This window comes from Anguilla anguilla, chromosome 5 (assembly GCF_013347855.1).
Source record: "Anguilla anguilla isolate fAngAng1 chromosome 5, fAngAng1.pri, whole genome shotgun sequence".
In the NCBI taxonomy this organism is placed as follows: Eukaryota; Metazoa; Chordata; class Actinopteri; order Anguilliformes; family Anguillidae; genus Anguilla; species Anguilla anguilla.
The window spans coordinates 13,305,623-13,371,732 of record NC_049205.1 but is presented as its reverse complement, the minus strand read 5'-3'; the positions used below and the strand labels follow the sequence as shown (position 1 = coordinate 13,371,732).

The following is a 66,110-nucleotide window of genomic DNA, read 5'->3' as shown; positions in this document are numbered from 1 at the left end:
ACCATGAACAATGAATTGATGACGATGAGATAACGGTCCTCCTGAAAAACGTTTTTTCCCTCCTTCAGATGGTGATGGAGAGCGGCGATTGGCTGGTTGGGGGGGACCTGCAGGTGTTGGACCGGATCTACTGGAACGACGGGCTGGACCACTACCGCCTCACTCCCACCGAGCTGAAGCAGAAATTCAAAGAGATGAACGCGGGTACGGGTCCAGACCCCCCCCTCATCCCCTCGTTCGTTGCTCGTATTTCTTCAGGAGTTCAGGAGTGACGCTGGGGATCAGTGTACTGTGCATGCTGTGCAAGGACCTCGCCTGTCCATGAAACACGATTCACACATGAAAAGCTTATCTGGTTGTCGTTACGAACGCGGTTTCATGTTGAATAAGACACAAATTATTAGCTTGACAAGAAGTGATGGGTCAATGCATGTGTACATGTGCAAAGCAGCGTGTGTAACGGTGCTCTTACTGTGACCTGCTGCCGTTTTGGCCTGTCGTGCAGTGTGGTGGTCACGCTGATTTTCAGCTCTTTGGAATCTGACTTACGCCGTCCCCCCCGTAGACGCGGTGTTCGCCTTCCAGCTGCGGAACCCGGTGCACAACGGCCACGCCCTGCTGATGCAGGACACCCACAAGCGTCTGATCGAGCGGGGCTACCGGCGCCCGGTGCTGCTCCTGCACCCGCTGGGCGGCTGGACCAAGGACGACGACGTGCCGCTGTCCTGGCGCATGAAGCAGCACGCCGCCGTGCTGGAGGAGGGCGTGCTCCGGCCCGACTCCACCATCGTGGCCATTTTCCCCTCGCCCATGATGTACGCGGGCCCCACTGAGGTAAACGGCGCCCTCTGCAGGACGCTTCCGTCAACGCTTTTTTAAACTCCGTTCTTTTCTTTTTTTTAAATAATGATCTGAATAATAATCTTAATGATCTGGAAAGAGGTTTATCTGGAAAGTACTTTGTTTTCTTTCCAGAGAAACGTTCTTCGGCATTATTATTATTGGAACTTGTCTGAAAGATTAGTGGTCGTTGGACGGGCCGTAATTCACTGGCTCAGATAATGGAAATGCAAAATAGATGAGGTGAGATAACAAGTACGTCAGACGATAACAGGCCATTCATCCTTTCGAGGCTGGTCGTTTTTGCCTGCAGTCTGTGAGACGGAGGATCCAGCAGTTGTGTGGAAGTCTGCTCCGTAGCGCACCAGAGGGGTCCGCTTCCAAGTGGAAACCTTTATTATCCTGCCGAGAGGTTGTTCTGTCGCGGCGTTTGCAGTCCGTAGGTGTAATGTGCCTCTCGGGAAGTTTCGTAACAAAACCAGCTTGTCCACTAGATTCCCATCCTGTGCGAAACCCTTTGAAGAGCGGAAACGAGGAACTCGTTGACCAGTGGATTGCGTCGGTTGAAACATCTGCGCCGACGTCAATCCTCTGCCAATGTTGGAGCGGAGTACTTCTGGAGTCAGCTGTTGAAATCCCGAGGCCCTTTTTCAAATCGCAGGAATTGGATTTGTTTTAATCGGCCACAGTGCGCAGAAAAGCCGGGTATTAGCCTGTGTGACTATGAGCGGGATGTCCTAGCGTGTGCTGCCCCCAAAGATGAAATGAAGATCACATTTGGATCTGGCACCATGCTCATCACTCGTGAGCAACTGTTAGCAAATTTGTCTTGAAACCGAGCAAAACTTCCCAAATTCCCGAGCTTGACTTCCCATGGAAAATTTCCTGAAAGTTTCTGGTAATTTACTGGAAATGTCTTGACCCATTTTTGACCGTAGTTGTAATCCATTCTGAAATGTAATGAATGCTGGAATGTTTACTTGAAAAGAATATACAGGCTTTGCAGGTCCATTCAATACATTAAAAAGAGAAATTTAAATTTCACAGAACGGCAAGACAAAAAAATGATGCATCCAATTTAAAAGTTTTTTCAGAGGGATAGTACATTTCGCACGACTCACAAAGCTGCTTTTATCTCTGATTTATACCTTCTTTTATTATGACTGTTGCCAGTGGCTATCTAACATTACCCCACAATCTGAAACTGAGGGAATGACCTTTGACTGTAGCTCTGGTTCCTGCTAATGGCTGAATCCTCTGATGCTCCACAGGTGCAGTGGCACTGCAGAGCCCGCATGGTTGCCGGGGCCAACTTCTACATCGTGGGGCGGGACCCCGCGGGGATGCCGCACCCCAACACGGGCAAGGACCTGTACGAGCCCTCGCACGGGGCCAAGGTGCTCACCATGGCGCCCGGACTCATCACCCTGGAGATCGTGCCTTTCAAGGTCGCGGCGTACAACAAAGCCAAGAGGTGCATGGACTTCTATGACCCTAAAAAGTAAGCATCCCTCGCGGTCGCCACGGCAATGTCACTGTGAATTTGACTGCCCAGTTCCGGGTCCCCACATCCACAGCATTACGTGGGTTTGTGGGTGTCCTGTGCACAAAAACAATGATGATAACAATATAATCCCATCCTTAGTTTCTGAAAATGACAAGATTTACAATAGCACCATGGTGTCATTCCGCACCATTGCCAGTAGAGGGACTGGAAGGGCACCAAAGAGCTTGCCTAGGGGTATCCATCATTATTGTTTCCGTAATAACACTGGAATGGAAATCCACAAAACTCTGGGGATTAGCTGTATTGTATAAGGAATTAAGAGGAGCATACATTGGTGTAATGGATCATAGGAGGAATTTAATTTGGAGTAATTGAGGTCACAGAGTGTAGCCAGTGAAACATGTATTTGGGATGCAAACGTGGCTTAGTTAATGGAAATAGTCGTTCATTTAACTCCTGAAGTGCGCCATCAACTTGTGTTTTTCTTTCTCTATTTCCTGATCTACGGGAATTAGACTGACGCAACAAACAGGAAGTCTTTTATTTTCTTAGCCTTTCCCACAGAGTCCCAACTTTCCAGAAGCTTTGATGTCTTATGAAAATCAGATGAACCTGGCATTAATTACACATTTGAGTTCCGATACAGTGGACTGCAAGTACCAGAAGAACATGCGATCTGTCAGCGCTCTGATGCTAACTATTGCCAGCGCTATCAAGTGAAAAAGTTAATGAGCCGTGTTTAGCACGGATCACGATGACTAAAAACATCCTCGGAGCAGACTTCCTGCAGGAGGTTCCTGTCACATTTTTCATGCTGCGCAATCAATAGGTCTGTCTAGGCATTGCAGACAGCCAGATACAATTATAGTGCGCTGGATATGAACGTGCTGCCGTGCTTTAGGAAGGAGATGTTTTTCGTAGTCTCAGTTCAGTCTCTAAAAGGGCTCCTTGGGAAACAGAAGGCCGATTGGGGGGGGGGGGGGGGGGGGGGGGCGTGCAGGTGCACTGCCGGAGGTGCTTCATTACAATGAGAGGGAGTCTCAGGTATTCAGGTGTTGTATAATTAATAGGATAAAAAAAAAACTTCAGAAATTTGTTAAAGCTGGACGATAAACTCTATTTAATATAGACAGCTCTGCTGTCCTTGGGTTGGTAGCCATCCGTGGCCAGTGTGTGACTCTGCTCACTGTGTAGTATGGGCCTGTCTTGGTGTGTAACAGGCTACACCTCCACGCACTGCTCCCTCTCAGCTTCCATCACATATGGTTGGCTGACCATTTGGAGCAGTTTCATAGGACCAGTGCTGAGCCAGTATAGCATGCTCTGTGCTCTTTCTCAGTACTGAACAGGAGAATTGAGGTTGGGTTTGTGTAGCAGTAGTTCTCAAACTGTGGGCTGTGAGAGAGGTTGAGGCGGGTCGCAAGATACATGTGGGAAATTTATATAATACCCTTTGACATTCACACCAGAAGTGTTAAACTGTGCTTAGTAAATAGGCTATGCTGTAACAGTTAGACAGTGCATGCAGATTTAAAAAAAAACATTTTATTTTTATCAACATCTCGGGCTCCATTTAATGATGAATTGTTCTCAGAAATCTGTTCACTCAAGTGGATTCAGAATTTAGGAAGTACTGATGAGTAGGCCTTTTATAGCAGCATAGGTCATATTGCTCTATGCCACAATATGGCTGACCATGCTCCTTTCTTGTAAGCAAGGAGTCCTGTAATCGCCACATTTAAAAAAAAAAAAAAAAAAAATTAAATACACTTTCAAAAAAGAAATGAAAAAACGAAAGACATTTCAGCCTGTGTGTTTAACATGACACTTCTGAAGCAACATTTTCTTTCAAGTTCTTTTTCTGTGCTTCGTGCCAATGGGCTGTTCTGAATGAATTATTACTATATATATATACTTTTGAAATATAAAACAAACTGTTACTGTGTGACTTGGGTTCGTAGCTGTGTGTTGGCGGTTTCTGCTCGCTTGGAGCCGAGGTTGGTTGGAGCAAAGGCTAACACTCAAGTCTGAATTTCAAAGGGCTCCAACTTGGCGTCTGGCAGAATTTATGGCAGGCCGTCTGGTCTCCCAGCTCCCACTGTGGTGCACGTTATCGGGCCGTGCCAAATTTAAAATTAATATGAATCCCAAGGCTAATTGCCGGCGATCCCCCTAAAAAGTCTCCCTTTAAGTGTAGACTAATGGCTCAAATCAAGCCAAGCTGTTTCGCGTTGGACTGCATGCTAAGTTGTCTCTGTGGAATACGGTTTCTGTGGTCTGCTCTCCCCCATGCAATTAATACCATCAGAACAATGTGCTGTAGTTTCCCCACTTTGCCATTCTTCTGTCAGAGCCTTCGTGAAAATGGAATACACTGAACGTATATTGGAGTCTGCGCTATTGGAGCACTGCCCCATTTGATCCAAACCGCAAGTATTTGGTGAGGTTCAAGTGCGGAGACTATACATTTCCATAAGGGAGTGTCCCCTCCTTTGAAAGTGTTTTGATGTTTTGAAATTTCTTTTTTAAAGTTTAATTTAATCACGAGTCTTGATAAAGGGGAAAAAAACGACGTTCCTAAAACTAAAGAACCCAATGACTTGGAGCTAGCGGTAGCTACAGCGGCTAAGCGAGACGCAGGACTTATTTTGTCAAGGCGTGCTCGCAGTTGCCGTAAATCGATGGATACATGCTAATCGATACGTTCAGTATGTTTTTCATCCCCTTCGCTCCTGGGGACCTACTCTGGGGGAAGGCTGCCCACCGTAATGCCTGAAAGTCACAGGAGTGGCTGTAGAAGTCCCCGCCCCCTGACGTGTCCGTAAACCCGGGGACGTTCCCAGCAGCTTCCTGCCACCCGCCAGCCAAAACCTGGAGCACAGGCTCGGAGGCTGGAAAATGCTGTTTACGGCACTAAAACATTACCACTTGGTCATAAGAGCAAATAAAGACATGAATGTATTAACAGGCAGCAGGCCAGATATGGAGCTCAAGCCTGATCAGGTGGCTTCTGTTTGAAACCCAGGTTTGTGTTTGAGAGAGGTTAGGGAATGCTCCCCCAACACGGTCAGAACCTTGAATCGAGCTACCTGTTGAAGTATTTTATTAAAACCAAAAGGAGTGTATGCTATACATCTGAAGGAACCAGAAACCTTGGGACACACTTGTGCAAGCCCCCAGAAAATAGTCTAATCTGGATGAACAAAACATGTCCTTATGGCAGCGCACTGACATTACAGACTAGTTAAAAGATGTTCAGCATTTCCATGAAAGAGTGTATAATAATGGGGGGATCAAATATGTGATTTACCTCATGCGATGCATTAATACGATGGAGCCACGGAAGATTAGTATTTAGACTGCAGCGTTTTTAATTGCGATTTCTGAATTTGATTTGAAGAGACTTGATTAGCCGTGTTTATTGAACATTTTCCTCCAGTGTTTATTTCCTAGCCGTTTGTAAGAGCTAAAACATGTTGTAGCAGAAGGTTTGAATTTAAAGGCAAAAGTCTGAGAGTTTTAGATTTCTGCCTCTCTTCTGCTGCCTTAAAGCAAAGAGCAGCCGTTTTAGCCCCCCTCCCGTGTTTGTTTCACTTCATGCACGCTGAAAGGAAACCAGCATGGAGCTTCTCCGCAGACCGTCGTTTGTTTCTGGCCCTGAGGTAGTTTTGTCTAGAACCTTCTTGCGGTGACAGCCGAGTGTCACAGTTCAGAGCGTTTCGTCTGTACGTTGTTAAAGTGAATTAATTCTGAAGTCCTTTTCTTTTTCAGCCACCAGGACTTTGACTTCATCTCAGGGACACGCATGCGCAAAATGGCCAGGGAGGGGCAGAACCCTCCGGAAGGCTTCATGGCGCCCAAGGCCTGGACGGTGCTGAAAGAGTACTACAAGACTTTGGAAAAGGCTTAAACCTCGTTAAAAATGCCGAGCCGATTCTTAAAGGTTAACGAGCTGGGACCACCCAACAACCGTTTCCACCACTCTGCTGTATTTCATGTATTGTATAGGATATTCCATGCCATACTTGATTGCAAATGCGCGCAAAATGTGCGTACAATAAACAATTTGAACTTCCCCGGCCAAATTTAGCACTATGTCAAAACTCATATTGAAGTACAGTGAACTTACAATGAAAAAATCAGTGTTCTTATCTCGAAATACATGTTAACCAGACACGTACAAAAATCGTTGTATTTCAGTGTGGAACCAAAATTCTAGGTAGACACATTGGCATTTGCTTTCAAACATGTAATGTATGTTGACTTCTATGATTGTTGACTTGTATCCAACATGTAATGTTTGTTGACTTGTATGTTGAAGTCAACCTCAAAGTGCAAAGAGTCGCTCTTAAAGCTACACTTACTGTTTTTCGTCTTATGGCACTGAAAAAGTACTGTTTTATGGATGTTATTTAAAACAATGCAGCATATATATTTTTCCATTTTAAAAAGTGACTTAATTACACCATTGTGGTGAAAGGAATTACGGTTCATTGTGTAATCATTGCTTTTAAGAAAATATTTTTCGAGGGGCGGGCTTCTTCCTTTTATCAAATTTGTGAGATACTGTACTATCTAGAGCTTTGTGTCTTGATTGAACCTTACATTTCAACGTTTTCATTGTGTAAGCACCATCATGCTCTGATTTATTATGACAAGCATTGTTTTCCCCACTGATGTAAAAAGCATGTTGGCAGGAGACAACCTAGAAGTGTACTGCTACCAAATTGTGTGTCATCAGTGCTTGGAAAAATAACTTTGGCCTCGGATTTCTGCATTATTTACTGATATACAAAATCCTATCAGAGGTTGTCAGGCCAGTTAATAATTTTTGGTGGACCTCCGTCGGACTGTGTTAATGGTAAATAATTTAAAAGCTTCCTGTCGTGAAATTGTGTTCACACAGGACTGTTTTGTATTGTCCCTAATAATGATGCAATAATAATGGTAAGGGGCTTTCTGATTGGCTGTTACCTGGAATATGCCAGCACTCATAGCTGAAGTACTGGTCCCTGAATGTCATAACTTCCTGTTTTATACTGTTACCTGGAAACTTATTATTGCCATTGCTCCCTTTCAGAAACAAGCTATGCCATTTCAAGAACCAGCTATACTAATAGGAAAGTGCTAATATTGTGGGAAAATGTCCTGTTGTTGTTGAATGACGAAAGTGTATAAATAATCAAAAGATTTTGTTTAAATGTGATTTTACAAAAATAAAAGACATTTTGCATATTTATGCATGCATTACCTAAATTGCACACGTTACTATTTGAGCCTGAAATTGATGTTGTCTCTGCACATCAATGCCGATATACCATTTATCCTAAAGGAAGCTCCCATTGCCATGTTACAAAAATTGAGGGTGCTGTGACAACATTAAATTGGGTTGATGCATCTAGTGGAAGAAATCAGTGATAAAACTGTAAATTTTGTGAACTACCAGTGTCTGTGGTCGGTGTCAGATCTAATGCCACAGATTCTTATCAGCCATTGTGGAAGTAGCTATCTCTGTTATAAACCATAATGCTATGAATTGAACATGTCTTTACATGCCTCATTCAGAGAATGGAGACTACCTGTGAACCAATGGTGTAAGTAATGCATACTGGTGAAGTTTGTTAATGCCTGTTTGCAAAACTGCTTTAGGCTTAAATGATATAATATCCCTTGGTCAATTAAAATTAACATTATGCCTAAATTAGTTATTATTAGGCATTAGGTTATATTATTTACATGACGGTTGTAGATGCATTATCTTTTTTCTTTTTCTTTCCTTTTTTTAAATCTGAGTATTACGGCTTATTTTTGTTTCAAAGTTTGTACACTTTGTTTATGTAGCTGATTTCATATTGTTTGTTGTTACTGTCAACGTGACTGTAAAAGCTTTCAGATTTTGACAGCACTATTGTACTTCTATTCTCTATTAAATCATTCCTAGCAAACGTATCCAGCGTTGTTGATTTTCCATTTTGCATTTCACTGTACTCTCCCAAATGATAATTCATTTGCATTCCAGTTGACGTTAATAATACGTCACAAAACACTTGAATGTCATACTCTAGAAAAATGCAATGATCAGGGTAATGGCCACAAATCTTTCAAAAATGTCTCTTGTATACCTTACTATATACTTCCCCACATGTAATTTTAATGCCGTCTTGTATCAATTTGAGTTCTAGAAGCTTGGACTGCCAGTTAATATTGAAATTTGGAGTGGGTGCAGCTTGGAAATATTTATCTGTAAAGTTCTCATACTGCACAAGTAAAAACAACTAAAACAGCAGGAGTTTTTAAAAAGAAAGTGTTCATGGTTTAATTTTCAGTGGTAGACTGGAAGACCAATATGATTACTACTATGTTCAAGACCTACTCAAATCTCTCTTTAAGGACTCAAGTTTTGTTTCACGTTCCATTGTACGCTGGGTTTTTCTCTTACCCATGTTGACCATCTCTCTACTGACCATGCATGTGTCACTCACAAACCAGACCATGTCGAAGGACTTGGGGAAGTGAATTATGTGTTGCGTTTCTGTTGAGTGCTACACCTCTATTCGCTGGCCAAATTTAAATGGTACTCCCATTCTCTTCACATCTCTGATTGGCTATCTCACAAGTCCTTCACATTTCTTTTTTGCTAGGGGATGTCCAATGAGTGTTCAAGATTTTACATATGGAATAGCAAAGGTTGTTTCTATTATACCTTTTAACTTCCAAAATTCCAACTTCTGTCGTCTGATCAGATCCTGATGAGATCAGTACTGCTGTAGTACAGCTCTTAAACCAAACAAATTTTGTGCTGGACACATTGCTGTCATATGCAATTGTAGCCCCGACTCCATACTTGCTGTAAAATGTTACTGTGCTCACCTACGCTATGTATGGTATTAATAAATGCTTACTGGTTCCTGCTATATGAGGGTGGGGGTGAGGAAAAAGTCCAGGTGGTTCCCAGATGCAGTTTTAAGTGTAACACAGAGGGTTAATCGCTGCCATGAAATAAGTCCCCTCTTGAGGAGATCTGGATCGTTCTTACTTTTTTTTTTTTTTTTTTCTCAGCCTCCTGAGATGTAATGTAGAAACCTGCCAGCAGCAATGCTGTCTCTGCCAAATTGTGTTGAATCTCAAATCGTAATCAAGCCTGGACATTGACACCACTTCAAAAGGGAGAGGACTCTGCCTGTTGAACATGAAGAAACGTCTTGGGGATGCCTACCTTTTCACCGTCCTACCGCTGTGGGAATTTTTATTAGACGCACAGTGTGTAAAATGGTTCGTTCTGACACTCGGGAAGAAATCCACAGTCAGCGCTATAAAGGGTTAGTTTGTAATATCACTACTGTTTTGTTTGATTCAATTTGAGGCTACTTCCCTCCCACATTTTACCTTTTGGAAATTCTGTTCAATTTTTATTTTTTTTTAATTGTATTTATATAATGTTTCTAATCTTTAAAATAAATGTTTCACAGAAAAATTAACAAGTTGTTCACAAAAAGAATTACAAGCCTGAATTGAAAACCGTAATTACCAAATTAAGGATGAATTAAATGTAATCAATCCATCATAACTACCAATTCCCTAGGTACACACCTGTATGCAGAGTACGCACTCAGTGTGCACCTCAGCTGACATGGGGTTTCTCTGTTATTCATTGTATCAAATAACAAATACAAGCTAAAAACACACAATAATGCAACTGAATTCCAACAAATTACCCAGGCATCTTCATTTAATTGCAGGCTCTTCACAGTACACTATTACGAATGATTTCACATCATCTGTCTCATCTGCGTACCTCGGGATAGAGTCTTTCAGATGCCACTAATAATCTGGTACTGTATACTGCCTGCATACCAGATATAAGGTCAGTGGATCTAGTGCAGGTTGCCAACATATTATAGCTGCTATGGGATTCAGATATGAGAAATGATCATTGGTAATTGAAGTGATCATTTATGTACTGTCCTGTCCAGTCCCTTTCTGGTTGAATGCTTAACATGACATACTTTTATTCCTTATTGTCAATTCTCCATGCACTTGCATTGTGACCTTTGTGTGCCACATATAATAATGACATCCCTTCCACCAATGGGTTTTGTGCTTACATGGATTTAGCTGCCTTTAGCTTCAATTTCCCTCCATCCATCTGGTTTGCATTGCATTCAAAGCCATTCATGATAAAAGAATATGCTTCTCAGGAAAAACAGACTACAGCGGTACAGCACAATGTACACTGTACATACCAGCAGGACTGCATACAAAAATAATCAAAGAAAATCTACAAGAGGTCTTCACATACGAAGACGCAGTGCTCACTAGCATCTCCATTCTTGACTTAAAACTAATGTAATTCTAAATTAGGAACTGTGGCAGAAGCTCTAATGTAAACATGAATAAAGATACACAGACAATCGCAGACTACTTAATTTATTTTTGTGGGAGCAGTAGGCTGAACAGAACATCATTCAGCACAATTTTGTTGAGAAGTTCAGTCTCTGAAAAGCAATGGGGATGAGAAAAAAAAAAAAAGAGTTCATAGCTTTGCCTAGATACAAAGGTATCTTATTTAGGGCATGAGTGCCACACATCAAACGATGCTGACAGCTTGGATCAAAGAGCGCATCTGTTTCACGACGGTCAGACTCTTTTTACTCTCGGTAGAGAGGAGTTCTGCTTTTGGGCCTGGGAGAAATTGTGCCTGGCCCACATGCAAGCATCCTGCTCTCTCCCACCTTCTAAGCATTGCCCAACACTGGGAAGAACCTCCTCCTCTGCTACCTACCTGGATGGAGGAAACAAAGGATCATTATTACCCCAGGAGAACACGTCCTGAGGGCAGGAAGAGGGCGTGGACTCAGACAGACAGGTAGACGGGGGATGAGGGACTCGGGAGGGAGTTTCTTGTTTTCTGAGTGGTTAGTTTCACTCACAAGCACGTCAAAAAAAGAAGGAAAAGCATTTGATTGCTGGTATATTTTCTCATATGTAGATTATATTGACTGTACCTTCAGTCATTTATGGAGTCCTTTTTTCTTGCTGAGAAGGGACCATTCAGAGAAAAGAGCTGTGTATCAGATATAAATTAAAACACTATATTAGTTACATTAAGGACTCATCAGAAATACAGTATGAACAATATTCCACAAATGTTCTAGTACATATTGAATACTATATCTGGAAATATTTATTTTTAGGATGATTATTATGATTGTGTATCTTAACCTGGAATGGAACTCAGAATCTCTTGGAGTTATAGTGGTGCCAGACATTTAATTTGTGATAGATCCCTTGTAGCATTTCTGCTACATTCCATTCTACTGCTACTTTACACCAGGCTGGCCAGTAGAGGATGGGCTCCCCCTCTATAGCCGGGTTCCTCTCAAGATTTATTCTCATTGGGGAGTTTTTTCTCACCACTGTTTGAAGGTTTTCTCCCCACTGGGAGTTTGTTTTACCTCATGTTCTTGCTATTTGGGGGTTCAGGCCTGGTGTTTGCTCCATTTGCTATTTTTGCTCTGTCTCTTGCCTTGCTACTCTGTAAAGTGTCTTTGTGACTGCAAAAAAGCGCTATACAAATAAAATTGCATTGAATTGAACTGAGGAGGATGGAGAGAACAAGCGCATGATAGTAGACTTCTCACACTGGCACCTCTTTTTCTGTGCAGCAGGAGCCTATTATCTGACAGTGCCGGCAGATATGATTTTTATCTGAGTTTATGTACTCATCGGTAGTTTTCTGGACCACCCTCAGGGAAATCAGTGGTTGCTTTGAAAAAAAAAGTCCCACTGCATATATCTTCATGTGCTGGCTCTGTTTCTATTGTGCGTGTCATAGAGGTGACCTTTGTGCTGTAATTAACTCGGGAACAAGAAAACACTAACATTTGTTCATCTGCTTCCAACAGCAAATGAGCTCAAGGTTAAATGGAGTGATATGCTCAGTGCAAAACCGGATTAGGTCAACCCCCCGCCCTGTACCCTCAACTACAGGGCACAGCCTTGTGATTGCACTACACAGTGCACCCCATGCCAAGGTGTTTATTGAAGATGCAAGGGGGTGTGTAAGCAGTTTCACTGGAAACAGTTGCTGTGGAAAAAATAAAGAAACTGAGCTACTTTCATGCCCTGCCATGTCAGATGCTCATGAACACAGGATATGCCTGGAAGGAAAATGTATCTGTGAGATTGTGTTGCCTACTTTGTTCACATGACTGTCATTTCACAAGTTGAAAGGAAGCATAAGAGGGCTACATTCTTTAAAACATATCAGTTTCATTCATTGCCTTTCAATGTTATTATGAAAACACAGGTTTCAAAAGGTTCATAAGTTGTGGTTTCAGATATTAATCATGACCCCAGATTTGAACGGCGAATATGATTCTCCCTTACAGATCAACAGGTGTTATTTTAATGTGTTTTTGTTGTTGTTTATGTTTGTTTTTTTTAAAATACATTTGCATTGCATTAAATCAATGGTGTCCCCTGTTTTCCCCATTCGTACAATGCCTCATTGACCAACCAACTGGCCAGTCCCCAAGTAATGTGGCTTGTGTGATTCAGGCAAAGAACCACAATGCTATAATCACAGCAATCGAAATTGTTACATGCAAATATTGGTTTGGTAGGCATTCAGGGTCTTCAAACACAGAGTGGAAAAGGTTTTTGCAAAAAGTGAATTTATCCCTGTCATGACTCATGATCTGGCTGCAATTTTCATTCACTGGCTGTACAGAATTGGCTTGCTCATATGGGAGACAAATTCTCACCTTCTGCAAGGCCACAGAATGTTTTGGCTTTGACCACCAGCCACTACCCAGCTTCTGTTTATTGCATGGTCGGCCATGGTTGCGGTGAATTCTTTGTAAACACAAGGCAGACGCTGTTTGACCTTGACCACAACTTCAACCATGACCACAGCTACAGTATGACCATGATCAACAGCTTCCATACTCGCCTAATGCAATTGCTGTTGCTTTTTCATAGCACTACGTAGCAACATGGGAATTGACAGTTATATTTTGTGAATTTTCACATGGATAAGGACTAATTATTAATGAAGAAGCATTGACTTTTTACATTTTCTGTTGTATCAACTTAATGATTGCCAATCTTATATTAAATTTGATGCAATTTTATTGAAATATTTTAGTGTTTAAAATGTTTTATGGGGTGTACTGTCTGCTCTGCTTAATAAAAGAATACAATAGAACATTACTGTTAATTTTCAAAATATTGCTGAGCTCTGCCAGGGTTTTCACGTCCATACATTGAATTTTTAAAATAAACAGTGAACAATTCATACATGCTGAACACACATATTGTATTTACCGCCTGCCCTGCCCAGCCAAAATGCAGTTCTCATGGCAGGGCAGGTAGCTCACAGCCCAGTCATAGACTGATCTGAGTTCAGTTCTTATGACAGTTCTCTTGGCAGTGCAGGTAGCTCACCACTGAGTCAAAGACCGATCTGAGTTCAGTTCTCATGACAGTTCTCTTGGCAGGGCAGGTAGCTCACAGTCCAGTCAAGGACTGGTCTGAGTTCAGTTCTCATGACAGTTCTCTTGACAGTGCAGGTAGCTCACAGTTTAGTCAAACACTGATCTGAACTAAAGAGGGCAGTTAGATGAAAAACAATACAGAATGCCCCCAGATTCCAGGGAAATGCTGTTTAATCAGTTTCTTATTTTATATACCCTTTATCTCTCAGTATCAGTGCTTTTTTGTAGTTGCATTTAAGTGTATTGAGGTGCATGGTCAGGTTGATTTGGGCAGACAAGCCCTCAGATTAATGTTCTTCTTTAGTTGATTTACACTAAAAAAATTCTCACTCTATAATATTGATTCTTGTTCTGTAAGTACACAAACCTAAAAAGTCCATTAAACATAAGTAATGACTTTCAGATTCTCCAAAGAACCTAATGACATTATACATTAAAGATATGCAATTGTATAGGATCGCAGGTTTATGTTTTAAAGATGGTCGGCATCATTTTTACCTATGACTTCCTTTTTTGGTCTGTTTATGAAGCATGGTGATGTCATTCATTGTTTGTTTTTTTCACAGAAGGCTCTTGGAAGTCTCAAGTTCCCATATTTCATTAGATATGCTGTCATTTGAGATCTCACAGTATTTGTGTTGGACATTGTTCCTGCTTTGATTTGAAATAGCGGTAATTATTTCAGGTCTGTTTACCTCTGGAAGTGAGCAGAACAGGGGAACCTGGTGCTACACGAACAGACTCCCACACACACACGCACACACACACATACACATATATGCACACACGCGCGTGGGCACGCACATACACACAGTAGGCATACAGCAAAAAGTAATGAGAAGATAAACCTTCTAGTTAAATGGCTCTTTTATGTTTTTGTTTGATGTGTTTCACAATCCTGCACCATTGTGTCATTACCTTCTAAGTATCAGAAGGTCCGGATGTGAAAGTGGAGGGGATGAAATTGAACCAGGCTTTGTCTTTTTTTTTTTCTTCCTATTTTAGCTTGGGATCGCTGAGTAAAAATAAATACATGCATTTAATTTGAGAGGTGAATGGAGAGCATTGTTCGTTTAAGAATTGTGTGTAATCAGAATTTGAACACAAGTGTGACTCACCTGTCCGCAGTTTCGTATGAAAATATAGAGTGATGTCAGCCCATTAGACAAACATAAAGTGATGTTATCCCTGTATACACACAGAAATATCAACTCCACTGACATACATGCATTCAGTGGGAAAAGATTCTGTTAAATCAAACCAATAGACAACAACAGAATAATATTAAGCCCTTAGCCAAACAAGCACAGCCGTGTTAACCCCGCACACAAACAAACAGAGTCGTGATGGCAACCTAACAGTAATGCAAGCACATACTGTACTGATGTTACCCACAGAGACAGTCAGAGACAGACATTAGCCAGTGACATCATTTTAGTCAATAAAATATATTGTAAGACAGGTCTTTGAATGTTACTCATTATAAGCACAACTGAAAAAAAATGAGCAGGTATTCATTGCGGTTTCATTAATTAACAGAATTTAAAAGGAAAACAGACTCAGCGGAGGCAAAAAGAAGAACAACTTAATGTATTTCAGCTATTCCTGTATTTATGTGCAATGCCTTCAGACTGCAATTGTCTTAATTTATCATTGTAATAATGAAGGAAAAATCTGAAATTATAAATTTTTCTAAAAATGTATTTTTCTCCTCTCTTTTTATTGATGTGAGAATGAGTGTCTACTGGCACATGCACAGATAGACACCAACATTTTCTGAAGCATATGGCCTTCCCTGAGACAGTCCTTCGGTGTTTTTTTAAATTACAGGTGTTCTTTGCTATCACAATAATAAGGTTAACTTGTTACCCACACATACACACACACACACACGCACAAACACACACACACGTATTATATATATACAATTTGGGAATCATCAGGCTGCAAACCTAGTTCATCAGGTATTAAATACAAGTCATTTCACTTCTAGGTCAGTTCACTGCAACAGAGAAAGCCTGAAGATACCATGTAGCACTGAGCGTGTGTGCACACATTCAATGGGAAAAAAATGACAGATGTCAATTAGTAGTGGTCATTATTTGCACTAATTGAATTTGTTTGAGTGAAATGTAAAACAGATTATGAAAATAAGCATTGCCATTAAAAACCCACAACAATCGAGGAATGAACATATGAAGCAGTGTTGTGGAAACAGAGAAAGCCTTTCATAACTCCCAGTGTAAATATAATTGAAAACTTAGCTCTGTAACAGGACGACATTTTACCACAATTATGAGAGACAACAGCTGGTTTCTGCATATGCTGTTCTCAAGTCAGATAATATAATATGTTTGCTTTAACATGGGTTCATTTAAATTAACAATAAGTTTTTCCTGGGAAATGTAATTTCATGAATTGAAATATGAAATAGGCATCAGTCTGATGTTTATTGTGTAGAATTATTAGCAGAATTATTAATTTGGCATTGGTTTGAACATTTTTAACGTATGCGTCACACACGCATACACACACACAGACACACACGCACGCACACACGCACGCACGCACGCACACACACAAATCTAAAGTAGCCTTGTCTGACCAAGTACTTACCTGTCAAATTTGATCTTCATGAGTGTATAATATCTATAATGCAGCAGTGTTTGGTTGATGGAAATACAGCGTTTGATGAATTGAAACACAAGTATTGAAAATGTGGGGGGTAAAAACAATAGTTTATTTCCAGGCCACTCTCTGTATTTATGTACAACAGTGCTTCAGTTTCACTTGTAACCCAAAATTTTCTTCAGTCCTGCTGAAAGGGATTTCTTCAGTGTTTTTTTTTTTTTTTTTTTTTTTGTGTGTTGAAACCTTTGACAGTTGAAGGTCCAAACATACTAGCTGATTGTTTCCCTTTGGCACAGCAGTCGGCTGGGGCCCATCTGTTGAGAGACTAAAATGAAGTGGTTCCTGCTCATATGCTGACACAAGAGCAGAATTTACAGGGGTCTGACATTCCACACAGACTAAAGCAGAGCGTTCGGTTTTGAGAATTTTACTAGAGAGAGGGTTTTGCACAGAGGGACACTCGTGCCTAGACAGCGCTGAGTATATGACGTTCTTTGGGCGGTGCCTGTGCGGAAAAACAGCGCCATCCCTAAGTGCTTGGACAACGACACAATTTCTGTTGTTTTGGCTCTGTGCTCCAGCACATTGGATGCGACATGAAACATTGAATATGAGGCTAAAGTGCAGACTGTCAGCTCTAATTTGAGGGTATTTACATCCGTGTCCAGTGATCCATGGGGGAATTACCAGACAATGAAAGATTTAGTGAAGGAGCGCACGAGCATCGCGGGCGGCGAAGGCCAGCAACAATGCGCAGGCAGTCACAGAGGATCAGATCCCGTTACACTGTGCCATTGAAAATAAAATGCGTATCATAATCGAAAACGTAATTTCATAAGTCCATTACAAGCCCTTCGTAAATTGTCACTTAGACAAATAAGAAAAGCCAGAGTTCTCTGCATGCCACGTTCTCATTACCCGCTGGGTCTGTACCGCATCGTAATGGAGCAGTTCAGAATAGTCTCTGGCAGTTTTGTTTTTATTATCCTTCTTATACCAGAGCCCTGACTCCATCCAGCTGTATCAAAGGTCAACAGTAAATTTCTGCATGTTACTGACAGACGGTGTGGAGGCAGCTTCAAAACAAAACATGGAATCTCTCCAAGCCATATCAAGAATCTTGATCATTAGATTTTTTTTGAGTATTGCTAATAATAATAGTAATAATAATAATTTTGAACCATATCACAATCTGGAATTAAATCCTATTTCCAAAGCACCAATGGCAAGCCTGAAACTACAGCAGCTTTGAGCTATCGCTAAAACACAATTATATCCCAGAACAGGTGTTTTTTGTTTGATTAATCATATTTTTCCAATAAAGCTAGATTCAGCTTCACATTCATGTTAACACAGGAGTATTCATGTTTTTGAGGAGAAACATTCCAAATATGAGTTTTGCTTCCTTTCTTTAAATAAAGACAAAAGGATCATGTAGAAACAATTACCACAAGCAGAATCAAACACACTGACAAAATACAATTTCTTGCTTTCCAAAAAGAGACCCACAGATTGGTCAGGTTTATTCTGAATTGCTTCCTTTTTAATGTTTTGAGAGTTGTTGATCAGATCAGTTTATTTGAACTGCATGCATGGTTAAAGTACGTACGTACACATAACATAATATCACGTTAAAATTTCACACATACTATACCAATGCCATTCTATCGCCTATTCCCATCAAAGAAGGCAGTGATAGAATGCTTTGCTGTGGTATTTCACGTAGAAAAATCTACAGCTGCAGTGGTGTTGTGTGGGATACTGAATAGTATCTTTCAAAATGTGAGCCCCTTGCGATGATCTTCGGTCTGTTTGAGTGACAGGCTCCACGATCCAAGGATGTTAGCAGCTAGAGATTATGTGAGTCACTCCATTTTATGGCTGCTGTACATGTACTGAACTCTGGACTACCTTGCCAGAATATGTGGTTACGTGACTGGACATACATCCCCACTCAGCTACTTGGCATTCAAAGTCTAGATTTCCTCTTTGAACATTGTTTTAATGAACATTAATACTAAACATGCTCTGGTAACATATGAATCTGTGACACTAATCCACAAGCTGTAAGCTAGATCAGATATTGGAATAAGAGAACATAATTATGATAAAAAAGTAAAGTTACATGCTTTAGCCTGTAACATGATAATTGAGGTAACCAAGTCAATGCACTTTGAAGTTCTTGTTATAAGCCTTTAATTAGATTATCTTTAAATTGTAGTATCTGTCTTCCATTTAGATTAAAGCAATTTCAGTGCTTATTTACGTTATTTTTAATAGAATGTTTCAAATATACATGCCACAAGGCCGGGCTATTTAAGTAAATGCAAATTCTAGGAAATAGTGGGACCAGCAGTAAAGCACAAAAGAACATTCTGTTCTTCACTGCTGTCTAGGGAATATGTTTTGTGGCATTCCACTCAGTTGTTTCCACCATAGACCTCAGACACTCTTCACTTTTATTCGGGCAGAATTCTAACTAGAACCAAAACCCTCATCACTTTCAGTATACAACCAAGCAGAGGAGCTTGCACTAATAATAACCCTCCAGGGATGTGTGCACAAGATGACAGTAAGACATTTTCAAGACACTCGCAGTTTGACCTATGGTCTAAGCCAGAAGGAGGTTTTTTTGGGGATTTAATCTCTGAAGGATGTAATCCACAGTAAAGCAGTGTTGAGAGAAGATTTAAATTTCTGTATGAGCAGTGCTTTGCTTATCTAAACTCCTAGCAGGCCTCTGTCCCATTGTTTGGATAAATCAACCATTGTTGTAAGCCATGTTGTTTGGGGCAATTATATGATCTTTCCCTGACAGATGTAATTCCAGAGTTTACTCTGTGAAGTGAAACATTTGTCATGCAAATGCACTTGTTAGGCAGCCTTATTTGGTTTGTTCATGCTGTGATATTAGTCAAATCGCTGTCATTCAATATGCATATGCATTTATCACAAAGTGACAAAACACATTCAGATAACAGATTACATTTAAGACACGTTGACATACCACTTACTGTGTCTTCATCAAGAACTAAAACACAATTCCACCTATAATTAGCAAGTTATTAATCAATCTTTACTTTTTAATGGCGAGCGACGCTCAGAAGGAAATAAAGGCAAATTGGTTTCATATCATTTGCACACCATTTACCAAAACATTTTTAAACAGTAAACGTAACAAATTTGAAACTGTGTTTGCACAAGATCATTTGTTGTAAATCAAATTCTTGCATATTATATGTGTATACAAGAGCAAATCTATGTTGATTAAATCCCTGGTCACAGCTGTGGAAGGAATATCCTCTTAGGAGGACAATTTAGTGTCTGTCTGTCTGTCTGTCTGTCTGTCTGTCTGTCTATCTATCAGAGTTGTACTAACCATATGATATAAGTCACTCTCAATGTGGCCATAAGCATTCAAATAACTCTTGCTGGTGATTCATCAAGCTTTCTGTTTTTGTCAATTTGAAAAAAATATTTTGTTCTGTCCATGACACACCCTGCCCAAACCTGTGGTTTTGACAGTGGTTTTTTAAAGTCAAGTGATCCATTATTTTCTTGCTTTGTCTGAACAAGACTTCACTTTAAAAAGTGTTGCGTGCTCACTTTTATGACCATTGCTATTGTTTTTCCTCCATTCTATTCTCTTTGAGTGTTATTGTATTTTCATGTCAAGTACGTACTTGCTTGTATGATTGAATGCATGATTTGACGTGTGAAATATTTGGTCCACGTCAGTCCAGCTGACTTAAGATGATTGGTCACCCCCATTCAGTTGCTTTCACAATTTGTTTAATTGTTTGTCAGAGCGGATCAGATTATTTCTGTGAATGAAGATAGCCCTGCATTTATGTCACAGTCCTCACGGTAGCTTTATGTGTGGAGTCTGCCTTTTATGGTATGCATTATGATGAATTATCATGGCCTTCAAAAGAGGTGCCAGATTACCTCACTAGTAATATATTTGTGTTATGTCAAAATTACACGTCAAAGCTACCTGTTTGAGCGTCTCAGCATGGCCTGCTTATAAATCAAAGAAGGCTGAGCTCTTGAATAGGCCAAAACTTTAGGGTCATCCAAAATTTATTGGCCCCAGCAGCAAAATACGGAACACAAATGGGTTCCGAGACAGCAAATAAAATTCAAACCCATTGTCAATGGAATTCATGCCATCAAGCATACAATGCCTGTGCTCACACTGATGAAGGCCGTTTTACAAAGTTCCAGAAACTGTACAGAGACCACTCTGACATTCCTCGGGAAAACAGTATAAACGTGTACCTCTTTTTGATGTATCATGTGTGCCCTAATCTCTCATTATCACTGTTTTAAATGTACAAATTGCTGATGGTTTGGCTTTCCCCCCCCCCATTAAATTGGAAACACACCCTGTGACCGGTCATCTTTTTTTCCAAGTTTCTTTTTTGAAAGTGGACTTTGAGCAGAGAACATGAAACAGACTTACTAGGTCGAACTTACTACTCAAAACCATCTGGGGCTATCATTTAAAGCCTATAAAAACATCAAGGCTCTCTTAACACACCCAACATTTTCTCAAGGGAGATTTTCAGCTTCATGCCACAATGTGTTTATAATCCAATTCACCTCTGTTCTATTAACCATACTCTGTACGCTCCTATTATGGATATGTATAGCTCATTTTTGACAATTTGTATATTTTGAAGATTTGAAGATTTGTTAGTTGCAAAAAAAAGCATATAATTGGTACCAAACAACAAAACCCCATACCTAACGCGTAGAGTGTATTTATGCTCTATCCGTAAAATGTGAGGTGTACTAAATGTAATGTTTACACTTCATATAACCCATGATGCATCACTCCTCTGAGCAATTTGTTGATGAAGCTAAATGCAAATGACATTAATTCACAAAGATGGCAGTGATGGTATTGATGCGCAATCAATTAAAACCTGGTGAGCACAGTTTTGCTTTTCTTTGATAATGACATTACACACGTTTGGTAATTACTCTTTCAGAGTAGCTCATACAATTACAGAATGTGTGCAACATAATAATAATAATAATCATCATCATCATCATCGTCATAATTATAAACATCATTTACAGTACATCTGATTGGTTTCACAATACCTTCCATCCCCTGCCTAATTTGATTCGCCAGGTGGTTATGGCAAAAGAGATTAGGGTTCTCAGTTGATCCACCTGGATAAAATAGGATGAAAAACAGCCTTTCACAGTGAAGGGAAAACACCTCCCAAATATAATGTGTAACACCCACCTGGTGTCATTTGTGACACCATACATCAGCTACAGGATATGCACAGTCTATACCTGAAGAGAGGATATTAGGAAGGGTATGTTGGCAGAGAGGATAGCATTTTCGCAAAAGCTGGCCGTTGCTGTGGTCTGTATGATGAACGTATGCATGAGATCACTGCAGGAATGGAATTCCAGTCATTGCAAGGAATGGCCTATTGGAAGCTGCATAATTACACTACTCTTTGGGGATGAAGGTGGTCATGCTGATTGCCTGCTTGCTCGTAGCTCTCTGTCCCTAATCTGCATAGTCAAATAAGCTATGATACAGAGTGCAATATAGAATTTATTTCCAGTGGCACTGAAATACCTCCATGTTCATCCAAACCCGACACACTGTAATAGGAATACTGTAAAATTTACAGTAACTTGCTAGCAGCAATTAGCTTGTAAGTTGCTTTAATACATTTCACAGTAGGGTTGCTCTAAATACAATACATCGAATGAAAATGAAATGCATTTACCAAAAATGTGACTGAAAAATGCTTCTGTAACCAATTTGATTGTGTATGATCACACAACAAACATTTGTTCATGTTACTCCTGTGTCAAATTTGTGCCTTGTTAGATTAGGTTAATTGGTCATGTGAAATTATTATCTTTTTCAACAAATGCAATTTAATTTATTATTATTATTACAACAAGAATTCAATGTAGGCTACAATTCAAAACAGGGCGTGAAAGTAGGCTATAATCGATTGGCGTTCATGTGAAAAAACAAAAAAAAAACAAGATCAATGTTGAAGATAACTAAAATTTTAAGGATAGCAAAGTTAGCATAGTCTTTTGTGGCAGTATGTCCAAACTCAAAATGACACATAGTATTTTGTATTTTGAAGATACAGAAATACATTGTAAAACATTATGACCATATCATTTTTTTTATGTACTTTTTGCGTGGAGGCCAATTGATCCCATGCTGGTGAGTAACACTGACAGTAACTGATGATTTGAAAATGATGTCACCTCTGCTTTTAGTTACCAGAACAAAGGGAACAAACAGACTTCAAGCTGAGCATATCTATGGTCCGACTCAAGTGAGGGATTGATGCTAATGTAGCTAATAATGTACATGCATCCACTCTTTATACTACCCTCTTGAATGCAGTCCATTGCCCCCATAACTGCGCCAGGACACCTTCATTTCTGCTTGGCCCAGAGGGAAGAGTGGATCCTTTAGCCCTCCAACAACACTTGCAGCTGTAACTTATAGGCAGTTAACAAACAAAAAATAGGCATTGCCCCTTTTTATAGTGTGTGAATGGCCAGTATACACCATTGCCTGCAGACGAAGAGTCTAGTATTCTTCAATAGTAAAACAACACCACTTTACTATGAGAAAGTCATTCAACTCACGCTTAGTAGATGGACATGGAAAACTGTTCAAAGCTTACATTTCAGAACATCCCGTGCCTATAAATGCTTCACTGAGTTCAGACCTAGAAACTGAGAAGGTTATGACATATGGATGATGTCAGACCACGGTCATCAGACCCTAACCCTGTCTACGTGTGCTTGTGCATGTGCGCACATGCGTGCGCATGCATACTATCCAGTTTTCACAAATTCTAAATCTGCCAGCCCTAGTGTCACTGCTAACGCAGTAATGCTTTAACATGTGTAAATACAAACCTGGTGTTCATTAAAACACCATTTCTCCCCGCCCAGTTGACACTTTTCAAAGGCATCCTCATCGCATGACCAAAATCTGAATTTACGTAATGCTTGCCCTTCCTGCTCTGTGAAATTTAAAATGTAGATCATAGATCGTATTTTGTCTCACATCATGGTTTACCATATTGATTCACTAAAATATTTGGAAAATGACAGTTTATCATGAGAACACAACTTTTATAAGCTATAGTGGTCAGGCACATCATAAATCAGGGCCATAAATCTGACCACAAGAGCGGGAAGAACTTACACATTGATCTTTGGAATACCTTGCTTTTTTAATTATTTATTTTTTGCCATATAGGCAGAATGCACATTGAATAGGGGATAGTGTTCTCCATATACAAAAAAAAAAGTTTGTAGACACAGACAAGTGTGTGATCTGTTGGTGTTTCACAGCCTTGTGAGATATTCCTTTAGGTTAATGTGCTTTCATGGTTTACAACTGAATGCATGAAACAGTTCTGTGGAATGCGTTAGAACAGGGGACTAGCCTCAAAGTGCTCACTCATAATGGGCTCTTGTGCCGAATGTTTAAGCAGTGGTCTATACTTCTCTGTAAGAAGAAACTGTTAAACGGCTGCTGGCTGTCAGGGACAATGACAACAATGACCACCCTTGTGAATGTGTCACATGCCTGAAACCCAGGTCTTCATGTGTCCCAGCAGCCTTAGGCACATATAAAAAGAATAAAGGGAATCAAATGCGCCAGTCTGAGGGAGGGATGGGCCCGTGGGCCCTTGATTACCAGCACGCACTTTCATGTGGCCAACATTTTGCGAAAGAGGGGTCAACGTTATCAGTTGAAATGGCGTGAGTCACTGGAGGAAGTTACAGGGCGCGATCCTTTTTTTTCATGACTGTGAAGGTCTGGCTGCGGGGTGTGACTTTTCAGAAATGGTCCAATCCGTCCTCCAGTGTGGTAAGAGTTCAAAATGAATTATCTGATGGGCAGTGTCCTCTCTTGAGTCATAACCATCCGCCCACATCGCCTTGCTCCAAACCACCTACAGCTGCAATTCCTGGAATGTTGCGTTCTAAAAATCTGGACTGGCTAACTTCCACAGTCAGACAGTTTTGATAACTGTGCAATGCACTGAGGTTTAGTCCACATCACAACATACAGATATTCAGGGTAAACCAAAGCTGACACAATGGACCAAGTGCTGGACTGTTGAAACATTCTGTTTCAGATGTCCAACAAAGTTTTCACAGGAGCCCAATGATGGAGTTAATGAGATGAAACAAGGGAAATCATACTACTATGGCCATTTATCTTTAATATAAAATAGCAAACCAAGCAAGTGCAACCTTTTTACATTTTTACTTAAGTTTGGTAATGACTTTATCAATTGATTTATAATTTTTAAGTAATGTGTAGGATTTATGGGGCAGTATAGATGTTTAACCAGTCAGACGAGAAAAACAAACTTTATTTGGATAATGAAATACCTAACACAACCTTACAGAAATCACCTTCTAGGAGTATGTGACAGAATTAGAAGATTAAATACTATGGCCACCATCCAAAATGAAAAATAAAAACCTGTGGTGTCAATATATTTGTTTCTCTTTTGTATCGTGGCAAATATGTTTGGGATTCCTATGACAAAAAACTGCACTGACCTTTGAAACGATTGATCATTTTGGGGAAAATATTTTTTTTCCCACATTGGGGATGAGATGGCTGTTATTGTTTCAATTGTTGATGCGTCAGGGCTCTGGTGATGAGGATGACAGTATTATAGACAATACCTAATGAGCATGTACATATAAGCAATAAGAGCATGACATACTATCAGACCGTAACATCATATTCTGATCATGACATTGTACCAAAACAAAAAGAAAAAAAGATATGCTTGAACATACAGCAAAAAGAATAACTGACATTTTTTTATAATGCCTTGCACTTTATATTGGCAACAATAGAATAAAACGGACATTATGTGCTCTTGAGGAAGAATAAAAAAGGTAACATGACTGGTTCCAGGGATCCAAATTTAAGTTATGAATACAGACTTAAGATGTAATGAAGACCACTTAAATTCATGACAGCCTTGAATGAGTTATGTTAGTCAGACAACAGACTAACAGGAAAAGGTGCACATTATGTATTAATAATGTGCACTAGGACCTCGGCATACTCAGCATCAGGGATCCCTCAGTCTGGTTGCCAGGTGATGGCCAACGGCATCCTTGGCTCCATGCAGCTCCTGAAGATGGTTGTCGGGGCAACAACGTTCTCTCCAGCGCATCTTCCAACCAGGATCTCCACAACGGGACCATGATGTCATTATCTCCATCTGTAGGGTATACAGACACAAACACGGCAGCACACAAAGCAAAACGAAACACAAAGCAAAGGAACGTAACCATAGCAATCATCTATGGCACCGATCTATACTGATCTGATCTACAGTACCACGTTAGAAATTAATTTAAGCTGCACTGCACTTTCATGTCCATAATTAGATGAGGAGATATTTTGTTCTGGTTATAGTTAGGCTGGAATTCATTGAACATTTGATTTAACTTTGACTTCAAAATAAATGCAAGTATTACTTATTGTCACGAAATTAATGTTTCAAACTCAGTAACATTAGAGTGATTCAGTGAAACTGGGTGCATTGATAAAAAGTAACATTAAGGAGGAATGTCTAAAATCTAAGGAGGATTGTTAATTGAATCGAGGCCTTAGTATCATACCCTGAATTACAGGATATCGCTGGAAATGTCAACCATATTCACTAGTGGTCAGCAGCAGCAGGTCAGTCAGCAGCAGAAAAGGATTCTCTCAAAAGCAGTTTGCCAATGTTAGTCGAGTTAAGATCCGTTCACATTTTTTCCCCCTTCAAAGCAATTTCCTGCTCAGGGTTCAGACAAGCAGGAAATCTGTCAAACAGGTTTATTATGCGATATTCTGTACACAGCCTCATCCCAAACCTGGAGAGTCAGGGCACTCGTCATAATCTCCGATACACCTGCAGAGGAATCTGCTCATTTGAGAACGGCGCCACAATTAAAAAATAATCTTACTGGACTTGGAACCGTCTGAAGTGCACAGTGTTTGTTTGTACAGTCCTCTGTTATTCTACCTGTTGTCTCAAGTCGTCTCTGCTAATAAATTGCTTTCATGTTTTAGGAGTCTGTTTAATGACCCTCTGTCAACCTGAAGCAGACCATGCTCACTTTTTCCAGATGTTGAGGTGTTCTGTTTTAATCTGTTGAAATGGGGAAAATGCTATCCGAGACAGCCCTTCTACTCCAGTTGGTTTAAAACTGTGAGCAGTAAATGCTTGGAGCCAGTGTGAAGTTTCACCAGGTATCAGTATATTCTTCCATAATTATGGTGCAAAGCCCATTTAGAAATGTATTTACTGTCAAAGAAGACTAAAGAGCTTGCACCTACTGGGTTCATTTTTATAATGACCAAGATGTCACAGTGCAGAATTAACATGTTTAAATTCAAGTATGAAATAAATCTCAATTTTATGCTGCTAATACTTTATAAAGGTAGTACCATTGCATATAAAATAAAGGCCATCTTAATTTTCCTGCATGCAGCCAATGTAGCAAACTATGTCAACAAAAATATTTTCAGTATTAAAATATGAGAATTACTCGCAAACAAAAGGCATACACTCACAGCCTGCAAGCTGCAAACCAATATATGACCTTAAATGAGTTGTTGCTCATTTCATCCATTTGTAGTTCGCAATTAAATCCAATCTGAAGCGTCTCTCCCCTCCGCCTGCTGTAACGCAAACGTCCGAGCCACCTGCTGTACAGCCTGAGCCATTAAATGGCTTCCATCTGGAAGGGCCCAGAGGTAAGGCCAAAGCCGCGTGCATCATTGTTTATCATCCTGAGAAGGGCAGGGTGTAGCTCATCTGCATGTATGATTCACATCAAAGTCACCGGCTCGCATTCTCACTTGGCTAGACCGCGCCAGCGGTGATTTAAAGGAATTTTGACAGGACCTGACTGTGGAAAACAGACGCCTGTGGGACTCGGCTTCAGTCTGAATCAAGCAGAATCAAAAATCAGGGGTGGGCCGGGGAAAAAGGAGGAGGACCTGGCCTCGACATCTCAGACTGATGTGCGGCTAATGGGTGGGAGCGGTGGGAGGACCCCAGGCTAGCTGTGTGATCCATTAATAAAAACCAGTTGAACTCATTGGGGTCAGGGGGATTACAACAACATGGGTTACTTCAAAGACATAAACCACAATTACTTAACCAAGTCCCCGGCCTTTGCAGTTAAGTCTAGAAGGAATAAAAGCATCATGAAACTCCTTCTCCCCTCCACCTCCCATTTCTTGTAGTAGTATTTTCCATTTGATAATAACAGAGAGAAGACACATTGTTTATTTAGAGTTGCAGACAGAACTTCAGCACTGCTAAGAAAAGGGGAGGGGGGACTCTTTGACCTTGTTGTACTCCCACTAAATTGGAGGCCATTGCATTTGTCTGAAGAAAAATACATCTGTTATGTTGAAACATGAAGAATTTTGTTGGCTAATGTTTAACATGAATCAATTCGGAAACAATAGCACCACACTTAAATCTCCCAGTCCTGGTCTTGTGGGGTAACAGATCATTATTATTTTTTTCCCAACTGCGCAGATGACTAATTAGGCTTGACTGTGTTATGAACTGAACATTTGAAGGCCAGGATAAATCCTCCTATGATAAATAGTGATTTAATTGTTTTTGTTGAGAGAGACAAAAAGAAAATAGTTCTGGTCTCCTGTGCCCATTGGATAGCATCCCATCACCGGACAGTCAGATTTGAAGACTTCAACACAGGCAGAAATGATTCACTTGGCGGCTGGTAATGTCTACGACTCCCACACTTCCCACACATTCATTTGGGATTCAAATAAATTTGGAGGAGACTTTAAGACTTGATCATCATCACAAATTTGGAAATCACAAATGGGATTCTCCCATAATCAGCAAGATGAGTGCTGAGGGTCATTCTGAGTGCTAAATAATTTGGCCCATTTTAGGGTAACTGTATTACCAACCTGACTACCAACTCTTTGTATTTAATTGGTATCTAATGCTAGCTGTTATATGTGCACCTTGCCAGCCAGAACCAAACAGATTAATTTTAATATGTTTTCTTTTCCAGTACCTGCATATGACAGTCACTTTTTAAAAATACTTTGCCCAGAAATAAATCAGTCATAACATCATTTATCTGCCACTTCCAAAATAATTTTTCATCGGTATAATTCCAATGTTTTTATCTCCTAACCTGATTAGACTCCCACATAACCTTATTAATTCCTACAAGAACCGTATATCACACATATATGGTATACCAGCCCCTTTCTCACCATAATCCTTAACTTTGATCCCTTGAATTTAGGAACATTTTGTTTGCATTTTTGTAACGGTTCTGCAATCCAAACAGTGCACCAGTCCTATGGTTTTCCATAACATCATTCTCCATAATGTATACAGCTTCATGCACCAACCATGCAAATCCAAAACCAAAGAGAATAAGTATTTCAGAAGTCTTTTCATACAAAATAGTGGATTCACCTTTCTAACATGTTATTAACAGATGAAATGGATTATACTGGAGTCAGAAAATCATATTCTTTAGTTCTCTGTCTTTAACAACTGGAAAAAACTTGACAGTGTGAACTTGTAACACTTGCTACGGAGCTATTCAGGGTTCAGGGCATTGTGAAAGTCCTTAAAGACCATTTGCAACATTTATAAGTTTATTACTAAATGTTTTATAAAACTTGAACTATTGTTAATAAATGAGCTAATGATTTAGAGATAGCAGTCTATTAATGAAGACCTTATTATTTATGATATAATTTAGAGTGATTTAACTAATAACTATTTATTAACAAATGTTCTTTATTTATTCATATTAATGGAATGAAGTGTTAAACTGTAAATTGGTACACTGTAACAAATACTTTTTTTATTATCTATGTATTAATAGACATAATATGCACCAGAGATATTACCAGAGACCAGCTGCAGTATGTGCCAAGGTCAGTTTTCTGTTAAACTTATCAATGCATTCAATTGTGAGTAACATTTTTTGTTTTGCTCTGCCGTTTGTTGGTGTGACAATAATAAACCTTTTTTAAATGACATTATTTTACCTAATTGGGGTACACACAATGTTAATAATCAGATCACGGATCAGGGAATGGCATCTGTATCCACAGATGGAAGGTGTGTTTGAATAATAGCACACCATACTATACATGTCTGTCTAAAATGAGTGCTGAAATGAATATTTGAAATATGGAGACATTGGCCTCATTATAGCTAAACTAAGGCACGCAAAGTGATGTCACATAAAATGTAGCCACTGGAAGAAAATAGAAAATTCCATCAAACGGTTCACTATGCCATTGATTGAAAGCATATTTGCTTCAACAACAGTGATTATGACACAACAGTTAAATTTTCAAAAACGCCCTGCTGGCCAGATAATGCCAGATTCTGCATTTTTCAAGCAGTTTTGAGCATTCTGATGTTGTACACTGACCACTCACTATTAGCTGTTGTTGCACTGCTAACCAGTAGCTGCTTGTGCAGCTGAAATCCATAGAGGAACCGAGGAATCTGGATAGCATTAGCTTTTGTTACTACCATCTTATACAAGCTAGGCATCAACAATGACACTGTTGCCTTTATCTTAGGCAGAATTGGAGATGTTGTTGACATCCCTTTCATCCATTCTTTTTGTTACAAAATCCATCAAAGGTATATTTTTCCCTTCATTTAGATTTTTGGTTGAACTTCACTTGATCTACGACCTCCTCACATGCAATTTTTATATCCACAATTTCAACATGCTTGCTCAGTATTGAACCATTGACATGCTTGTGCCATATGGACAGCTTTACAACGATGGGGAGTAAATATTAATAGCAGCATTAGAACAAGTGAATGAATTGTTTTTTTTTCCTAGTGAAATGATGTTATAAAAGTAATGGACTCAGATGGAAGTGTGTAAAGGAATGTTCCAAAATTTGATCATAAAGCTAAGGTATGACTTATCTGTCATTGCTAAACCCAAATGATGTCCATATCAGAGGACTGACAAGGAAGGCACCCTTCTTTTATGTAAAAGTTACCATAAAACTGTCACTCATTGCAAAATAGATAATTAACACACCTGCAGCACCCTTGTATTCGCCACTAAATCACTTTACTCAACTAGATATCGTCTGTGCATAGGAATTACTGTATTTTCAATATGAATTCTGGCAGAACATATCTACAGAAAGAAAAGGGCATACCTGATGCCATGTAAACCTTTAAATATGAAGTGAAGAATTTCTAGTGGTCACAACAAAATACGGCTCTCCATTGTAAATTTGGCAGAATTTCCCAGGCTATTGTTTCACAGACGCCTTGGGTTGATTAACCCCTGCCTCTAGGCTACACAAGCCGTGTATGTGTGGGTGTTCACATGTCACAAGGACGGCAGAAACTCAATTTCCCAGCACATCCTCTGGCATCACTGAAATCTCAGAATGTGACCATTACTCTAATGTGCCATGAGGACAGAAGCGAGACCAAGTCCTTCAGTTACCGCAGGTTTCTCCTGACAGGTAAGAGTGGAATACGAGAGGATATCCAAACTGCTCGGTGCACAGTTCTGGGTGCAGTGTGATTAACACTGGCTTAACACTGATTATGTCTGAGTCATTGGATTCTGGAGATTTTGAAGGTAATCACGGAGGTTTTGGCTTCCAAGGCTCACTACTCAGAGGTCAACATGAGGTTAATCTCACCAGGCTGTCTACACAGTAATGAGTATACATTTTAGTTATGCGTCTCTTATGAATTAACTGACATGAAGCTTTAAATGAAGAGTCATTTACAGGCAATTGCTCACAGCCTCATTGGCAGAACATACAGCAGCACATTCATAAGCACCAACTCATTGAATTACAGGAAACATTTATCGATTCTCTACCTTTTTGCATCATAACCATTAGACACAATCGTTGATACAGTCCTAATGCTGCTGCCAGTTTCACTCGATCATGGGGCAACTGTGCACTCAATTGATTGAAGCCATGGTCATATACTGATTTCATGCGGAAATGGTACTCTGATATTAGGGTAAAGCAATATGAGTGAAGACAAAAGAAAACAAAGAAGAAAACCTAAAGTATTTTCAGAGTGTTGAGTGTACAATGAGTCATACAGGGTATATGGAAATAACAAAGAGACTCGGAGTATGAGTGATAACGGCATGCAATGGGCCTATGTGAAAATCTATTTTCATTATCTAATCCATCACAGGTTGTGCCAAATAGAAATTTGAGCATGACAAATGTTTACACTTTATGGACACACTCATTGAGGCGTACATACATGGCCGTGTTTGCCCCTTGACAAACTTGTTGTAATGCTTTGTCATAACTGAACAATTAAACTGTTAGTTCAAGAGATACATCAAACCAATTGGGGAAGAAAGCATAGTTCTTCTTTTGCACATAGTTCACTCTAAAGACTCTTAATGATAGTATTTTATAGATTTAAAGTCTGCTGGGATAGGCTCCAGCCCCCCACAACCTTGACCAGGTGAAAGCGACTTACAAAATAGATGGATGGATGGATGGATAGACATTTTTTACTCTAACTATTATCTTACGCTGAATGGTGTTTTTCCATGTGAATTGCCCAGACATAACAGGAAATTTTAGTCCTTTCAGAAATCTACCGTATTCTCTTATTGGACAAGAAAAACTGAAGACAAATTGCACCAGCATATCATGTAATGTATGTAATCCCAGGAATGAAGGACAAACTGTCCATGAAGGAAGTTATTGTACTCTTAGATATTGCTTATGAAAAAAGCATGATAATTATCAATCCAAAAAACGCAAGTTCTATGCACAGATAATTGGCCAGCTCTACATCACAAATAGCCTTCATGTAATCAATCTTATCAATATTTGTTTTTTTATCGTATATCACTATGTGGAGGGAAATTCTTCTTATGGTAAAACACGCAAAAGATTTGACATGTTCTATATTTGGAAATTATAAAATCGTGCCACTTACTACTATCATAAAACTATAAAACAAGTTGGCCCTACAAAATGTGTGTGGCAACAGACACTTATAACCGAAAAAGCACCGACGAAAACGTGGACATGAACTTGGATTGCACCTGTTAGCCATCCTACTGCAAACATACTATTTCAGCTATTATAAGATGATGGCCATTAGCTTTAGTATTTATATAGTGGTGATTGTTGCTCCAACAGAAACACTTATTAGAGCCAGTACGTGGTCAAAATTCATCTTTAAAAACCATCTGTCTGTGCGTTTGTTATAACAGTCAATTATTTTGCTCATAAATCAATGAAAGGCATTTAAAACAAATCTTAACATCTTCTGCTTGCATTGTTTTCTCTGTTTCTTTCATTGCAACCGAATAATTTAACTCAAACTAGTTGAATCGGCGGTTATATATGATTAATTTTATGTGTTTTCCCCACCGGGGTTTCGGGTGTTGGGAGTCTGGGCAGGAGAGCTCCGCAGGACAATGCGCATCGCTAGAGCGAGCAGTGGAGAGAGATCAGTTTCACTCTTTGTCAGATCTGAATAGGGGCGGAGGAAACAAACCCATTAAGGTCCTATAAAAAGAAAGCATCTGAGATCATAAAACACAGGGCTGCTCAACAGAATCCTCACACACAGCCAGGGATAGACTGCTAGATGTAGGCTAGAAGTTTTACGAAGACACTATGGGCGTCGGGACCAATTAAGCCTACTTTATTTTGTATGTGCAGTTCAGCCTATCGTTTTTACATAGAAAAGTAACATCTGCCACTTTGAATAAGCCTTTGTAATCTTTCATATTTAAGAAACTGAAGCAAGCGACTCGCCATTTAATTAATTCACGGCATACATTCACATTATTTGGAAAGGTTACTTTCCATATTAAACTCACTCCGGCAATTAATAATCAAGGTTATTTCTGTTTTTATTCCAAGACATACATCTACAAGACTGTTTGCCAAGAATGCTAGTACTGGCCTGGACTAGGTGTAGCTGTGTTTTCATGCTGCTGTTTGCAGCATTGAGAATGGTAACGTCCCAAAAGGCAGAAGCGGGATCCAAGGTGAACTCAATCAAATTGAGTCTTCTGGAACCTCCAACTGCGGCAACGAATCGTTCTGGGACCGCAGTCACCAAGAAATACAACCACCTTGCACAGGTAAAATTGTTTCATTAATATAGTAACTCGCTTGCTGTTAACAAAAAAACAAAACAAAAAAAAAAAAACAAAAAAAAAAACGAATCAAACATAAGAATTCAATTTAATTCATAAATTGCAGAGTTATCTGCGCGTGTTAACCAGTGTCGACGCAATTTGAACACTTTTTATTTAATTGTATAAGACTTATTCCCGGTACGCCGTGGAAATTAATACGTCAGTTCAGTTAACTTCACGCTCCTGTTTAAAGTTTTGAGAGAAAGATTCGATTAAAATATTACATGAGTGGCAACGAAATCGACTATATTCTGGTGGTTTCTATACAGTAATGTCAAAAGGGCTATTTCCTCAAAAATATCCAGTTGTAATCGACATATATTTGTCAGATATTTTAATTTAAGGATCTTATCTAATATTTTGTGGAGGGTTACAGATTCATATAGATTCAAACGTAGAAAATTCGATTTAGGTGATGCGATTGTCATCAGAACAGATTTTCTTAGCCTATCGAAATCAATCTGTCTACATCGTTCTATCAGTTTGTGTATCTGTGACACTGCTTTAAGTAGGTTTGCCAGTCTAGACACGACTGTGGTCGTGTGATGGCTGGAAATTCTTATTTGAATGTTATAAGAACTTAATTTCCACTACGAGACGTTCTCAGTCTAGGTCTTAACCGCAGCCAGCCAATCTTGCCATTTAGCTAGTGTGTTACTATAACAAGATATTAATATGCCGCAGTAATGAGTAATTGGTAGGCTATTTGAGATATTGTTGAGATGTGTAATTGTTTAATGGAAATATTTTCTCTGACCACAAAAAGTGACCTTGTCATTGAATTGGCAGCAAATGGTTTCAGTGATTCAGTAGGCTACTTCTGTGCACAAGATCAGGGTAAGAATAGCCTACTTCAAAACACTGTACAAAGTGAGAGATTTACAGTGGATGTAACTCTGGCCCACAGCCTACTACTTAAAACTGCGGTTTGAAAGTGTTGGAGCACATATGGGCCAAAAGTCGTAAAAAGTCGACCTCACCTGCTATTGATTTGTGGAAATTGCGGGCAAAGACCCCCATAAAACTTTAAAGTAATTTCAGGCCTTGAAGTCAATACTCAATAAAATACATTTAAACCGTTAATTTGAACCGAAATGTCTGTGACAGTTGACACAACGGATAGTTGTCCGTCTGGTTCTCAGTTTTATTAAGCCGGTCCAGACGCATATTAAACGCATTGTGTTATTAAACGCACTGTGCCTACAGTGTATTTTAATTGGTAATATGGTTCAAAATGTAGACGTTATTGCTCTTTTGCTGCTTTCTAAAATAAGTGGTATGTGCGTAGTGATGCTGTGTACGTTTTGCGGCTATTACAACAGGCAGCAATATTGAAATGATTAGTGTAAAGCCAATGATTAAAATTAATAAAAACAGGCAGCTCCAAAACCAGAACTTGAGGTAGGGACACCCTTGCTGATACAATTCTTTATCAATATTTTGAAATATACTGGTCTGTGACTTTGTCCAAGCTGGTGGGATTGTGATATTTTGTGGTACAATAATGGCAATGTAATATAAATAAAATAAAATGTTAAATGTAAAATGAACTTCAACATTGTGTTTAACTCTAATAAGAGTATAATTGATCTGTGCTGGACTCATAAACCGAGTTGACTTAGTGAAGATTGTCTGTTCATGCTATTTTAGTTTGCATTTCTCAGGACTAAACTTCTCTAAATACTTCCAGGATTGAATACCTTAGTATTCTCTTATGATGACAATGTTCTGAAAATATAAGAAACATATCTGGCAATGTGATTGATCTTTGCATGATGTCCACCAGAATCAGAAAAAAAGCCTATAAAAATGTTATTAGCAATGAGCAAGGATGTTACATTGCACTTGTTTCATAGTGTTTTAAAGCCAATTACAGAGATGATATTGCCATGGAGTGTCTGGTTGTATTTAGTATTGGAATTAGACTGAGGAATAAATAAAGACTTAGGGCCCTGCTCGTTGCAATTGTTTCTAACATTGATTAAGGTAAAGAAAGCTGCATGTACTAAGCAATGCCTTGCAATGTGGCTGAGAGAAGCAGAGAGGAGTACTGGACAATTTTCATTGTTCAATCAGTTCTGGTAGAGTACAATTAACATTCAGAGTTGATCGGATATTTCATTGATTTTGTTAGAGGTGAAGTAACACTGAACATGTTAATGTGTTAATGTAGTTGTGCACCTGGAAGGTAATTAGAGCCGATGCAACTCTGTGTGTCCATGTGAAGTGTAGTTTTAGTTTATGAACCTATTATTGTGCCTGTCAGTTATTTTGTGACTCAATATATCAGTGGCTTATTTGTGGAATTCATGTCAATGCAGTGACCACTGCTGTGCCTAATGAATGTACAACATTGTGATATTTCTAATTTTATCATGGCCTACGCTTTAGACATTTGGTTGCATTATTGCAATGCCACTTTTCTGCAATTAAATGTCTGTATCATTTCTAGACCATTTATATCAACTGATGTAGAGCACGGCAGATGATGTAAGCATGTGGATGTCAGACCTACCACTAGGGTGGGAAAATACCCAGCGTAGCAGTACTGCGAAACGGCTTTTTTGGAAGAGCGCTTACAACCTTGTTGCAGTAATAAATGAGTGTGGTTTTCAAAAATGTGGTTTTCCACAGGGAGATATGTGGAGACCACCATATGTGCGTGAAATGTTATGCCACATTTAGCAACGCGTGACTATAAAGATTTGGCCATAACTTTAATGGATGTGGGTGTTCTGCTTTTAGACTGACAGAATGGTTTTTAGGGATTTAACCTCCTTGCTAAAGCTGTATAATGTTGAGATGTACTAGGTTTCAATCGCAGTGGACTAAATTAGACTGACAAATGTACTTTATTTGGAATATGACATTCTAAGACTTTAACAGCCATAGTGCACCAATGGGCACATGACATTTGCGAGGTTACATTTGCAACATATCTAAACTCATAAATTAGAGTTTAGATATGTTGCAAAAATGTCTAACTGCCATGAACACCGCATCCTCGTACACTGTTGTAAGAACCTGGGTTTGCAGAACGGTGATACTGTACAAATGCGGAACTTCCATTGCAGTTGGTTCAGTGCCAGTCTCTTGGCAACACTGAAGTTCAACTGTAGTTATCTTTCATGATGTTGGTCAGGGTTTTTCTCAGTCAGCCTGAAGGAAAGACCAGTTGTGAAGTAGTTTATTATTCAGGGTTAGAGAAATGCACATTGCGGCCACCGAGTTGCAAACACAGAAATTAGACATTGTTTTCTCTTTCACGGCAGTTCAGGAATGTTGATGTGCCGTTCACACATCGGGGTGTTTTTTTATGGCAATGTTCTGGCCATGCTACAGCCTGATGTTGCCCGAAATTAAAGGAGTAACACGTCACAACATGATTAAAATAACTGTATGTGAGAGTGAATGCAGACTGTATATGCTAAGCTGTTAGCTGCAGTGTGCCTACATTGAATCTTAGAGCATGGGTGATAATCATTGCATCCCTTGGCAGCTGACATTGCTGTTGTTTCCTTAAAGGGCAAGAGTTGGTCAAGTGACCATTAGACTTTACTGAAGGGACAAAATATGCAAATATGCATTGTGCAAAGATATGTTCTTTTAAAACACAATGCTCAATGGTTTCTGCAATGTTCTGGTCACGTAGTTTTTGCAGCCATGTATTTACCGTTGTTTTGTGGAAATGTAGTTTACACACTAGCAACTAAAACAAAGTGGTCTATACAGCAGTGCTCAGGGAAGAATTTGTCTCATTTGTTATTTGATTATGTGAATCATTGTTCTGTATTTTAAATGAGTTTAACAGGCCTGTCTTCCAGGCAGTGCCTTTACAAGTCTGGAATGCTCAACAAGGCTGTCACTGATTCGAGGGTTCTGTTGTACCTGATGCATTTAAAGGAAATCCATCAAGACACTTTTTCAGACTGACACAAACAAAATTCTTGGAATGTTGCGCTAAAGTGTTGCAAACACAGAAACAGAAGTATTACCTTCACCTACACATTTGGTGTCAGGAAAGTTTTCACAGTTTTTTTTTATTTCTTAATAAAATTGAAATACGCTTCCCGGAAAAAAGCAACTTTGCTTTTCCAAGTAAGTGTTGTGCTCTTGTCCTCTCAATTCCCAGTATTAAATTAAGCGTTTCAGATTTGCTTGTTCGTGTTCTGAGCTATAACTAAGCCACTTAAAAAAACGTAAAGTGCTTTCACGTTGAAATCTGTTTTCTGGTACGGTACCCAAATTCATTCCAGAGTTAACAGACTGGTATGAGTAGCTGTCAGAGGGGAATATCTAACCATGACAAAATTCCAGTCCAAGTGATGTTTAATGCGAATTCCTTTTCCGTCAATGGAACTCTCCCATGCCTGAACAGTGTACCTTACATTGCGTATTACATTCACCTTTATGTACTGAGTACATCATTTTTCTTTATCTCGTTCTTTACTGTTCTGTGTCTTATGAAACCACGTGCATGAAGTTGTTAACTGATCCTTTCAGTGATCGCATTTTTTGAAAAACACAAATCACAGGAGAAGCACATCTTTCATTGAACACATCTGGCAACCTATAGGCACCAGCCTACCTAGAAGGTTATATCTATGTAGTATCCAGGATGAACTTGAGCAGTGGTAGTAAAGTAAACTTGGCAGACTTGTGCCCACCCTGCCCAGGTGAAATGAAATTTAGAGTACAGTTGACTAATGACATAACCCTCAAAGACTCAAACTGATTTCTTGGCAGCTGAGCATAGCAGGTTCTCAGGACAATAAACTATGTCAACAGCCACCCAGGAGCTCAAATCTCAATATTTGTGTACTTAGCTCATAATAACCCTTCTGTAAATACGCAGTCCCCAAAATGCCTCCTGGGTCTCTTTCCACAGCATGTCACACACTTTCTCACTTTACCAGGCTTGACTGTTTTTCTTTGTTTTCTCACACAAACGACTGTACCAATTATCATTTGTCACATGTAGTTCCCCTCTGAGTTCCAACCACACACTGGAGTGATAATTTATGTGCCGCATTCAGCTGCCTGCATCTGGAACTATGAGGTTATTAGGTCGCCATTGCCTCATATAGACACAAATTAACTACATTTTCCACAAAAAAAATTACGCTAAACACTGACAAAATGCTATCTGTGAGTCAGTAGAATTTGTGGATTCAAATATTGATTGTACTAGCTGTTCATTTACAATCCACTGATGTATTCAGTTCTCAGATTTGAAACAGATTTGGCACCAGTGTACAGTTGCCTAAAAGATTAGTGTTATGTTTTTTTAATTTCGTTTTTTTTGACTTGCCAAATGCATTTAAGCAGATCTTGCTGGAGCAGTCCCATGTGTTTTCGAAGAGTGGCAAAGAGGTTTTTTGGGCTTTAGTGGGAGGACAGAAAACAACCTATTGAAGGGCAGAAATCATCACACCCGTCAGTTAATGACAGGAGATGGCAGCTCCCATGTATTGCGTCTTTGAAGTTCATGGATAATATTAAGTCTTGGCAGTGTCTCCACATTAAGAATCTGCCGCAAGCTATGTTTTGCTCAGATGTTGCTGTGATATGTCATTCTTTAACACTTATCACATTGTTTAACAGGACTGAATTGTCTAAAGAGGGAAAAAGCATCTGCTGGCAGATAATACACCAAACTCATAATTTATTTCTGTGGATGTACTACACTTTCATCCATATGAATTTAATACGCTTAATCCATAATGATGCTAGTTTGAACTTTGATAGCACCACTATTAACAGATGTGATTATATCTTTTGATGCCATTTTCCAAAGTCATCCAATATTGAGCTCTTGTACTGCTTATATTTACTAATACAGTAAACAACAGTGATCTGTTTGTGCCACACCATCTCTGTAAGAAAAAATATGCTCTTTGCTGTGCTGCAGTCCACAAAATATCTATAAAAACTATACTCCAGTCCACAGATTCACAGCAAAATTCTGTGTTTCATTAACAGTCTTATATGAGTTCAATAGAGATGTCACACATTCTATTTGAGTTAGTACTCTACCCATAGCTTTTTTACACTGACCATTTTTGCTGAGGAGTCATAAAGTAATGCAGTCTTCAATAGCAGCTATGCTTCCACTGAGCTCTCAGGAGCCTGTCTCTGTGGCTGTTCTTTATCTGTTAACACAGGCTGTGTAATGTCCCAAACCACTTCCTACAGAGGAAGAGCCCTGGCTTTTATTTGAGAATATTTTCTCAAGAAAATGTGGGAGATTGCCTCAGTTGGGAGAAAAAAAAGGAAGAAAGCTTTCAGTTTGAGAGACACATGAATGAAATACTTCCAAACAATACCGTGCCCTGTCAGAAGCCAAGAAAAGGGCATTTTATAACAAGGGAAGATAAGGCATGATTATCATCCATGATTTGGATTTGTATCGTGGGTTTCAAAGGGAAGCCTGTGAAATTACTGAGCCCAGGCATAGGTAAGGAAGGGGAGACCCCTCCCTAGTGATGTAATCAATCCTAGACTGCAAGCAAGCAACCCCTGATAAGAATCACATAGACTGTTCCACAGGGCTATCAGGCTTTGTCTCTACACTGTAGTTATGAGACAACAGGCTATTTTAAACGAGACGACTACACTTTATTTGAGTTGTCCTCAGGGTATCATGTGGTTAAGTTTCTTTCCTTGATGCTGGTAAATTGTCTTTGGCTATGCACAAGCGTGTTTGAGTTCAATGAGCTTAAACAGACACATTAACTCAACTGAAACTCAGAGCTTCTCAATGATGCCATTGTGGGAGTAACAAGGCCTTTAAAAAAAAAACTTTATTTTTTAATTTATTGAATTGACAAAGTGGTCTGTGGTGGTATGGTGTAATGCACCTGAGCCTGGTAAAAAATATAATAATAATAATAATAATAATAATAATAATTATTATTATTATTATTCTTATTGTCTGTTTTTTATGTATTTACTTTATGTTTAAAAACAAGTTTGTATATTGCAATGATTTGCAAACATTTAATTCTAACATAAAGTTGTAGAATTCTGGGCATTTGACTTTGTGCTGTGGTCTTTTTCACTTGCAGAGGACCTCTCTCATGTGTTCAGTAGTCCAGACTGAACATAAGGACAAATTTAATGGGTCTCCTGCCCATGTAATTACACCACATGTAAGGACATGTTTCTACAAAGTACTTCCGAAGTTTGTATAGTATTGTTTTTTATGCAGAATAAACACTATGTAATTGATGTAGAAAAATTTCTAAAGCGTGTATTGTTACGCATTTCAACATTTAAACCATTTAAGGTTTAAAAGATGTTTAGCTTACAGTCAGAGTAAAGCCAAAGAGAAGCAGCTGCACCTAATGTATAAAGAAGAGGCTATGGTTGCACTACATGTCCCAAGATGCAACTTCCCTAGGGACAGTTCAGTCATAGCCGAGTAATTATAACGTAATTACAATTAGAGGCACTTGATATTAAGCTGGGACTTGATTTTATAACTAAACTATTAAGTGTGTGAAGTAAAGTGTAGTAAAACTGAAAGTATTGTGCTGCATTTTTTCAAAACTTTGGACCATTTCTCTTCATAGTGAAAGAAATTATGATGAGAGATGAACTACTAATGAACCGGCCTTCAAGAAACAATGTTAATAATATAGGTATCCTGGTGAATCTTTCGGAGAATGCTTTTGAACAAATACTTTTGGGATTAGATTGGTTGTGTCAGACTTGTGACACTGCAAAATAGAGTGTGCTTCTTTTTTTGGGGGGGGGGGGGGGGGGGGGGGGTTCTAAATACTTGACATTTGACAGTAACAAACCTTGAGAAATTCATTGTTATTTTGACCCTGTTTCTCTTCAGTTGTTAAACTTAGGCCTCAGTCAGGGTGTGCTGATGTAGTTTTGTGCTGCATAAATAAGACGTTTCACATTTTATTTTACTGTTTTCTCTAATTAAGTGAAGAGATCAATGCTGGTGGCACAATATAAATTGAGTTGCATAAATCTGGTGGATGATTTGTCAATGGGTGCACTAAAGCACATGGAAAACCTAATCACCTGGTGTTTGCTCATACACAATGAGAGTTATCTGCGTTTTCATTTGTAGACATCCAAAATTTGTCAGTTGTGTACAAATAACATTTTGGATGCTCCACTGAAGACTGATTACTAGAAAATTAAACTTTCCAAATGGTATGTGAGATAACAACTAGCTATGGTGGATGTAGATTGATACTCTGATGGACTGTTGACAGAGTTTTGTTATTAATCATTCACCTATGTACCTCAGATACCAAGGTGTTCTGTGTTCTTTTAAACCCTGGTAAATTGTATATGGTTACCTCATACACAAACCTGAGTATAATTTGAGAATGCTTGCAGCTGTTCTGGTGACCTTTTCATGGGATTGACGAATGATTGCTTTGATGGCAGCTTACTTCCTGATGTCTTAATTTGTGCAGACTGTTGGATTTGCATGTGCAGAATTATGGGTCCATTATGGTGATAAATTAGGGACATGTGCAAGTTATGCTTATCCCATATGCGAACCTTGGATATATTAATGACAGAATGACACCAGATGCTGGTTTTAATCGTCGTTGGTGTCTCAACAGCTACCCAGTTTCCGCTCCTAAAAGTCAGCTATTCAAGTTATTCAGGTTATTCATAATAATAATAATGTTCAATTGAATTCATACAGTGCCTTTAAAAGATCACAACTCTTCTCAGAATAAGAGCATAATTCACCTCGACGATCAGCAACTAGGGATGCACAGCAACCATTTCGTGCCAGAACACTCACCACACATGTAGCAACATGTGGCTGTGCTGCTGTGGAGAGGAAAAGATTTATATAGCCGGTTGAACTGGTGAAAGCCTGGATGGCCAGATTGTAAATTAAGCCTCGATACAGGAGAATAGGCCCTCTTTTCTGTAATAGGTAGCATGTTTAACCCGTAGATGAATTGGCTCCTCAATACCCTTTTAATGCATAGGTGGGTCAAAAATTCAAATTCAACAAGATGCTGAAAACATTCCTTAGGGATTTTGGTCGATACAGACTCATAGAATCATGCAGCTCCTACAGTTCTTTTTGGCCACACATTCATGCTGCGAACCTATTTTACCCTCCAAAGAATCTCTATTAGATTGAGACTGTGCAGGTCATTGGAGTAAACTCAAGTCACTGTCATGTTCATGACAAGCTTGAAATGATGTGTTCTTTGTGACATGGTGCATTATCCTGTTAGAAGAATCCATTTGAAAAAGTGTAGACTGGCCATAAAGGAATACACATGGTTAGCAACAATGATTAGGAATGATGTGGCATTCAAATAATTCTCAACTAGTATTAAGGAGCCTAGTGTGTGCCAAGAAAGCATTCCCCACACCATTATACCACCACCACCAGCCTGCATCATTGACACAAGGCAGGATGGATCCATGGATTCATGCTGTTCCCACCAAAATATGACCCTAACATCTGCATGTTGCAACAGATTTGTCTAATCTTCTCTGTCTATAGCCTCATCTTCCTATTCTTAGCTGACAGGAGCAGAACCCTGCATGATCGTCTGCTGCTGTATCCCGTCCACTTCAAGGTTTGAAGTGCTGTGCATTCAGCGATGCCCTTCTGCACACCACTGCTGTAAAAAAAAACTGTCATTTGAGCATTTGTGGCCTTTCTGTTGGACAGGTCTGTCCATTCAACTCTGACCCCTCTCATTAACAAGGTATTTTTTGCTGTAGATCTACCAATACTGCAAATTCAATACTAGTCAAAAATGACCCAGCCTATGTAAACAAGGGGTAGTAATGAAAAACTAATCTTTACTCAAATTGTAAAAAAGTTAAAACAGAAACTGCTCTTAAATTTTCTATCAATAAAATACAAGTTTGAAGGAGAATACAACAGTTGTAGACATGGTTTATTTTGAGAGACTTGCAATCAAGTCATTTTTTGACATAGATATGCATCCAAGGGTTAATAACTACAGTAATGACTTTGGTTTTACAGTGGCTTTTGGTTCATCCTTTCAGAAAGGCATCATATCCTCGACGTCAACTTCTACATTGTTATGTCTGCATGGCTGAATGGGTGGTGTTCCACTCAATCTTGTGGGGACAAGTACCACATATCAGCCCAATTGTGCATTTTTATAGCATCAGTTTGGCTTTCCCTTTCTCCCATCCATGTTCTCACCAAGCCCACCCTTGTTTAACTTTGGACACGGTTCCAAACACTTGAAACTTGAAATCAACAACACAATATACATAGGGCTGAGGAACGTGCTTTTTTATTTTTGTAATAGTTAATGCCAGCAGCAAATAAATGCCATGTGTACAAAATTACAATACGACACTGGTTCCAGTAACATCTCCTGGTGTACTTGTTGTGGAAAGAGTGACTTTGGCCCTGGTTTTGTTCTTTGTTGCTGTAGAGTAGTTGCTATGCTTATGAACAATGCCTTTTTATCTCAACCATTTCAGTCACATTAATGAATGTCTTTTGCACCGTGGGAGAAAATGTTGTCAGTGCCAGACAGCAGGAGTGATGCACGTCCAAAAAGAGAGTTTTCTGGGAGTGTAATGTCATGGAAAATATCATATCTGAAAGTATCTGAGGGTGCCTACCATTTATCTTGATTTAATAACTTTTATTGGCACAACATAAGCAATAAAAACAATCAAAAGATATTCCAATAAAGCAGCAGCACTCAAAGAGCACTCAACCATTTCTAATAAAGTCATACATTAGTAATTAGGGTTATAAATGAGCTTCACCTACACTTTCCTGACACGATAGCGCAATAACTCTTGATTGCATTCTGAAAACATGGCGTTAAAGTTGTGCAAGCTACTACAGTAATTCCCTCAAACATGTGTTCCCTATTTTTTATTATCTACAAACGTGAAAATACATGATAAGTTAATCTGATAACTGCACGGTCCAGTTTCAGCTTTGTTTTGTTGTTGTCATATAAAAATATATTTATATACAGATAAGCCACATTATTGGAGTTAGGCCGGTCTCATTTGACTGAAATTGAATTTATTCTGTTTTCATAAAACTGATAAACTTTTCAGTAACAATAATTTAGAATAGTTTTATTGCATTAAATTTAGTGCTTTAATTTTTGGAATTTTAAAGGGTTCCCCTGAAGCCACTCTGGCCTGATTTTATCTTGATTTGTTTGTTTCCAAATGTCTAAACCATTCACTTTCCAGTTCAGGTAATAGAAACTGTATGCATGATGATATGTTTTAAAAGGCCAAAGGAATTGTTTTTGTCAGTCCTTGAATGGATGTATCTATCTTGGGTGGATATATCCTTTAAATGCCATGCGTTTGCATTTCCTTAGTTTACATCATTAACATTTTTTTTTATATAGTTGTGTAGAGAACTAAGCAGGACAGAAATGAACATGTCATATGACCACTTTCCAGAGGCAAGCCAATAAAATAGCAATGACTAAGGTGTCCAACTGTGGAGTTTCCCTTATGCTTTAGGAGCATTGCTAATAACTCCCATGCAGCATGACTCACTGTCCTATCCTGTTCCTGGTCCAGCAGGTGTACCCTTGCAGCAATGATAAGGAGTGCAGCGTGGGAAGCTACTGCCACAGCCCTCAGCACGCCCCCTCCCGCTGCCTCACCTGCAGGAGGAGGAAGAAGCGTTGCAACAGGGACACCATGTGCTGCCCCGGAAACCGCTGCAGCAACTGTAAGTCCACGGTGACATCACGTCTCATTTGCTGGACTTCTCTTACTCCAGAATTATGGTTGAAAAACTGCTTCTAACAATGCTTGAGTAACAGTGACTTTAAAAGCTCATAACGACAATGAAGACATGCATGCCCAAAAATGTTTTGACCGATTAGCTCACGCTATCCCTCCCTCTCTCTGCAGATATCTGCATTTCTGTTTCAGAAAGTGTTCTTCCACCACACATCCCAGCTTTAGAAGACCACAACAAGTTCTCAAACAAGGATAACAGCTGGAAAAAGAGTGGCAGAGCAAAGCCAAAGTTCTCTGTAATCAAAGGTCTGTCTCATTCTTGGTTGTGTTTTACACTAGACTGCAATGTAACACAAAAAATGTGGTTAACTTTAATTACGTTCTATCATGGCCACTGTGTACCTGGTGAGCCACACTTTAGGAGCCCAAGAAGCAGAAAGCACATCATCAGGTGATGCCTGAGCCACACAGAATTGTTGTTTCATATCCATATAAAAGACAACACATTATTTAATATACATTGGGCTCGATTTTCCAAAATCAAAGCCGCACAGTGCATGGGTGCAGTCAATGGAAAGGCGTATGAGCGCACTGTGCGTGGCAACTGATTCGCCTGATGATGGGCTGCGACTTACGCTTTAGATCTGGTCTCAGCAGGCAGGTGGTGAGGCAGCAAATCACGGAGCATAGGGACTGGAAGATCGCAATGAGCTGCACCAGAATAGCAGTCCATTGCTCAATCTTGACTGACCCACCCCCAGCAGCGACTCTCCTCCCACTTTGGTGCACGGCGAGTCAGAAAATGACCAAATGCTCAGGCATATCGAAATCCATGATGAAAATACCGCTTTTACAGTGCAACAGCTCGCAATGCGCTATTCGCCGGCCAAAAAATAGAGCCCGTTATGTTGTGCTAGCGTGTTTCACTTTAAAATAACAAACATATTATGCCTGTCAACAAGAGTGAATGCCCAGCTAGTAATCCATGGTTCTCAGAACTTTGCAAGACATTAGGAAAGTCACAGTAAACGTTCCCAGCACATGTATTTTCCAGGTTCCTGGATGCCTTTTGAATGTTATCTTTAAGGAAAATTGGAGGAATGGCCTTGAAACGATAATTTTTGCTTTATTTAAGCAAGCTGGAAGAAATTGTTTGGGTAATGGATTCTGAGTTGTTGTTTGTGTGCAAAAGTAAACCTTTGGCAGTCGAGGAGAAATGTGGTTTCATGGAAAAGATTAAGGTATTATTAAATATTTTGTAGTCATTCCTTTGAACGATTGATACAAACCTGCCTAAATGAGACTTAAAACTTTTGAAACTGTTTTTAGGTACGACACACTGCTATTTTCCTAGAACTGCAATGCAATACAACATTTTACATTTTAACACTAAACATCTTTGACAAGAGGCCTTAGCAGTCTTAGTTTTTCTGAATCACAGTTCTCCTCATGTTGTTGATATATACTGAAAGTTTTTTGTTTACCTCTCAGTCATGAAGCAGTGCGTGGTGGGATATGGGAACATGCATATGACCATGAACACATGAAAACATGCCTGTATCACAGCACAATTCTCAGTGTCGAATCAACCCTAACAGATTTTGACAAGAGTCGAATAGGAACCAGGTGTCCTCTACTAGAACACATAGTTACTTTTTCATGAAACATTTTGTGTATTTTTTGCCTGTATTACTGATAAAAGCTATTTATTGATCATTTATTGTTGACATGTTTCCCAATTGAAATGCCCCCTCTGTTTCCCAAAGCTCACGAGGGAGAACGCTGCCTGCGTTCCTCGGACTGCTCGGATGGCCACTGTTGCGCCCGTCACTTCTGGTCCAAGATATGCAAGCCGGTGCTGCGGCAGGGGGAGGTGTGCACCCGGCAGAGGAAGAAAGGCTCCCACGGCCTGGAGATCTTCCAGCGCTGCGACTGCGCCAAGGGGCTCTCCTGCAAGGTCTGGAAGGATGCCACCTCCTCCTCCACGTCCAGGCTGCACATTTGCCAGCGGGTATGAAGGACCGATTTAGGTGCCCCCCCCCCCCCCCCCCCCCCCGGTGGAAGATACTACTTTTGAGCAGGAGGGACTGTGATGGAAGAGGCCTGGAGAGGAAGAGGCAGGGAGAGGGGGGCGGAGCCAAGTTCGGGATGCAGCCATGTCAGACTAGGGTGGGGCGGGGGGTGGATGACGTTGACAATGCTATTGGAATACCCTCCCCTGCTGTCCTTCTCGAATATCTTCAGTGCGGCAACCACAGGGGCTGCCAAAGCCCGCAGTTTGGCCTTCTGGTCAACTAAAGCCACGCATACACGTCAAAACCTTCAATCAAGGAGCTCGCATTTTTAAAATGGGTAGCTCAACAAGAATTATGAAGCAGTGAGGGAGATGTATTGGTAAAACAGCAGTGCTAATGGCTCCAGTCCCTTGGTTCATTTGCTGCGTTTTTTGGTTTGCCTTTTTTCTGGGTGCACTTCTGTTACGGGAAGGCAAACAAGACACACGCTTTACACTTTTCACAGCAACACAAAACCTGAAGAATCTGTATAAATATCATGCAAATCTGGCTGTGCTAACTGTGGTATCAATGTCAAATGAATTGATTTAAGTCTATATTTTAGTCTAGTCATTGTAGGTCATGAGATAATAAGGCATATGTTTTGCTTTTAATAGCAGCAATAATAACAGCATGCAAAACTGTTATATTACCGATTATATAATAAAATGAATACATTTATTTTTGTATAGGTAAGAGTGTAGGCATTTATATTTTCTCTTAAATGTGCCTTTTATTGCCAAAGAATTTATTAACTATTTCAATTGTAAATAGAAGCCACATCATGTTGCCACCTAGGGCAGTAGAAATCACCATTCATGTCTCATAACAATTGATTGCCTTCAAAGGCATATTGAAAGTAATCTGGCTGTATTTCAAAATGAGCAGCATTCACGAAGTCAAACATGGTTTTTATTATTTTGTGCACTTAAGTCTTGAATTTGCGAAACTGTTGTAGATTTATGTATCCTTGTCATTGTTGGTTAGCCTAGGCTTCAAGAAAAATTGTCCACATACAACTGTGATATTTCACCTCACTCGCAGAGTGGTGTGGGACCTAATCTTGGGGCCCCAAATCATATCCAAACACATTACTCTCTGATGAGAAGACTGAATGACTGTACATTTTGTGAAGGCGGTACAAATAGATTTTAAAGTATTTCTACTAATAGTGAATAATACTACCTTTGGTTGTGATGTTAGATGTACGGAACCATCAACATTTCCCCAGAATTTCCTGATATTTATTTCCTCTGAAAATCAAAATGTACATAGACCCAGACTATATCAATAACAATGACTGCACATCCAGATAAACTGGCTTAAGTATTTTTTTTTTTGAAATATTTTTATGAAGATCAGTTTAAATACATGCTATGTGCAACTGAATGTGTTTTATCCATCTGCAATGTCAATAAAATGTCTTATAAATACACAGCCACCTGCTTTCTCTAAATGTGGTTGCTTTTAGTTGAAACCTAAACGGGTTAAAACTTTAAATTATTGTTTTCCAGAATGCTTGTTTATTTCAGGAGTCTCTTGTAGCTAATGAATTTTATTTTTCTGTTGTCTATACAGTGTAGCTGTATTGTAAATAACCAGAACATTTTTCAAAATGCACTTACAAACAAAGGCATGAATATATCACTTACATATAATAATAAAAAAAAGAGTGACACTGAGTTCTAAGGTAGATGTAAGAGGTGAAGGGCCATGTTTTTGCGACAGTGGCCGGACAAATGCAAGGGGTCTTTTGGGATTGATATTCCTGTATTGCTCAAAATGAATATTTGTCACCAGTACCTGGTTTGGTAGTTTTGTGGTATGCAGCAGACATATTTGTTTCAACTTGGGTTGGGCAGCGCAACAGGTGCTGTGTCAATAAAAAAAATTGGGCACTTTGCAAGTTTCATGTCTAATTGTGTGTTTTCAGTTTTAAGCAGCCCAGGCCACATAAGAACTCGCTGGCCCATTGTACTATTATGGTGCTCTTACTAATGTGCACTTATGAACATTGAACATGTGGAGCAGACAGTCAAGTCAAGTCAAGTTTATTTATGAAGCACTTTTAAAAACAACAGAAGTTGAGAGAGATCTCTCTACATTTGTTGAAGGTCTGTATGTATATGTATGTAAGTATGTGCGTGCGTAGAACCTCTGACATTTACAAATACAGAATTAAGGTTTTCCAAAACTTCCACATCCTCTGTTTAATTCTTGCCAAATTATATAATTACAATCCAGTTTTTGGCATTGTTATAACATTTCAGTTTCCTTATTCTTAAATAGGCTACTCTTATTTTGCAGCCATAGTTTAAATGAATCAATAATCAGACCAGCTGTAATGAGAACTGTTTTTTTTTTAAATTTTAAACAACATTATGGTTTCCAAACAGACTATCTTTGGTTTTCTTGTAAATGGTTTGCTTCTATTCTGGTCTTTCTTTATATCAGAGAGCAACACAGAATTTATTAGGAACTCCTTTAAGGTATGCTACCTACGCGATTCCACAGTGAGGCACTCAAATATATGTGCTACAGAAAAAAAAAATACGAATAAATAATACCAGATGCCTGTAAACACAAAACAGACTGGGGACAGCTTATTTCGACATTCACAGGTTTTCCTCAGGCAAACCCACCCTCCTCGCTGAAAAATACAGTTGCAGAAGACCTGAAATGGTAAAAAAAAAGTCTGTTTTATGTGTTCATATGCATCTGGATAATTATTTTACTTTTAGTTTTACATTTTTATTCATTTTTCTGTTCATAGGCCTACATCTGAGAGTGTCTACTATGAAACAGTGCTGCAAATAACATATTGTACTGTTTACTGAGTGATCACACATTTTTAATTATTTGACTATAGCTGTGGCTTTGTTCAGTTTAACTCAATTCTTTATATCAAACACTTTATTTTTCCAAATTACATTTTTTAGTTCTAAGACATGTCTCTAATTTTGATAAGTTCTATTTAGAAATGGAAATTGGGCTTCTTAGAGGTTTCAGCTGAATCAGCTGTGATGGGTTCACAGAATCACAAGTGTGTCAAAGAAATGTATTTGAGGTGAATAATATGCATTTTTTCTTTTAAATAGCCTGATGAACTAAAAAAAGCAGGGTGGTTTATAAAGAGTTTATACTAGTATACATTATTATGAAAAAAGACAAATAATAAATCAGAACTTTAGGTTTATAGACAGTTAAGATGAAAAAGCCTCTTGGAACAAGATGCCTAGAAGCTCCCTTTGTATGTGTTTGTGTGTGCGTATGTGTGTGTGCATGCACGTGTTTGTGTGCATGGGTGTCTGTATGTGTGTGAGTTTGTAACTTGTATATGACAGCTCATGTGTTTGCAGAAAACCACACTAATAAGAATTGGAATAAGAATTATCTAAAAAATAAAAGTTCATTTTTTTTCTTTAATCGTTTAGGTGGATTTTCAGACATTTGGAAGACACCTGCGTGGATACAGCTGGATATCTTGGCACACGCACATGGAAACTAAATCTAAATCTGTGCGGCCTAAATCTTCTATAATGTCATTACTTCCATGCTTTTACCGCCGTGATGTTCGTATAGTTTCAGGGTTGCAGTGGTCAGAAGATTCATGTTTAAACGAACACAGATTTGTTTGATATATTTTTTAAAGGTGAGTCAAACTGGGTTTTCAGGCGTGTCTTTTTTTTTTTGTAATGAAAAACCTTTCCCTCTGCTTTCTGCCAAAGGATGTTTGTAATCGCTGCATTTTCCGCCAATGTACTCCAAAGCAAGCATAGCAGCCCAGGAGCACAAGAACCGGTTGGCTACAAAGTGGGTAATTAATTACAACCAGTCTCCCGACCGGTCGATATCCGCTTTCTCAAAGGTACCGATGTTTGGCCGCATAAAAATAACAGCCAGGGTTGTTCTTTTTTACCCTGATATCTGAGTGTCACTGTAATCTACCTTTCACTGAAAGCTCTCCCATCAGGCATCTGCTGAAATTGAACTACATGGAAGAAATGCAGAAAATAATCAGAAACACATTGATGCTCTTGATTTAAAGTTTATGCTCAGTGTTGGAGGTCCGTAATACTTCCTGCAGATGATTCACGTGACAGGATTTGCGACTGGCTCTATTCTTTATTTCATGACTAGAAGATGAAAAGATGCTCTGTCAATCAACCACCACGAAAGAAAGGCAGAGATGTACAACGTTACTTTTTCATCAATGTTAGGAATGAGAAGTGATGTTCCCAGATTTATGGATAAGTGGTGACTAAGAAGAGCGAAAGAGTCCAGATGGTTCTCAGTAGCACATGAGTATTGCTTTGACAAAGATTAAAATGGAAAATATTTGTTTAATCAGAATCTGAATCCGAATCAGAAATATTTGTTTAATCAGAATGAATTTGTTTAATCAGATTTTTCATGCCACTTCTGCTATAATTTTTTCATGTATTTAAGCTGGCCTATCCAAAAAACTTTAAAATTCAGCACTGAAATTTAAATACACACAGAAGAGCCATTTTAGACGACACGGAAGGCCCTATTTACCATTTGATTTAAAATGTGTCTCCAGCTAGATCTGTTTTCGCGCACACAAGGCATCCAATCATGGCAGGATCTATGAAGCCACCTCTGCAGGTGGATTGTGGCCATGTGTCAGCTGAGCAGAAATTCACAGGGCTGCTGAATCTGGCCATGACAACCGCCATAATTCAAGTAGTCAGCCTCCTCTCCATAAAAATGAAAAAGGGCAAAGGAATTTCCCAACAGAAACTCTCATAACCCAGCTGACCCTCAACATCCAAGCATTCCTCATTTAGCTTATGAAGATATAGGCTTGTAAATCTACAAGTGCACTTGTGGAGCATTTGTAATTTGTACCCACTGTAAAATAATGTCATCACAAATAAATGTGATTCCGAAGTTATGGTCATTTGCATGTACAATGCAGCGTCCGTGACCTCACAGGTGTTCGAAATATACTTTTACTCTTTGGCAGTAAAGTCATCAAATAAAGACACAATCGCAACAAAACAGTAAATAAATGATTCTGCTCGCGCCAACTCAGTAAGCATACCACTCCGGGTTGACCTTTGTATCTGGCTGGGCACTAACCCATTGATGTCAAGATCTTTAGTCATAACCCCACCACCAAAGACACAACTTTTCCCCCATGTTCCCCCTTTCCAACAATACCAAACCTGATTACACTGTATTATGGACCCAAGTTTTACATGATGCGGATCCAGTAGGAGCAACTGAGCAATGTCTCTTTATCACACCTGCTAACTCCCTATCACGGTAAAATGTCTGTTTTCCCTTGATGGTATGATAAGTGGAACACTTCTGTAAAACACCAAGCCATAGAAAAAGTCTATTATGGAGCATAATGTCCCACCATAATAATAATGATTGCAATCATAATAACCAGTATAATCATAAGTTTTAGTTCAGGCTAACAATGCCCTTAGACCACTGTGTAATGCAATGTCATTAAAGCACTAATGCAGATTAAGTATCCCAACCCAGAACCATGACACAGCAGTTAATACATACAATGAGATGCTATATGTGATATTACCAACATCATGTCAGTCAATGAAGTAAATAGTAAGTTATAGAAGGCAGGGAAGGGAGGAGAATGGAGCAAGGCTGTAGCTCTGCTCCATTCCCCTCCGACTGGAAGACCAGCCAAGAGGGAATCACAGTAGAGCAGTCATGAGAGTACCAGGAGTACCAGTATCTAGAGTAGAAAAGGTGAGAACTATTTGCATATAACCTTTCGCAGGTGCGTTGCAGTACATTAAAAACACTATTGGGGATTTTACGACTATAAACTATGGAAACTCTCCTCAGTACATAAACGAATTAGACTGTACTGATTATTCCAGTCGTAAAATTAATTCCATCTGGCCACCCCAGCGTGAGCACTGGGGCTGCGAGGCTGGGCGGCTTGTTCTAACATCCATGCTCATATTTTCCTCTCACACCGAGCCAAATGAATAAACCTTTTCTCATTTTTTTTTTCAAGATTGTGGTCAGTGGCTATTGTACAAAGGCTAACGCATCTGTCCTCATTTATAACAACATGTCTGTTCCGAATGGTACAACAACTTAGTACCGATACATATGGTGCCATTTTTGTGCTTTATTTTTTATGCTGTTAAAAATTAAATGTACCTTTTTTACACCAAGCAGATTATTGTACTTTAAAAGCTATAATCTTTGTAATTTCTCCTTAGCTTTCATGCATCCACTGAACAAGCAATGATGAAAGGATCACTGCATTAATAATAAATGGCAAATGGCTAAAATTATAATGATATCAATTAATTTGATAAAGGTGGATTAATTGAGCTGAGAAAAGATATAGGAGAATGCTTATGAACACCAAGTGCAGTTCCCACTCTGCAGCAGGAATATATATATACATGCGTACATAAGTTAAGTATACTTGAATGCAGGAGATTGTTCAATGCACAATATGTGATTGGATGCTATCATTGAACACTATGACAGTTAACATCAAACTGTTTAACACTACCTGTTTCCATTCTGAATTCTGTATTCAAAATGTCTTCTTCATTAAATATTCCTATGATGCTCCACTACGTGCACCACTTTGAATTCTATTCTTTTATTTTTTGAATTGATATTTTGGAGCAAACCTTTTGACCCATAGACATGATGGAAAATCATTCAGTTCCATTCAATTCACCATCCTCAGTTTTGGGTAGTGATATCACACAGTAGCATTCGTTCTCTAGGCCTGTTTTGGGGGTAATGCCCTCTAATGCTTCAAATTCAACGGTCCAGATGTGCAGAACTTCTCAAAGCCTTGTTAATGATGGGAAACATCTGTCGACAGAGCAGGCAATCAGATATAATGTTTGTAGAGTTATAATGCTGACTGACTCTGTTTAGGTTATGAGTGGAACTATCTTATTCAATGACCCGGATTTTTACCTTTAACTTTGATGTATAAATAAATTCAAGCATTATTTCATTCTTCACAGTTCAACAAAAATATACCCACCAAACTATGTTTTCAAGGGGGGAAAATGAATACTTGAACCAAAGTTAGGTTTGAATTAAGTCAAAGTTAAAAACAAACGTTAAAATTTGAGTGAAGTCAGGCCAGTGTCTAATTTAACTTGCCACTGTGGTACAGTGGCTTCATTTATAATAACTTTCCCATGCTGAAATTCACGTTGTCTTCACAAAAGTACCTTTGGGCATCACTGAGGTTTCTTAGAGTTTCCATTTGATATTAAAATTTGTAACCTCTGAATCTTAACAAAACAATGCTTTGAAATTATTCCTACAAAAATAGACAGTAATAGAACCCACTCCCTGTGAACATATTGGAAACATATTGATATGAAACATATAATCAAAAAAGACACACACTCATATGTATGGGCAATTTAGAGTCTCCAATTAGCCAACCTGCATGTCTTTGGACTGTGGGAGGAAACCGGAGTACCTGGAAAAAACCCACGTGGACACGAGGAGAACATGCAAACTCCACACATAAAGGTCCAGGCCGAGATCCAAACCCAGGACCTTCTTGCTGTGAGGCAATAGTGCTACTCACCATGTTGCCTGTACCTCAATGTATCTCACTAATTCAGAAATTAGAGCCAAAGTGAATGCGCTCAACTCAGAAACCAGTGGAAAATACATGAATTAGAATTAATTTAATGATGATTAACAAATGATGGACATCACTAGCAAGATTATTTCAAATTGCTTGTTTCATTGATCCATATGCACAATATACACATGTTTCTAAAGTTACCTTCTTAAGAATTCTTGTTGTATTTAAAAGGTTCTTTCTGGATTTGTTCATTTCACGGCATATAATGTTACAAGTTTGAATGTCTTCATCTCACAAAAAAAATGAAAGAAAGAATGGTGGGATGTTATAGGATACAAAAAAATGCAAAATGAAGAACTTCACAGTTATACTGACTGCAGTATACTGAGAGTTATATGTGGATTGATCAGGGTTGTTGTAAGCATACAGGAGACATTAAATATAAGCTATTAATCTTGTAATAACAGAAAACCTCATAGGCAGCTTGGCTTCCTAAAGTTTTGTATTGAAGTCAGAAATCTTACAAAAGAACAAAACAAAACAAATGATAAGATAATAATTCCACATTTTCGTTACATTACTCATTCATGACAGACTGAAAGTAAAAGCACTGCTCATCTGAGCAAAGAAATATCTTTTAAACTGTGGCTTAGATTTGTGTGTTGAGGATAATACCCCAGACAATAAAATTGTATAACTGTTACATAAATTTAATCCAAACAAAAAATGAAGGACATAAAATGTAACTTCTAATGATCTCACAATTAGTGCCAGACTATAGGAACTGTAAATAATAATAAAATCAACCTTGTAATTCAGACTGACCACACTTAACATTTTGTATTGCATTTCCATTAGTTCATATGGAAAATGGTGCAAAATGGATAAAGAAGTGAACAGAAATAAATAATTACCTTCTACAAGCTTCTGAAAATCACATTAGGTTTTACATAATACATTTGTGTAGTTAGTCATTCCAGCAACATAAAAGGCTCATTAAAAACCATTTGATTTGTACTTACAAACCGTCATAATACAATATTTCTACAGATTCTGCTCCTCAAATTTAATCAAATTAGTTAAATAAATGTGCAGCTGGAATGAAGATACCACAAGCAGTCCTGTCATAACAACTTCTTATTAAGCTGACAAATTTCAAACATTTACATTCAAATGTTATAGATGGCATCCTTTGCTATTTTGTGAGATTGTGGCAAATATATTTTGGAGTAATCACTGTTTTCTGGTTCTGTGCACATTCTTTTGCTCATCAGTTTAATAAATAGACTTCATGAGTTTAATTCCTCTACATATTTTTCTGCAGCTTTGCAGTTTCCCACATGAAGGTTTCTTCAAAATTTTCTCCAAGTTATTAAACTCTTTAACAGAGCTGGAAATTTGAAAAGCAAACATATTCCAATATGTTTCCCAGATGCCCAATGATTCTTTCATGAGAAGCACATTTAAAAGAGGGAACGTATTTATATACTCCATAGACAAAGCATAACTGAAGCACATTTAGACACAGAGAAAACTAATCCCCCTCAGTTGGCTGCCATGTCTACAGTATGTTCTGTGGATTCAGTCTTAAATTAGTTGCTATTTATGTTTCGTATTTTGAGATGAACTGTAACAGGAAGGAAGAGGATAGGCTGTGTATAGATACTGCCTTTTATGGGACAAAAGGGCTGCACAAACTTTCATCAGAATTTCTGAGTACCTTGCTATGAACTTTTTTAATGTAAATTCATTTTTTTTTTGTTAAAAAGTTGTTTCCTCTTTCAATATGCAATGTGAGCACACACTTTAATAACATTAAGCACACAATTTAACCAAAGTAGGCTTTGAAAATCAACAAATATTTACTTATTGAATACTTCATGTTTCATTGAATGTGAAAATGCACAATAGAGTTACATGCAGTTGCCTGAGTAACAGAAACCAACATTTTGTATAATACTATATTATTTGTAAAATATTTTTTTCTACCTCTCCATTGAAGGACAGAATGATTAGTTTTATGAACAGCAAGAATGAAATCAATATCTGGAACAGTTTGTGTTTTGTATATACAGGTAGGTAATATGCTCACTGCAATGGCTTTCAGGGATGGATCTCTTTGGTTTTGCAGGTGTATTTATATCGTGAGTGTGGCTACCAGCCTATGAGCACTACTTAAGCATCAATGTAGGATCAACGAATTGTGCGGAATTTCATCAGAAATGCAGCTCCTGTGCTGCATATTTAAGAGAAATATAACACATTTTGGTTGTGAGTACCTGTTTTTACATTTTCTATTGTTAATTGCCTTTAATTGCATTCAGTTTCAACTGAAAATATAGCCTTTCAAAGAGTTATTATATAGCTCCAGCATAATTAGTGGTAGAGTAAATTATATATTATTCATTTTTTTTCTTGTTCTCTGAAAACTCATCTAGGGCCATGTGTTTTAAATTAAGGCAGGCTAGAAACACTTCAGTACCACACATCTGATAGCTGTGGATTCAGTATTTCAAAGTACACTAGTGGCTAGTCGTATCAAATACATCATGCTTTAAACATATCAAAAATACAGAAAATCATTTGGTTCTATTATTCGATGAAAAGCAAGGAAAAGTTTTTCTGCTGTATTGTTCCATGCTTTTCCTGAACACTGTGAGTCTGGTTCTGACCCACACTGATACTGTTTACGGTCTCTTATGGACTCTTTCCCTTTCAGGTTTAACCATGCATACATTTGCATAGAGAGTAAGCCATAAATCTCTGCATCTTTGCCGCCAGTGGCAAATAATCTAATTTTGTCCGTTTTATGCACCATTTCAAGTGTGCTGCTATTTTTCTCAGGAACACAAACAAAACCGAGTTTTGCTAATGTCCCCAGGCACTCTCTCCTGGTCTCTTTTATGGTAACTGCTTTTTATAACTGCTTTTTCAGTAAAGAAGATCATTACAATTCCATATAAATGTAACAATATGCGTTTACCATTTTGATTCTGCATTAAGTATGTCTGTAAAGAAGCACCGATTGCCACAAAAGCTTTATAAATTATAAAATTGTAGTTAGAATTATTGTCATTATAGTGCAATTTTTTTCTGATAAGATAAAGACCGTAGTGACTGGTGCAGGAAGTCATACGTCATTTTCTTGCTTATGTCAGGAAAAATGTTAACATTTTTTGAAATGATTAACTACCAACCTATTATTTATTTATTTATCTGTAGAGAACATACTGTAGTTATAACTACCTTTCTATCCAATTATTGCGCAGCTATGATTTTTAATATTTCCCATGTGTTTCTGACTGGAAATAACAATCTACCTAATTTCCCACAGATTTCGAAGTTCATGGTGGTTTCTATTATCGCAAAGCTCAACATCGGCAAAAACACAGATGTACACCGTGAGATATCGTCAGCAGCGGTGTCCGCAAAATTGAACTTTTGGGTGGAAGCCGAGTGCAGAAAGGCCGGGGTGAACTTGTCAGAGGATTTTATTTTCCCTGGGCCACCCACGGGTGTAAAAGACCTGATCGAAATTTGTCTCTCAGACAAATGAGGCTGCAAATGATGTCTGACTTCAAGTTTCCGTTGCTGACTCAGCAAAACATAGCAAACACACTGACTGAGCAACTGAGCTCAGGCCCGTTACAGTGTCCCAGAGCTGCTATTTCAAACAAAGGCTAAGGATTCTGTTCAAAAGAAACTCAGAACCACCCAAGTCACACAGAAGCAGCTCTATTGCATTGTCCGATCACCTGCTTCTCACTGATGCGCAGTCTCCAATACATTCAAATGGAAGCAACAAGCGATGTTTTAAAAAACTGAACCTCAGATGAAAACCTGGGCATTATGAATGAGCAGTCAGTGATCTTAATCTCAGTCAAAAGGTATTATTTGAAATAAATTCTTAATATGTTGTCCATGAGGTACCACACTACCTTATGAATGATATGCTTGTCACATGGTCTTTGATATGTAATAGAAACATTTGTCAATTCTGTGTTCCCTCAATGCAACCAGTTCCATGTGATGAGGGCATGAAGTAAGGAATTATTCAGAGTTACGTCATAACCATGAAGGATAATGTGGCTGTTTTTAATGGTTTAGGCTCGGCCCTTCAGTTCCAGCATACAATCACTTTTTGGACTTCCCCAACAGTTTGGGGAAGGCCTTTTCCTGTTTCAGCATGAATGACAATGTCCCCGGGCACACAGCGAGGTCCATATAGAAATGGTTTTGTCAAGGAAGGTGTGGAAGAACTTGACTAGCCTGCACAGAGCTCTGACCTCAACCCATCCAACACCTTTGGGATCATTTGGAAAGCCAACTGCGAGCCAGGCGTAATCGCCCTATTGGTGCCCGACCTCACTAATGCTCTTCTGGCAGAATGGCAGCAAATCCCTCCAGCAATGCTCCAACATCTAGCATAAAGTCTTAACGTCTTAGTATAAAAATAAACAAATTTTGTATATCCTGAATAAACTCGGGGGTTCAAACAGGCATCCGCTCGCAATGAAAGCCAATTTTATACTCCAAAATAAAAGTTACTGTGTTATTGGCATGGCGACAATGTGTGTGGGCCAAGGCAGACATATTGAAACGTCGAGCATGATGAAACCAAATATATTTTATTGTACTAAATCGTATTGGTACATTTTAAGATATTTAGAGGCAATCTAATGTTTTCGCATTTCTATTTTATATTTTAAATGACAAAATAATGGATGACAATTGATGCAAGCGCAAAGACAAATTATGGAATGCAACAAAAGAACTTTAGTCTTTCATCTGACAACTTCAGTTAGGATTCATCAGATTGTAATGGAAATGAAATTATGACTCATGTCAGTCGAAACCACACAAAAACCAAAGTTTCACGTTATATGCTGTAATAGTGTTTATGCTGGCGGCATGCCACCGGTTTTTACTCAGTTCTTGGCATTGTTGACATGTGGCAATTCTGTTTTCACTGTCGTCGTCTCATCTCTGTATTCCCTGTGCAATATACAGTACCCCAGCAGAACAAAATGACATAATCATGATCTAAGTCTTGTTTTGTTACAACTCTAAATTACAAAGACTGTGGTATGTTAGAATATGTGACTTTGTGAAGTTATTTTTTCCAACATCAGGTGCAAAGCATGTTTATAAAGATTGAACTACATGCAGTGTCCAGCATTGTAGATGTTCTTATTGCACGCTATTCATCATTTTTGGCCAACAAAAATACTTTCCTGCACAATATACAGCAAGCAAAATTGCCTTTCAATCTGGTATGAGGTTCTGGTGAAGACGTGAACAGTCTGGGGTTGAGGTTGGATACAGCTTGTTCTGACACCTGGTGGAGTTTGGTTTGGAAGCTTTTTGCATTTGGAGTGAGGCTGAGCAAGGAATGGTGTAAAATTGAACGATTTTGGAGAGGGGGCTAGTTATGTTTAGGGAAAAAAAAGGGAGTGTGCATTGTTCTGAGGGTGAGTGAGTGCGCATGACTCTTCAAAAGGGGGGAAGGAGGGGGGAAGGAGGGCTGTACATAACTATAAGGGTGTATGTGAATCTGAGGGGTACATGACTCTGAGGGTGAGGGAGTGTGCATGACTCTGAGGGTGAGTGAGTGTGTGTGACTGAGGGTGAGGGAGTGTGCATGACTCTGAGGGTGAGTGAGTGTGCATGACTCTGAGGGTGAGGGAGTGTGCATGACTCTGAGGGTGAGTGAGTGTGCATGACTCTGAGGGTGAGGGAGTGTGCATGACTCTGAGGGTGAGTGAGTGTGCATGACTCTGAGGGTGAGGGAGTGTGCATGACTCTGAGGGTGAGTGAGTGTGCATGACTCTGAGTGTGAGTGAGTGTGTGTGACTCTGAGGGTGAGGGAGTGTGTGTGACTCTGAGGGTGAGTGAGTGTGCATGACTCTGTGAGTGAGGGAGTGTGTGTGACTCTGAGGGTGAGGGAGTGAGTGTGACTCTGAGTGTGAGTGAGTGTGTGTGACTCTGAGTGTGAGGGAGTGTGTGTGACTCTGAGGGTGAGTGAGTGTGCGTGACTCTGAGGGTGAGTGAGTGTGTGTGACTCTGAGGGTGAGTGAGTGTGACTCTGAGTGTGAGTGAGTGTGTGTGACTCTGAGGGTGAGGGAGTGTGTGTGACTCTGAGGGTGAGGGAGTGTGCATGACTCTGAGGGTGAGGGAGTGTGCATGACTCTGATGGTTTAAGGAAGGCACCTGCTTCTGAAGGTGCAGGGAAGTAATGAGGATTTAGTTGGATGTCATCAGTGGATAATTAATTCATAATGCTAGATATGGATGAGGGGACCAGGCAGAGGTTTCCCAATTTTTCTCAAACTGGCTTAATGTTTCCTTGACAAACTGATTCAGGGAAGAAAATAATACATTATTTTCCAGCTGGGATCCACATGAAATAACGATGTGTCTTCTTCTGGTGCACAACTAGCAAACTTGGCATTGGGAAATGTAGTTACCTGAGCAGTTACAGTATAAGACTGCAGTTAAGGCATTACACTAAAACATTATAGTAATTATATGTAATTATACACATTATCATATCATATTACTAATTCTGAGTCAAAGGGGTCATTTAAATGAGAGAAGTAAAATACTAACTTTCTATTGATTTTAATTTGGTATAACAGATTGTGCAACCATTTCTGAATTATTATTACAACTACGTTACTCTTACTTTAACTAAACATGCAAATGCAATATCTGCTATTATTTCGCTACATCATTATTATAAGTACTCTGTAGAAAATTCAGTGACCTCCTTCTCTGTTCTGATTGAGATTCATGGTTGTCATCACGTTTGGCTGGAATAAGGGTTTTATGCTTTCATTTCTTCAGATGGTTATACTTTCCTTTATTATGATTATTTATACATGCAATTCAGGCGATACATGTTTCTATCCATCTGTCAAGCCATTTACTTTCCACCTAAATGTATCAAGCTTAAACTCCAAGAAAAATACCCTTTTCACTTCAAAGGTTATTAAAACAGCCTGCTGACATTCTGTGGCACTGCTTAGCCCTGGAGTACACCATGGCTATACAATTAATTTAGTATTTAGGGCATATTTAGGGGATTTTCTCTGAAAATGAAGCAAAACATTTATCAGGCTGTAATTATATGCATACTGTGTATCCAGTCTTTAATCATTTGTTTATGATGGTGTCATTACAATAAGAAAATGTTAGCACAACTTCTGAAATTATCATTATTTTCTTGCAACACAAAAATTTGATTGACCAATTAGTTGTGAATGAACCAAAAATAACAATCAACTTTTGGTTTTCAGCTCAGCAATAAACTGTGGTCCCCAGACATTCATATCTCTATATCATCATTTTGTGTCAGGAAAATATAATTGGCTTAAGGATAACTTGAAATATCTTACTGAAGCTTCTGGCTTGGATTCAATCAACACTTGCTCTTAACTTTGACTGGAAATTAAATTAAAGACTTTGACTTTTTTCTTCACTAACATTGTTTGTTTAATTGTGCTGACTGATGAAAATTTTGTTTTCATTGTAAAATAAATTTAATTTCCATGCATATAAAAGGCAAAAGTGGATTTTATTTCATTTTTTGGAAATAAAAGTATTTAATTCAGATGTAACAAAATAAATCCTGACTTGTTTATGATACAAGTACAGCAGTATCACTGAAAATAAACAACCCTGATCGGTTTATAAGAAAAATATGGGATAGTTTAAATAAAGTTTATCAGAAAGCAAATTATATAATAGTACTGTATTTTGAATGACCACAGCTTGTAATCAAATCCCTGTTTCCCCAAATCATATTCAGAGAACTTACAATTTAATTGATAGCATATTTTTGGAAACTTATCCAATGCTTTTCATTGAAGAAAGTACATTCTCCAATAACATTATTTTCAGCAGTGTGATATCCTGCTACAGCTCCATATTTGATAATTGCATGCTCTTTTGTGATTGCACAGTCTGCAGTCTTGTGCTAATGTGCTGTCCTCACTTTTTCTATTGGTGTAATGCATAAAATTAATGAAAGGTCACCATGCCAATCCTCTGGCAATGTAGCGTAAAGGAGGTCAAACAAGAAATGTCAACATCACAGCTATATTGTGCTCTTATTCATTTAAAAAAATGCAAGCCACAAACCTTCATTTGATGCCACAAATTTCCTTGGCATCTGCAATTGTTAAATGGACACTGAGATTCAAATTCTTTAAATGCAATAGAGCAGGGCTTCCCAACTCTGTTCCTGGAAATCTACCTCCGTCCTGTAGGTTATCACTCCAGCCATAACAAAGCACATCATTCAACAGCTAGAGATCTTGTTGAGCTGCAGATTGGCAGAATCGGGTGTGCCAAATTAGGGCTGAAATGAAAAGGACAGCAGATTTCCAGGAACAGGGTTGGGAAGCCCTGTAATGGAGTGTAAGCATTCGTTTCTCGATGAAACAAGTTAAGTTGTGTTCAGGAGATATAAGAAAACTGTCATATATTGAAAAATACATTAGTAAATAAGGAATGACTGAAAAGAAGATACATGAACGTTGTTCATGTTTGCTGCATTACGTGAGACTTAATGCAAATATTTCATCAGACATTTAAGCAAGAGATGCAGCCATATTAGATACTGCAATATTCATGGCCCATTTTTTGTGTCTCCTCAGTATCAATGTTGAGGGTTAAGCTGGAGTTAAGGTTGACATCTTCCATTATTTACAGACCATGGAAAGCTCCAAGAGTCTGAGATACTCCTGCCTTTTCTCCCTGGAAGGACTTAGCATTTACAGCCTAGCACGCACTGGCACAGCATCACAGAGAGATGACAGCAGTACGTGATCTGCTCAGCAAAATGTTTGCATGATGCGTGGAAAAACCTAAGCACTTTTCTATAATTTTTTGATCAGAGGACAGTTTTATCATGACCTGGAATGACTACTCATTTAAAATGCAGATTTTGTGTATTTGAATAATTAAAAATGTTCCAATCTTTATTTTTTTACATTTATAGCATTTTTGTGTGACTAATGCTTGGTGTCATACAAGATTTGTATTGTATAACATCACATCAAACATGTTATTTTTCTACCCATCATTCCATTGCCAATAAAATGAAGAATTCATAAATAATAGTATCTGACAATAGATACTTTATGTATGTGCAAACCTACGTATATTTCCCACCAGATTAGCATACATCATGTTAGAGGTTGATTTACTGTGTATAGCTGTTTATAGCATGGATCACATTCACACCTTTTGGAATAAGGATTTCATTTCTGGCTCTTTCATGAGTCTTCCTTTCCCCTCTCTTAACGTCAGAATGTAGTCCATCTGTTCTGGCCATGTCGACACCTACACCATGCATAAAACTTACTGCCTGTAAAAACTTATTGAGCAAATTAGACACTATATGAAAAACATCTCAAGATATTTAAATCTGTGGGTATTAGTAAAATATACAGGCCTACTAAATTCCAATTGTCAATGGTTTCAGTTGCAGTGCACATAACACAATCACAAGTCTTCTTACAATCAGCAAGTTCATTTTCAAGAACCTTGGCTGTTAACCTGAACATTTTTTAAATACTTTGTATAAAATATTAAGAAATATTAAAAGCGAATACTTTCTGTGGTTAGAAATGGGTAAATGTCCAATATAGGCCCCTGTAGTACTGTATCTCAGCCGAACCAGAGCAATGCTGGCTTCCATGCCTATGACATGGCAAGATAATAAATGCAAAAAATCAATTTTAAAATGCAAAGACATTGTGTGCATTGGGTAAATACATCTTGTGAGGGCTAAAAAGCATGTGAATATGATCAAACAGGAATCCAGGGCATTCTGCCTGAGATTCACAATGCCCCTTTGATCAACAACCTGTCTGATTTACAAGGCTGGATTGAGAATATGTGCCTGATTTTATAGGGGAAAGTAAATTGAGCACAGGAGTGTTTTTGCTTCAAAGAAGTATATTGTAAGCTCCATCCTGGTGTATTCAGGTGTGTTAGGGAAGACTGCAGATTCAGTTTGATTCACCAATATATGTATTATATATCCACACACACACACACACACACTCACACACAAATGGGCACAAACAGATATACACAAAGATTCATTTAAAATTCAAAGTAGATTGCTTGTTCACATAAAGAAAATGTTTTTTTAAATTTTTATTAAAATGCATATTGTTCAAGATTTTAGATTTAAAGGCCACACAATTTTGGCAGACATCTAGATTGCAAACCTTAAACCTCCCCAGACCTCTTTAAATGCACCTGCAGAAGCCTGCGCTTGAGATCCGTTTGCCAAACCAGAAAATATGATCCCCCTCTCCGGCCATTGTTTGCCTTTCAGCAGTGGGAATCAGCGACACTGCCCCTCCCATTCCCCAGGGACCGGCTCTTAACTGCCCCTCTTCTCGCCGGTGTCAATCCTCTTCTCTTATAGAATGCATTGTCAGGCTGTCTCATTCTGCCAATTTCACCTGATAGGTGTTATTTTGAGTTTTGGGATTTGGGAGTTTGGGTGCCAGTAAAGGTTTAAGAATTCCATCCACCAAATGATTTCCATGCTAAATTAGGAAACCATGGCTTGTTTATCCCAAACTTATATAATGAAGCGGACAAATATAGTCTAGTCTTGCAGGCAATAGCACCAAATGTGATTCAATGTACTGATCAGAAGCTGCTATTGTTAACTATAAACTAATACAAGTACATACTCTAGCTTTACGTAGAAATCATATAAGTACTCACGACACTTTGTTTATACATTATTCATGCTGCATAAACTACTTTTTTAAGATTTACAAATAGGAATTGTCATAATCATGGTGATTCATTGGATCTAGTCATGTGAACTTCAAAACTCCAAACTATCACTCATCGGCTATGGAAATGAATCTCAATTTCCATTGCAGCTGCCCATGCTATCTCATGGTCTCTTGTCTAATTCATTGGACAAGAAATATCTTATTTTTTAACTGCACAGTTTGTGGACTAATTAA

General features: G+C 38.8%; 2 protein-coding genes across 4 annotated transcripts in view; both read left to right on the top strand.

The window, feature by feature from the left end:
* papss1 (3'-phosphoadenosine 5'-phosphosulfate synthase 1) overlaps nucleotides 1-8,296 on the top strand; it is a 15,788-nt gene extending 7,492 nt beyond the window's left edge. The window contains exons 9-12 of the mRNA XM_035418472.1: nucleotides 69-204; nucleotides 566-834; nucleotides 2,112-2,341; nucleotides 6,119-8,296. Coding sequence (XP_035274363.1) covers nucleotides 69-204; nucleotides 566-834; nucleotides 2,112-2,341; nucleotides 6,119-6,257 — 774 coding nt within the window. The 3' untranslated portion in view covers nucleotides 6,258-8,296. The remainder of the gene's footprint in view (nucleotides 1-68; nucleotides 205-565; nucleotides 835-2,111; nucleotides 2,342-6,118) is intronic.
* Nucleotides 8,297-33,140: 24,844 nt separating this feature from the next.
* dkk2 (dickkopf WNT signaling pathway inhibitor 2) lies at nucleotides 33,141-49,419 on the top strand. Of its 3 annotated transcripts, XM_035416739.1 has the most exons (5): nucleotides 33,141-33,240; nucleotides 33,455-33,678; nucleotides 45,292-45,445; nucleotides 45,631-45,765; nucleotides 47,226-49,419. In XM_035416739.1, the coding sequence occupies exons 2-5, from the start codon at nucleotides 33,484-33,486 to the stop codon at nucleotides 47,474-47,476; spliced, it is 735 nt and encodes a 244-aa protein (XP_035272630.1). In that variant the 5' UTR covers nucleotides 33,141-33,240; nucleotides 33,455-33,483; the 3' UTR covers nucleotides 47,477-49,419. The 3 variants fall into 3 exon arrangements, with proteins under 3 accessions (XP_035272630.1, XP_035272631.1, XP_035272629.1); XM_035416740.1 differs by having other exon boundaries at nucleotides 33,141-33,678; nucleotides 45,295-45,445; XM_035416738.1 differs by having other exon boundaries at nucleotides 33,141-33,678.
* Nucleotides 49,420-66,110: the final 16,691 nt, after the last annotated feature.

What these genes read in the sequence shown, in the direction of transcription:
- dkk2 (XM_035416739.1), top strand. Translation starts at nt 33,484, where the DNA reads ATGCTAGTACTGGCCTGGACTAGGTGTAGCTGTGTTTTCATGCTGCTG. An exon ending in AATACAACCACCTTGCACAG is followed by an intron (nt 33,679 to 45,291) that starts GTAAAATTGTTT and finishes TTCCTGGTCCAG; the next exon opens with CAGGTGTACCCTTGCAGCAA. An exon ending in CGGAAACCGCTGCAGCAACT is followed by an intron (nt 45,446 to 45,630) that starts GTAAGTCCACGG and finishes CTCTCTCTGCAG; the next exon opens with ATATCTGCATTTCTGTTTCA.